General features: G+C 38.8%; 1 protein-coding gene across 1 annotated transcript; it reads right to left on the reverse strand.

The window, feature by feature from the left end:
* Positions 1-21,449: 21,449 nt before the first annotated feature.
* DAZL (deleted in azoospermia like) lies at positions 21,450-55,896 on the reverse strand. Its single transcript, XM_084987483.1, has 14 exons — positions 55,852-55,896; positions 55,314-55,410; positions 41,606-41,773; positions 41,329-41,549; positions 34,585-34,731; positions 34,226-34,317; positions 33,267-33,318; positions 32,506-32,569; positions 32,277-32,416; positions 30,417-30,488; positions 29,537-29,587; positions 28,605-28,718; positions 26,438-26,536; positions 21,450-23,402 (listed from the first exon to the last, which is right to left on the reverse strand). Exons 1-14 carry the CDS (start codon positions 55,894-55,896, stop codon positions 23,349-23,351), a joined length of 1,416 nt encoding a protein of 471 aa, XP_084843609.1. The 3' UTR covers positions 21,450-23,348.
* Between the last annotated feature and the right edge of the window lie 16,193 nt (positions 55,897-72,089).

The following is a 72,089-nucleotide window of genomic DNA, read 5'->3' on the forward strand; positions in this document are numbered from 1 at the left end:
ACAGCAAATATTGTAAATGGTTCTTATTCTATTATATAGAGATCAACCAAGGGATTAACTTGGCTTGAGATTGCTTTGGAAAATATTTTCTTGATGAAAATGCATCCATGTTAGAGATGAGATTTCTTTAGACCCAAAGCTAAACTAATAACTTTCTACTCTTTGTCAGAATTTTTTCATTAGCTACTTTTCCACAAGATTTCTGGGATCTCTGGAACCACTAAGGCTCCAAGGAAAAGGAAACTGGGATCTATTTTATACCAGTTACTCTGCACTGAATCCGTTTTGCAAATAAGGGACAATTTTAACAATCCTGGCGCTGACCTCTAACCTAGGAAATAAAAAAAATTCTGCACAGACACTGCTTCAGAGCTTTATGTCTCTTTCTAACAGTTCCAGGGAGGCAGACTTTGTTGTACCACTTCAAAACGTTTCATAGTGCAAGTTTAATAGCAAATTAGAGAATATTTTACCATTTAATTACACAATTTTACATATGAGTTTTGTTCGGTTTATATGCCATCTTCTTTTTACCCGTCTACTATATTTCTTTACTAGATTTCCAGTGAAAATTTTATAATATTAGGCCAATTTGTCTTATTTTTATTAGAATACTAAAGATTTTCTTTTTTTTTTTTTTTCAGTCATCCCCACAGCATATGGAGGTTCCCAGGCCAGGGATCAAATCTAAGCTGGAGCTGTGACCTATGCCATTGCTGCAGCAACAATGGATCCTTAACCACTGTGCCGAGATTGAACCAGTGCCTCCACAGAGATTAACCCACTGCACCACAGCAGGCACTTCTATTAAAGATTTTCTACATTAAAAGAACAAACAAGTGGGAGAAATAAAAGTACAGAGATCAGAAATCAGCCATGAGAGTGTGTGCAGGCACTAGCTGTGATTACCAGGAGTAAAATATGTCCGTTTTATTTTGCTCCAACTCCTGCAACCTCATTTAAAGTCATTGTTCCCAGAGAGAGGGAGGCAAGATGGTGGAAGAGTAGGGAGATGTGCTTGCCCTCTCCCACAAACACACACAAAAACACATCTACATGTTAAACGATTCACACAGAACAGCAACTAAACGCTGGGAGAAGAACTTAAACCTCCAATGATGGCAGGAATCTCATGACATAACTGGGTAAAACAAGAGAAAAGAGGAGAGTGAGAGAAGGGGAATCAGGACCAGACCGGTGCTCCCGAAAGGGAACTGTGAAGGAGAAAGGGAACCCACACCCTGGCAAGTCACCTAATCAGTGGAAAGATCAACTGAGTCGGAGGGATCTCCAGAAGCTGAGAAGAGTGCAGCAGTAGGTCTGAGATCTGAAAAGCAGAGTGAGAGCCGAACAGATCATCTGAACTACTGGCACAGTCATCAAAACTCGAGAGGCTCGGGCGGGGGCTGGGCGCTGAGACCTTGGCTCCAGAGGTTAGTCCCTGGGAGCAGGCTGGGGTTGGTGGTGTGGAGCTAGCCTGAAGGATTAGGAGGTGGTGCATCATGGGTGGAGAGAGCAATATGCTAAGGTCTGGGGAGTGGAAAGCCACAACAGAGGTAACCTGGGAGAAGATCTGGACCCACAGGAGAGAAAAGGCGCCAGTGTTGGGGAGGGGAGGGGAGGGGCAGGCCTCCATAGAATTCTCCTTGCGCCCCAGTGAGCGCACTTGCCCGCCAGCTAGCAAAGAGCAGTGCTTCCCAGGGCATCCCCCCTCCCCTACCCTGCATGCACCTGACCTGAGGCCGCCTGCCATCCCGGAGGACTGGCCTCACCAGTCATGGGAAGCCAACCACCTCCAGGGCTTTCTTCAGCCTGGCCTGCCTGCCCTCTGGAAGGGCTACACTCCTATGGACCAGCACCCCCTGGAAAAGCTCTGCAGCCCAGAAACACCAGGGCAAGCTCTGCCTGACACTGGAAAGTCTGTCTCCATCGTGGGGCAGTCCACCCAGTTCTGGCTGCCCTGGGGAAGCACTCCTTTGTCTCCCAGTGGCCTGGCCAGCCCTGCCCACCTTCGGAAGGCACTGCACTCTGGCAGAGCAGCTGCCCAGCACCGCCCGCCTCCTGGAAGAGCGCCGCAGCCCAGAAGTGCTGTGGCAAGCCCTGCCTGGTCATGGTAAGTCTGCCTCCATTGTGGCGCAGACCTGCCAGTCCCACCTGCCCTCAGGAAGTCCTCCTTTGCTTCAGAGTGACCCTGCTAGCCAACCCCCCAACCCTCGGGAAATACTCCACTGCCTCAAAAAAGATTGGCCAACACCATCAGCCCTCGGGAAACACTCCACAGCGGTTCCAGGGCAAACTCTGCCTGACCATGGGGAGTGCACCTCTACTATGAAAAAGAAAATAACAAGCAAGATGAAGAAGCTCAGAAACCATTCCCAGTAAAACCAGCAGGAGAACTCACCTAAAGCAGTCAACAATGAAACAGAGCTCTGCAGTCTGACAGACTTGGAGTTCAAAAGGGAGATAGTGAAAATAATGAAGGAATTAAGAGAAGATATGAACAGTAATGCAGACTCCCTCAGAAAGGAACTAGATAATATAGGGAGGAGCCAAGAAAAACTGGAAAATTCATTTGCAGAGATACAAACTGAGCTAAGGGCAGTAAAAACCAGAAAGAATAACGCAAAAGAACAAATTAGTGATGCGGAAGATAGAATAATGGAAATCACCCAAATAGGACAGCAGACAGAAAACCAAATGAAAAAACATGAAAGCAATATAAGAGACCGACGGGATAATATGAAATGGGCCAACCTATGCATAATAGGAATTCCAGAAGGAGAAGAAAAAAATAAGGGGATTGAAAATATATTTGAAGAAATTATCACTGGAAACTTCCTAAATCTAAAGGATACTGATATCAAGATACACGAAGCACAGAGGGCCCCAAACAAGCTGAACCCAAATAGACCTACACCAAGACACATTATAATAAAAATGGCAAAAGTTAATGATAAAGAGGGGATCCTAAAGGCAGCAAGAGAAAAGCAAAGTGTCAATTATAAGGGAACCTCCATAAGGCTATCAGGTGATTTCTCTAAAGAAACCCTACAAGCCAGGAGGGAATGGGAAGAGATATTTAAAGCACTAAAAGTAAAAAATATGCAACCTAGAATACTCTATCCAGCAAGAATATCTTTTAAAATAGAAGGGAAAATAAAATTTTTTTCCAACAAACGGAAGCTAAAAGAATACAGCAATACAAAAGCCATTCTAAAAGAAATATTGAAAGGGCTTCTCTAAATCAAAAAAAAAAAAAAAAAAAAAAAAAGAGGAAGAACTAAGATGGAGGAAACCACAATGAGAGAGTAGTCACTCAAATAAGCCAGCATACAGATCTAATAATCATGAAGATGTTTAAAACAAAATAAAATTAAAAAGAAAAAAAGAGACATCAAAATCATAAAATGTGGGCAAGGGAAGTAAGGAAATAAATAGATTCTTTTTTTAATTTTCTTTTTTTAAAATTTTATTATGGTAATGAAGTGTTTGAACCTACAGGACTATCAGGCTAAAACACACAATTATAGGAAGGGGTTAACATACTTAAAAAACAGGGAAAGCACAAATCAAAACCAAACATTACATTCACAATAAATGAAAAGAAAAATACTCAAGCAGAAAATAATTGGAGACCATCCAACAAAAAAAGAAAGAAAGAATGGAGAATCATAGAATCAACTGGAAAACGAGGTTTAAAATGGCAATAAATAATCATCTATCAATTATCACCTTAAATGTTGATGGACTGAATGCTCCAATCAAAAGACACAGAGTGGCTGATTGGACAAAAAGGCAAAAACCTTCAATCTGATGCCTATAAGAAACTCACCTTAGGACAAAGGACACATATCAACTGAAAGTGAGGGGGTGGGAAAAAATATTTCATGCCAATGGACATGACAGGAAAGCAGGAGTTGCAATACTCATATCAGACGAAATAGACTTTAAAATGAAGGCCATTAAGAAAGACAACAAAGGACACTATTTAATGATTAAAGGACCCATTCAAGAAGAGGATATTACTACCGTCAACATATATGCCCCAAGTATAGGAGCACTCAGATACATACAACAAATATTAACAGACATAAAGGGAGAAATTGATGGGAATACAATCAAAGTAGGAGACTTTAACACCCCACTCACATTAATGGACAGATCCTCTAGACAGAAAACCAAAAAAGCAACAGAGATTCTCAAGGAAACAAGAGAAAAGTTAAGACTAAGTTGACATCCTCAAGACACTACATCCAAAAAAATCAGAATACACATTCTTCTCAAGTGCACATGGAACATTCTCAATTGATCACATACTGAGGCACAAAGCTAACCTCAACAAATTTAGGAGCATAGAAATTATTTCGAGTATCTTCTCTGACCACAATGGTATGAAACTAGAAATCAAACACAGGAAAAGAGAAAAAACCTACTACATGGAGACTAAACAACATGCTACTAAAAAACCAATGGGTCAATGAGGAAATCAAGAAGGAAATTAAAAAATACCTTGAGACAAACGATAATGAAGGCACAACCTCTCAAAATCTATGGGATGCCATAAAAGCAGTGCTCAGAGGGAAATTCACAGCAATACAGGCCTTCCTCAAAAAAGAAGAAAGATCTCAAATTGACAACTTAACCCACCACCTAAATGAATCAGAAAAAGAAGAACAAAAAAGACCTAAAGTCAGCAGAAGGAAGGAAATCATAAAGATAAAAGAAGGAATCAATAAAATAGAGACTCAAAAAACAATAGAGAAAATTAATAAAACCAAGAGCTGATTCTTTGAAAAGGTAAAAAAAAATTGACAAATCTCTGGCTAGACTCACTAAGAAGAGGAGAGAAAGAACCCAAATTAACAATTAGAAATGAAAAAGGAAAAATCACAACAGATACTGCAGAAACACAAAAAACCATAAGAGAATACTATGAACAACTATATGCCAACAAGTTTGACAATCTGGAAGAAATGGACAACTTTCTCGACTCTTACAGCCTGCCAAAATGGAATCAAGAAGAAATAGACCAACTGAACAGACCAATCACTAGAAATGAAATTGAATATGTCATAAAAACACTCCCTACAAATAAAACACCAGCACCAGATGGCTTCACAGGTGAATTCTACCAAACATACAAAAAGGATCTAGTGCCCATCCTCCTTAAACTTTTTCAAAAGGTTGAGGAAGAAGGAACACTCCCAAAGACATTCTATGATGCCACCATCACCCTAATTGCAAAACGAGATAAAGATACCACCAAAAAAGAAAACTATAAGCCAATATCTTTGATGAATATGGACGTAAAAATTCTCAACAAAACTTTAGCCAACAGAATCCAAAAAAGATCATACACCATGACCAGGTGGAGTTCATCCCAGGTTCACAAGGATGGCTCAATATACACAAATCAATCAATGTCATACACCACATTAACAAAAGAAAAGTCAAAAACCATATGATCATCTCAATAGATGCATAAAAAGCATTTGACAAGGTCCAGCATCCATTTATGATAAAAACTCTTGCCAAAGTGGGTATAGAGGGAACATTCCTTAACATAATCAAAGCCATTTATGACAAACCCACAACAAATATAATACTCAATGGAGAAAAATTGAAAGCCTTCTCATTCAAATCTGGAAGAAGACAGGGATGCTCACTCTCACCACTGCTATTCAACACAGTTTTGGAAGTCCTAGCCACAGCAATTAGACAAACAAAAGAAATAAAAGGCATCCAAATAGAAAGAGAAGAGATAAAACTGTCACTGTATGCAGATGACATGATACACAGAAAAGTCTAAGGACTCAACCCCAAAACTACTTTAACTGATTAACAAATTCAGCAAAGCAGGAGGATATAAGATTGACATTCAGAAATCAGTCACATTTCTGTAAACTAACAATGAAATATTAGAAAAGGAATACAAAAATACCTTTTAGGGAGTTCCCGTCATGGCGCAGTGGTTAACGAATCCGACTAGGAACCATGAGGTTGCGGGTTCGGTCCCTGCCCTTGCTCAGTGGGTTAAGGATCCGGCGTTGCCGTGAGCTGTGGTGTAGGTTGCAGACGCGGCTCGGATCCCGCGTTGCTGTGGCTCTGGTGCAGGCCGGTGGCTACAGCTCCGATTTGACCCCTAGCCTGGGAACCTCCATATGCCGCAGGAGCGGCCCAAGAAACAGCAACAACAACAACAGCTACAAAAAGACAAAAGACAAAAAAAACAAAAAAAAAACCAAAAAAAAACCCAAAAAAAAACCTTTTAAAATTGCACCTCAAAAAATCAAATACCTGGAAATACATACCTGACCAAGGAGGTAAAGGATTTATGTGCTGAGAACTGTAAAACTATAATCAAAGAAATCAAAGAAGATGTAAAGAAATAGAAAGATATTCCACGTTCCTGGATTGGAAAAATTAATATTGTAAAAATGGCCATACTACCCAAAGCAATCTACAAATTCAATGTAATCCCTATCAAATTACCCATGACATTTTTCACAGAACTAGAACAAACAATACAAAAATTTATATGGAACCATAAAAGACCCATAATTGCCAAAGCAGTCCTGAGAAACAAAAACCAAGCAGGAGGCATAACTCTTCTAGACTTCAAGCAATATTACAAAGCCACAGTCATCAAAACAGTGTGGTACTGGTATCAAAACAGACATACAGACCAATGGAACAGAATAGAGAACCCAGAAATAAACCCTGACACCTATGGTCAATTAATCTTTCACAAAGGAGGTGAGAGCATAAAATGGGGAAAAGAAAGTCTATTCAGAAAGAATTGCTGGGAAACCCAGACAGCTGCGTGCAAAGCAATGAAATTAGAACACACCCTCACCCCAAAATAAACTCAAAATGGCTGAAAGACTTAAATATACGACAGGACACCATCAAACTCCTGGAAGAGAACATAGGCAAAACACTCTCTGACATCAACATCATGAATACTTCCTCAGGCCATTCTCCCAAGGCAACAGAAATAAGAGCAAAAATAAACTAATGGGACCTAATCAAACTGACAAGCTTTTGCACAGCAAAGGAAATCAAAAAGAAAACAAAAAGACAACTTGCAGAATGGGAGAAAATAGTTTCAAACGATGCAACGGACAAGGGCTTAATCTCTAGAATATATAAGCAACTTATACAACTCAAGAGCAAAAAAGCCAACCACCCAATGGAAAAATGGGCAAAAGACCTGAATAGATGTTCTTCAAGGAAGGTATACAGATGGCCAACATGCACATGCAAAAATGCTCAACATCCCTGATTATTAGAGAAATGCAAATCAAAACTACCATGAGATACCAGCTCACACCAGTCAGAATGGCCATCATTAATAAGTCCACAAATAACAAATGTTGGAGGAGGTGTGGAGAAAAGGGAACCCTCCTGCACTGTTGGTAGGAATGTAAGCTGGTACAACCACTATGGAGAACAGTATGGAGGTACCTTAGAAATACACGGAACTACCATATGACCCAGCAGTCTCACTCTTGGGCATATATCTGGACAAAACCTTCCTTAAAAAAGACACTTGCACCTGCATGTTCATTGCAGCACTATTCACAATAGCCAAACATGGAAACCACCCAAATGTCCATCGAAAAGATGATTGGATTAGGAAGATGTGGTATATATACACAATGGAATACTACTCCACCATAAAAAAGAATGACATAATGCCATTTGCAGCAACACGGATAGAACTAGAGACTCATACTGAGTGAAATAAGTCAGAAAGTAAAAGACAAATACCATATGATATCACTTACAACTGGAACCTAATATATAGCACAAATGAACGTTTCCACAGAAAAGAAAATCATAGACTTGGGGAAGAGACTTGTGGCTGCCTGCGGGGAGAGGGAGGGAGTGGGAGGAATGGGGAGCTTGGGGCTAACGGACGAAAAATTGCTCTTGGAATGGATTTGCAATGAGATCCTGCTGTGTAGCATTGAGAACTATGTCTAGATACTTACATTGCAACACAACAATGGGAGGAAAAAGTATGTATACATGTACGTGTAACTTGGTCCCCATGCTTTACAGTGAGAAAAAAAATTAAAAAAAAATAAAGACATTGTTCCCAGAATTAAATATGTATGTAAAAAAGAATGGGTGCTAGGAAGCAGGGAAAGAAAAGTACAAAACCTACAAAGCAACATTTCAAACACCAGGAATGATCCCCCTGCCTCTTCCCACCACCATCTTAGGCTAGAGCTGCAAAATTCTAAGATCAGTAAAAAAATCAAACTCTGAAATGACTATGGTCATACATGAGAAATTTGATTTTCTTACTAGAGAAAAAAGATACTTGGCAATGCACTTCTTGAGGGAAGGTGTATTGTATTATCTCTATATTCCTAATGCTTAGTAAAGAGCTAGTACAGCTCTTTTTCGGGTAAATGAATGGGTGAGTGGGGAAAAAAAAAACATAAATGTGTAAGTAAAAATATCTTCCATTATTTAAATATTTGGAATGTGTTTGTCTAGTCTAGCCTGGTGATTCTCAACCTCAGCTGCATACTAGAATCATTTAGGGAGTTGTTTCTTTTAACTTTTAATTATTATTTATTTGTTTTTGGTCTTTTGGGGGCCGCATCCGTGGAATATGGAGGTTCCCAGGCTAGGGGTCTAATCGGAGCTGTTGCTGACAGCCATAGCCACAGCAACTCAGGATCCGAGCCGCATTTGCAACCTACACCACGGCTCACAGCAACACCAGGGATTGAACCCGCGACCTCATGGTTCTGAGTCAGATTCATTTCCACTGCACCATGATGGGAACTCCTGTTTTTTTTTAACTTTTAATTGATGCATTATATACAGAAAAGCAAATGTATCTTGGGGAGCTTTTAAAAATTGCTGTGCCCAAGAACGGTTAAAATTAAGAAGACAGGCAATACCTAGTGTTATGGCCAAAACACAGAACAAGTGAGCACTCACAGATTGGTGGTGGGGATGCAAGACAATACAATACAAATATTTTGAGAGACAGTTTCGAAATTTGGAAATTTCTTATAAAGTTAAACAGACATCCAGCATGTAACACAGAAACCCTGCTCCTGAGTATTTCCCCAAGAGAAAGGAAAATACATGCACACAAAAACCTGTACATGAATGTCAACAGAAGCAGTATTCACAACCATCCATATCTGGGAATGGCCCATTTATCCATCAACAACAGGTGAAAGCATAAACAAAATGTGGATGGAAAACTAATTAGCAGTAAAGAAAGAATGAACTACTGAAACATGTTAGCAATAGGATGACTCTTATAAACACAATGTAGTGAAAGAAGCCAGACTGCTTGATTCCATTTACATGAAATTCTAGTGCTTACAGAGTCACAATTACAGTGACTGGTCAGATCAGGGTTTCCTGGGGATAGAATGGGGGGGTGGTTGATGGAAATTTTCTACACCTGACTAGTGTTTACAGGGGGATATACATTTACCAACACTCAATCTGTTCATCTAAAATAGATGCCTTTTATTGTATATGAGCTGCACCTCAAAAAATTTATTTAGTCAATTGACAGAGGAATGGATAAAGATGTGGTACATATATGCATGTGGAATACTATTCAGTCATAAAAAGGATGAAATCATGCCATTTGTAGCAACATGGATGGACCTAGAGATTATCATACTAAGTAAGTCAAAGACAAACACCATATGATATCACTTATATGCAGAATCTAAACTATGACACAAATGAATTTATCTACAAAACAGAAAGAGACACACAGACATAGAGAACAGACTTGTGGTTGCCAGGGGCAGGGGTGGGGAGAACAAGAGAGGGATGGAATGGGAGTTTGGGGTTGGCATATGCAAACTATTATAGATAGACTGGATAAACAATAAGGTCCTACTGTATAGCACAGGGAACTATATTTAATAATATAAAAAATTAAAAATCACAGCTAAAATTTTTCAAAAGTATGAAAAATAATGTATACATTATATATATAATGGAATCACTTTGTTGTACACTAGAAATTAATATTGTACATCAACTATACTTCAATAAAATACATTTTTTAAAAAGTTGATTTAAAGAAAACTACTGACAGTCTCCACCTCAGGCCAATTAAATTAGAATCTCCGGAATGGAATCCAGAACTGGACCTACTAAAAAGAGCTCATTCCAGCTTATCTATTTGGGCAACTATAACAAAATACCATAGACTGGTTGGCTTATAAACAACAGAAATTTATTTCTCACACTTCTGGAGGCTGGGAAGTCCGAGGTCAAGAGCTGGCAGATTCAGCTATCTGGTGAGGACCTTTCTCCTATATGGCCAACTTTTTGCTGTAACCTCAAATCTCAGAAGGGGCAAGAGAGCTCTCTCAGGCCCTTCATGAGGGCACTAATCCCATTTATGAGGGCTTCAGTCCATTGCAAGCACCTTGGATGATTTTATGTGTAACCATGAGAACCACAGGCCCTAACTTCAAGAGCATTTTGGGAGAAAAACAGAACAAGCAAAAAAAAATTTTTTTAAGAGGAAATGGGAAGGATTACAGATGACTTATTTTCTCCTTTAAGCTATCTTGTATTTTCTGATTCTTCCATAATGAATTACTTGCATGTTTTTAAAAAACAGTATTATTTTCTTATTTACCTATTTTATTTCACTTGATCTCTTAAATTTTGCTCTATCATTCATTGTGGTGCTTATATCATCATTATATTTGTTCAGATAAACCATTATTTGATATTCACTCATCCAAGGTCAATTAAACTTCCATGTTATACAAAGGACAATTTTAGGAACTAAAGGAGCAAAAAAAAAAAAAAAAGAAAATCTTCAGGCAATCAAAGGCATAGGTGAAGCAGATGCTCACATTTATTTTTATAAGAACTTCCAAACATTACAGTAGCACAAATGTGACAGATGATGTTACCTTATTCTTGTGTGTTTCCAGAAAACAGTCTGGAAATTTCCCTAAAAATTTTAAATGAACCTATCCTAGGACCCAGCTATTAAATTCCTAGGTGTCTAAAGAAAAGAAATAAAAGCGTATGTCCATACAAAGATTTGTACACAAATGTTCATAGCAGGTTCATTATAATAGTCAAAACTGGAAACAATCCAAGTGTCTTATCAGCAAAAGAATGGATAAACAAATTTTGGTAAATATCATTATGGAATATAACACAACAATAAAAAGGAAGAAATTATTGACATAAGCAACAACATGGATGAATCTAAAAATAATTATGCTGACTGAAATATTCCAGACACAAGAGAATATATACACAGTATGATTCCATTATAAAAAATTCTAGAAAGTGCAAAAACAAATCTACAGTTACAAAAAAGCAGATTAGTTGCTGGGGGTGAGTAGGGAATGAATTACAAAGAAGTGATAGAAATGCTGCTTGTCTGGATGGTTTTAATGGTTATATGTCAAAACTCATCAAATTGTTTGATTTAAATATATGTATTTTACAGTACACCAATTATACAATAAAGATGTTCAAATTAAAGGAAGGAAGGGGGAGGGGAGTGAAAGGAAAAAAGAAAAGAAGACAGAACAAAACAGACCAAAACAGAGCCCAGAAAGAGATTCACATTAAGTACAGTCAAACTGATCTTTGACAAAGGTGCAAAGGCAATGCAATGGAGCAAAGAGTCTTTTCAACAAATGTCGCTGGAACAACTGGATATCCACATGCAAACAATAATAAAAAAAGTAGTAATCTAGACATCTTTCACAAAGATTAACTCAAAACGGATCACAAAACATAAATGCAGAATGCAAAACTATAAAAATCCTAAAAGATGACATAGGAGAAAACCTACATGACCTTGGGTATGGCAATGACTTTTTACATGCAACACCATGATCCATGAAAGAAACCATTGATAAACTAGACTTTTTTAAAATTAGAAACTTCTGCTCTGCAAAAGAATATTTCAAGAGAATGAGAATACAAGCCACAGACCTGGAGAAAATATTTTCAAAAGACACATCTGAAACATCCTGGAGGAGAAAAAAAAAAAGACATCTGATAAACAACTATTTTCCAAAATATATGGAGAACATTTAAAACTCAGTAATAAAACAAACAACCCAACTTAAAAATAGGCCAAAGACTTTAACAGACACTTCTCCAAAGAAGATAGACAGATGGAAAATATGAAAAGATGCTTCATACCATATTTTATCAAGGAAATGAAAACTAAATTAACAATAAGATACTACTACACAAATATTAGAATGGCCAGAATCGGGAAGAGTGACACCTCCAAATGCTGACAAAAACGTGGAGCAGGTGGAACTCTCATTCATTACTGGTGGGAATGCGATATGGTACTATCACTTTGGAAAACAGTTTGGTGGTTTCTTACAAAACTAAATATACTCTTCCCAAAAGATTCAGCAATTGCACTCTGGGTATTTACCCAAAGGAAGTGAAAACTTCTGTCTGCACAAAAACCTGCACACAGATGTTTATAGCAGCTTTACTCATAACTGCCAAAACTTGGAAGCAACCAAGATGTCCTTCAGGAAGTGTAAGGATAAACAAACTGTGGTACACCCAGACAATGGAATACTATTCATCAGTGCTGAAAAGAAATGCGCTATCAAGAAAAGATATGATGGAAACAAATGCATATTACTAAGTGAAAGAAGCCAACTGAAAAGGCTATATACTGTGTAATTCCAACTACATGAAATTCTAGAAAAGGCAAAACTATGTAAACAGTAAGATCATGGTTGCCGGGGGTTGGGAATATGGGTAGGGTTGAAGGGATAAATGCACAGAACACAGATTTAGAGGGCAGTGAAAATACTTTGTATAATGGATTCATGACATTATACGTTTATCCAAATCCATTGAATGTACAATATCAAGAGTGAACCCTAAAGTAAACTATGCACTTTGGGTGATTATGATGTTATCAATGCAGGTTTGTTAGTTGTAACAAACGTACCATTGTTGGGGGATGGTGACAATGGAGTAGGCCAAGCATGCATGGGGCCAAGCATGCATGGAGTAGGCCAAGCATGCACTATCCTGTTTGCTATGAACATAAAACTTCTCTTAAAAAAAAATAGCCTTTGAATAAATAGCTAGAATCCTCAAAAAAGTGAAATAAAATTTAAAAAGCACTTTAAAAGGCATGTAAAAAGAAGCAATAAATGATTTAGCAGGTAATTAAACCAAAATTCAATTTAGTGGTTACCTCTTGTTAAGGAGAAAGAGGGTGTGATTACAGAGAGCATGTACGGATCTTTTAAATTAATAGAATATTCTACTCATTTTTTGAGGTATTTCATTATTCCTTAAAAGTATACTTATCTTTATACTTTTTTACATGAACTATAGGCGACTTTTTAACACACACACAAACAAAATATGGATTTCAGTGTGCTAGTGACTATTTTTAAACATATTTCCAAAGTTGATTTGTTATTAATATTGATTAGGATGAGACATATTAGTTAATTTCAAGCCAAGAATAGGAGAAACAACAGGCTATATTTTCTAAAATCAGGTAATACCTGTTACTAAAATTTGCCAAATGGGCAGTGACATTGGTCTTCTCTCCAGGAAGCAAGTATGGTATCTTGGCCTCTCTAGTGTCCTTTCTGCCCTGAGTTGAGCCTAGTTTCTCACCCTTGACTTGCCTACACTTCATCCCCAAATCCAGCTTTTCCTCTGCAGTCACTCTTACTACTCATTTTTGGTCACAAATCTTGGCTTTCAACTTCATTCGATCCATTTTTCAGCATGTTCATGAATCAACCTGGCCTGTGGATATCTGGCACCCGCAGGTACAGGCTTGACAGGGAAAGATTAAGCCAAAGAAATCCCTTATGAAGGAATCAAAATGGATTCGACAACGTCATTCTCCAAATTCTGCTATCCCCAAACTAGGGGGAGCCTGAGATGGTAACTGAGCTATCCCTTTAGAGCAGTATTTCTCAAAGTGAATGTGGCAGAGATCAAAATCCCAAGGAACTGATTAAAAATCTGTATTACTGAGCTCACCCAGGCCTACAGAGTAGTATATCTGAGAATAGGGCCCAAGAGCCTGAATATCTGAAAAGCACCCCAGGTGATGGTTCTGATGTCCTTTGACTTCCCTGTGAACGTGGTATCACTGAAACTTAACCTACTAACTACAGGTCTGATCTAATCATGGATAAAACTTTGGATGGTGAGCGTATGGGTTTTTATTTTGTCAAAGACAGACACACTGGAATAGGACTGGAGCTCACCTTCTCTCATAAAAACAAGAGAATTACAACCAAATGCTGAGGAACCTTCAATCAAATGGACTGGAAACTTTCAAAAAGACATCCTACTCCTGAAGACAAAGAGGAGGCCACATCAAGAGGTGGGAGGGACAATTATGTGATATAAGCAACCCTATACCCACCAGGTGGGAAGCTCGCACACTGGAAAGCAACTGTATCACAGAGACTCCCCTACAGAAGTGAGAGTTCTGAGCCCCACGTTAGGTCCCTGTGTCTGGGGATCTGGCATGGGGAAAAAGAGCCCCTGGAGCATCTGACGTTGAAAGCCAGTGGGGCTTGTGCCCAGGAGCTCCACAGGACTGGGGGAAATGGAGACCCCATTCTTGAAAGGCACACACAGGCTTTCATGTGCAATGGGTCCTATGGCAAAGGAGAGGTTCTTTAGGAATCTGGGTTGGACCTGACTGCAGTTGTTGAAGCATCTCCTGGGAAAATGGGATGACTGTGGCTCATTGTGGGGGAAGGACATTGGAAGTAAAGCTCTTGGGAATATTCATCAGCCTGTGTTCCTCTAAAGGTGGACATTTTAAGAAAATCTGGCCCCAATCATCAGCACTGAGAAGGTCCAGGCCAAACAATAATCCAGGTGGGATCACAGCCCCACCCATCAGAAAACAGCTGCCTAAAGACACCCCAGGCACACAGCTACCTCTAATCTCACCCAGAGGCAAAGCCCCACCCACCAGAGGGATAGAAATCAGCAGGCACCAGTCCCTCCCATCAGGAAGCCTACAGCAAGGCCCCATACCAACTTGAGCCACAAGGGCGGCAGACATCAGAAGTAAGAGAGGCTACAACTCTATTGTCTGAAAAGAGGATACCACATCAAAACCTACAAAAATGAAAAGGCAGAGAACTATAACTCAGATAAGGGAGAAAGAAAAAACCCCAGAAAAATAGCTAAGTGATCAGAGATTATCAGCCTCCAGGAAAAAGACTTTAGACTGATGATACTGAAGATTATGCAAGACACTGAAACTAAACTGGAGGCAAAGATTGATAATTTACAGCAAACACTGAACAAAGAAATACAAGATTGAAAACTTAAGCAAGCAGAGATGCAAAACAGAGTAACAGAAATAAAAAATTCATCAGAAGCAACCAACAACAGAACACGGGAGGCAGGAGAATGAATAAGTGAGGTGGAGGACAGACTAGTGGAAATCGCTGATGCGGAACAGAGAAGAGAAAAAAGATCAAAAAGAAATGAAGACAGTCTGAGAGAACTCTGGGACAACGTGAAACACACCAACATCTGTACCACAGGGGTGCCAGAAAGAGAAGAGAGAGAGAAAGGGACAGAAAAAATATTCGAAGAGGTAATAGCCAAAAACTTTCCTGACATGGGAAAGCAACCACTCACTCAAATCCAGGAAGCACAGCAAGTACCATATAAAATAAACCCAAGGAGGAACACCCTGAGGCACATATTAACCAAACGGACCAAAACTAAAGACAAAGAGAAAATCCTGAAAGCAGCTAGGGAAAAGAAACAAATAACATACACGGGAACCCCAATAAGGTCATCTGCAGATTTTTCAGCAGAAACTCTGCAGGCCAGAAGGGAGTGGCATGACACCCTTAACGTGATGCAAGGAACAAACCTCCAACCAAGATTACTTTCCCCAGCAAGGCTCTCGTTCAGATTTGAAAGAGAAATCAAAAGCGTCACAGATAAGCAAAAGCTAAGAGAATTCAACACCACTAAACCAGCTTGACAACAAATACTAAAGGAACTTCTCCAGGCAGAAAAGAAAAGGCCACAACTAGACACGAAAATACCACAAATGACAAGGCTCATCCGTAAAGGCATATTATATATCCAGTAAAGGTATGAAGTCATCCATGCACAAACGTGCTACCAAAATCAGAAATCGTGAGAAGAGGAGGATACAAATGCAGGACACTGGAGATGCACTTGCAGTTAAGACACCAACAACTTAACACAATCTCATGTATAGATAGACTCCTATATCAAAACTTCAGGGTAACTGCAAACCAAAAATCTACAATTGATACACACACAAATAAGAAAAAGCAATCCAAACACAACACTACAGATGGTCATCAAACCACAAGAGAACAAGAGAGGAAGAGAAGCAGAAAAGGTCAACAAAAACAAATCCAAAACAGTTAAAATGGCAATAATAACATACATATCAATAATTACCTTAAGTGTAAATGCACTAAATGCCCCAACCAAAAACATAGACTGGCTGAATGAATACAAAACAAGATCCATATTCATAGTGTCTTCAAGAGTCCCACTTCACTTTTAGGGACACATACAAATTGAAAGTGAGAGGATGGAAGAAAACATTCCATGCAAATGGGAATCAAAAGAAAGCTGGAGTAACAATACTCATATCAGACAAAATAGACCCTAAAATAAAGAATATTATAAGGGACAGAGAAGGACATTACATAATTATCAAAGAATCAATCCAACAAGAGGATACAACAACTGAAAATTGTTGTAGAACGTAGAGTCACCTCAATATATAAGGCAACTGCTAACAACCTTAAAAGGAGAAACTAACAATAACACAATAATAGTGGGGGACTTTAACACTCAGACAGAAAATCAACAAGGAAGCATAGGCCCTAAATAGAGCACTTGACCAGATCGACTTAATAGATATTTATAAGGACATTCCATCCAAAAGCAGCAGAATATACATTCTTCTCAAGTGCACGTGGAACATTCTCTAGGACTGATTACATTCTGGGCCATAAATCAAGACTCGTTAAGTTTAAGAAAACTGAAATCACATCAAGCATCTTTTCCAACCACAACACTGTAAGAATAAAAATAAGGAAAAAAAAACTGCAAAAAACACAAACATGTGGAAACTAAACAACATGATGCTAAACAAACAATGGATCACTGAAGAAATCAAAGAGGAAATTAAAAAATACCTAGGAGCAAATGACAACAAAGATACCATACTCCAAAACCTATGGGATGAAGCAAAAGAAGTTCTAAGATGCAAGTTTATAGCAATCAAGCCTACCTCAAGAAACAAGAAAAAGCTCAAATAAACAACCTAACTTTACATCTAAAGCAGCTAGATAGAGAAGAACAGCCAAGACCTAAAGTTAGCAGAAGGAAAGAAATCATAAAGATAAGAGCAGAAATCAAATAAATAGAAATTAAATAAACCACAGAAAAGATCAATGAAACTAAAAGCTGGTTCATTAAACAGATCAACAAAATTGATAAACGCTTAGACACTTATCAAGAAAAAAGAGCACGTATCAATAAAATTAGAAATGAAAAAGAAGTTAACAACAGACATCACAGAAATACAAAGGATCATAGAGACTATATACGCAACTATATGCCAGTAAAATGGAAAACCTAAAAGAAATGGACAAATTCTTAGAAAAGTACAATCTTCCAAGTCTAAACCAAGACGAAATAGAAAAGATGAACGGACAAATCACAGGTACTGAAATTCAAACTGTGATTTAAAAACTTCCAACAAGGAGTTCCCGTCGTGGCGCAGTGGTTAACGAATCCGACTAGGAACCAAGAGGTTGCGGGTTCGGTCCCTGCCCTTGCTCAGTGGGTTAACGATCCGGCGTTGCCGTGAGCTGTGGTGTAGGTTGCAGACGCGGCTTGGATCCCGCGTTGCTGTGGCTCTGGCGTAGGCCAGTGGCTACAGCTCCGATTGGACCCCTAGCCTGGGAACCTCCATATGCCGCAGGAGCGGCCCAAGAAATAGCAACAACAACAAAAGACAAAAAAAAAAAAAAAAACTTCCAACAAACAAAAGTCCAGGACCGGATGGCTTCACAGGCAAATTCTATCAAACATTTAAAGAAGAGCTAACACCTATCCTTCTGAAACTATTCCAAAAAATTGCAGAGGAAGGGATACTCCCAAACTCATTCTATGAGGCCACATCACCCTAATACCAAAACCAGACAAAGATACCACAAAAAAAAGAAAACTACAGGCCGATTTCATTGATGTACATAGATGCAAAAATCCTCAAGAAAATACCAGCAAACTGAATCTAACATTACATTACACTGGCCAGAATGGCCGTCATCAAAAAGTCTACAAACAGTAAGTGCTGGAGAGGGTGTGGTGAAAAGAGAACCCGACTACACTGTTGGTGGGAATGTAAATTAGTGCAACTACTGTGGAAAACAGTATGGAGATTCCTCAGAAACTAAAAATAGAATTACCATAGGATCCAGCAATCCCACTCCTGGGCATCTAACCAGAGAAAACCATGACTCCAAAAGACACATGTACCCCAGTATTTATTGTAGCACTATTTGAAATAGCCAAGACATGGAAACCACTTAAATGTCCATCGACAGAGGAGTGGATAAAGACAATATGGTACATACAAACAATGGAATGTTACCCAGCCATTAAAAGGAAAGAAGTGACGGCATTTACAGGAACATGGATGGACCTAGAAATTATCATGCTAGGTCAGTCAGACAGTGAGACACCCACATCATATGCTATCATTTACATGTGGAACCTAAATAAAGGACACAATGAACTTCTTTGCAGAAAAGATACTGTCACAGACTTTGAAAAACTTATGGTTTCCAAATGAGACATGTTGGGCGGTGGGGAGAACGTGCTGGGGGTTTGGAATGGAAATGCTATAAAATTTGGTTGTGATGATCATTGTACAACTATAAATGCAATAAAACTCCTTGAATAATTTAAAAACATGAAGTTGTTTTAATTAAAAAAAGATAAAAAAATAAGATAAAAAAAAGATAAAGCAGTGACCAAGCCATGTTCAGGGGAAAAAGGTGCTCTTATTTAAACTTTTCCTATTTAGCATGTGTACTATTTAAATACTATTCAGACTTTACCCTCACTGTGAAGGGGGAATCCAGCTCAGGAAAAAACAGATAAAATGGCTTCTGCATTTTAAATTATCCCTCCCCATTCTCACTGGTCCAGCCAGATTCTGGGGTATGAAGGTAGCTGGCAATATTAAAAATGTTTAACAAATGTGCAAGGGCAGAGGGACCAGCCAATGGAAACAGGTGCTCTGGTTTTACCAGAACAGATCAGTTGAGTGTTAGCCCTGCCTTTCTTCTATAGTAAATAGTTTTATCCAACATTGAGCCAGAACAGAGTATCTCTTTGTATTTCAAGGAAAGACAATAGATGTCATTAGAAGCTTAATGTACTTGTTATATTTTTTGTAAAAAAGAACTGATTAAGAATTAAAACCTCCAACTTTCTGAACTGCCTGGAAATGTTACTATTGCTTCAGATTTATAAAGAGCTTTCATGACCCCAATATCCCAGGCATGCAAACATTTGTTCTCTTGTTAAAGATCTAGTCAACTAGTACTGGGAATTTTATGTGAGCAAAGGCATATTCCTGGCACACAGCCTTAAAAGAGGTGCACAAAAGATACAAAGCCTCCATGTACTTTTGCAAAATGAACTAGACTTAACTGGAAAACTTTCAGACCAGTTAAAAACATAAAATATAGCTACCATAGAGCTTAATTGTACAGTGGTAGTTTCAGTTTCTGCATCAGGACGATTTTGTTTTTTTGTACTTTCTTGGGATTGGCCCACAGCTACAGCCATATTGGACAGATGTTTTTAACTCTCAATGCAATGCAGAATTACCTATCATTTCTTTGCTATGCAGATTGAATATTCTGCATGAGCATTCAAAAACGCATGTTTATAGTTTGAACGTCTTATGTTTATCGGTTTCTACTACCAAATGAACTGTCTACAGATGGAAAACTCAGAGTCTTTGATGATGGGTAGTGAGGATTTGCTCAAAAAGACTCAGTTACACACAGAGAGACATATTACACATAATGTTGGGAAGGGCTAGATTACACAGTTATCAAAATATGTACAGGAGCAATCTTCATCTAGAAGTGTTTGAGGGATTCCAAATGATCATGCTCAACAGCTGGGCCTATTTCCAAGACTTGGTCAATGGAAAGCTTTTCTCCTGCTTATGGTCCTGCACCCTCGCTATTGCTTCTTTGCAAAAGCAGAGTGGCATGCTGCCTTTTCGCTGTTGCTCATTACCCTCAAATGATGGCAATGAAAGCAGGCAAGACAATTAAGCAATGTGGCAGCCCATTTTTATGACTTTACCTTTAAAGATAACTAAGAGAATTTTGGAGAAGTAGGCACAAGGCTTTACAATTACAGGCAACTACAGTGGAGTGTTTATTTTTGAAAATGATTTCCTTGCAGTTTAAGAGTGCTAATCAATACTTAACAGTTATTTTTAAAAATTACAAACATGTTCTAATTATTAGGCAAAGAGAAAAAAAGCATGCAGAATACATCTCTCGTAAGAGTGACCAACCTTTTAAGAGTTGCTTGATTTGCCGTAACTTGCAACTTTTTACAAAAATGTGTTGTCTGAAATGTTTTTCAATCCCAAAGACTTGGCTTCGTGTGAAGAATTTTGTGGCAATCCTCAACTGTAAATATGCTTCAAATATCAGGTAGATTCAAAGCAACTATTTTAATTGTTTAAAATAGTCTATTTTTAGTGTTTCAAAATGTTATAAACTATAGTTTAGCTTGCTCAGGGCTAATCAAATGATCTGGATAATGGTCAGTAGGTATGTATATACACAATTTAAGGATTACTAATCTTCCGTAAATTATAAACATCAAATTTAATCTTTGGTGATTCCCAAGAAACTTTTCTTTATGAAATAAATACAATAAGAAAAAAATCTAGGCTCTATTATCACTAACTACAATTACCCAAAATAAAAGGGTCACAGAGATTAGGCCTAAAGTGTACAACAGATAAAATGTTTATAGAATCCAAATTGTTTATAGTGAGGAACCTTGGCCATGAGACTGCAGCCATATACATAGACTCTCCAGCCCTCCTGCTAGGCACTGTTCTGTTGATACACTGCATCAAAATACACCGTTAACCACTTTCAACCCAAGAAAGATTATTTTCTCATGAAAATCTTCCTTTAATTTCCAAAGAGAAAACAACAAAAATACAATGTACCAAAATTTGCTTTTATATACGTACTTGGCCAGATTAAGAAACCAAATATTTACACTTCTGAATTTCAAGGATCTAAAGCCTTGTCACACACCAACCAACCAAATTCCCACAACTTATTTAGACAATAAGTAGATCAAAATGCTTTTGAAAAAAAAAGTTTCTTTATTTATTCATTTATTCAAAGACAGTATCAGTATAGTAATGGGAACAAACTTTTAAGTTTAAAATTAATTCTCCATTCTGAAAGGTTCAGGATCTTGTCTCTTCTACCTTACTCTTTTAAATCAGTCCAACAAAACAGCAGACAAAATTTATTCCCTCCCTTTTCATAAAGTCATATTGGGATAATTAGAACTGGCTCTTTAGAATTTAGGTATCATTTATAGTAACCCAGAGATTTAATCACAGAATAATACATGTAAGAATGTTATAGCACGCACAAAAAAAAGTATAGAGAATTTTAAAAAGGACAAATTTTAGGGCACTTTTACATTCTAAGGCATAAGAAAGCCTTCTTGGGAATCCTTAAGTTAAAAGACTCTTCCCTTCAGATTCAGAATGAAAATTATTAGGAATTATGAGATAACAATGGGCACTGATGATATGGTCCCTGGAACTTCATTAAGATAGGGATAAATTGGAGTCTACATGTTGTAGTGAAGGGACTGGCCAATGAAAGAAAAGCCAGAAAGCCACTTTGAACTCATGTCCCCAACAGGTCAAATGATGCTGATACAAAAGTTTCCCTACCTGCCCAAGGCTTGACTGCCCTCAAACTGCTTATACTGCTACTTTTCTTTACATCACCTATTCTAGAAGCAAACCTCCTGGAAGAATGGTGCTACAGACTAGAAAACCAAGACTGTGGGTCAGCAAAGGGGCTCTGGCACTTCTACTGCTCATCACGATTTATGACATCTAACAAGGAGCCTACCTAATCTAGAAATGGATTGTTTACTCTAACTCAAGTATATTTTGGGGATACGCTTATTACTAAACATTTGTGGTTTAGAAATGCTAAAATTACTTTCACTCTCCTGGACATATTTTACTTAAAAAAAAATATATAATAGGTTAAAAAACAAAAGTAAAAATTTTACCTGTTCTTTAACAAATAACTAATATTTTAATGTTTTTAGAAAAACAATTCCTTTCAGATACTCTGATTAACTTTCAAGTGACATAAAAAAAGTTTCAGCCTTCCTCAATACGAATATTTTGCACAATTTAAGATACCGCCATCGAGTTTAGCATTTCATGAAAAAAAAAAAAAGAAAAAAAAAAGGAGAATGGAAACTCACCAAGAAGCTTATGTACCTAGTAAAGTTTAGTTTGTTTTGGATTCTTTAAAAAAAAATGAGGCCCAGAATTTTAGTTATCCTAATTACCATCCCAATCGGTTATCTCTATGTGTGGATTCTAGATAAAAGATAAAACATTTTGAATAAATGTAAGACCCACTGATTGGACTGTTTGGAATATGTTTTACTGGGTTTAGACAAAGAAACATCAATAAAGCTAACTATATACTGAGTTCCACTGATTAAAATTGCAGTTTAAAAAACTCTGCTTTTGTGGTAAATTTCAAAACTAATCATAAATGTAAAGCACAATATTGTAGATACTGTACTGTTCATAGGTGCCTGGAGAAATGAAATGCTTATATTTAAACTATCAAAATTCTGACCTTTCAAAACAGGTTCTCTAAAACAGTATTTTTGAAAATCAGTATTTGCTTTTAAACTCTTAAAAAGTCTATTTAAAAAATCCTTACAAATAAATCTTAAAGTTATTCTTTTCAGTATCAATTATTTTTTACTTTTAACTACATATTCAACACAGAACCAGTTTCTAAGTAAACGTCTAATGAAAAATAGCTTCAATGTAAAATAAAACTAGGTAATCTAACTTGTATAGAAAGTCTGAGTGTGATTTATCAAAATTCAGATTTAAATTTCTATAAGAGTGGAAAAACTTTCAGTCCCTTCTCATTACTCAAAACCTGCAATTTCCCATGGGACTAGAAAGTTAGGAGAGAGGATCAAACAGACTTAAGCACTGCTCGACTTCTTCTAAAGTGATGAACTCTTTTATCCTGGAAAAAACAGAAACAGTCCTTTTTTACTTCATTAAAAATTTCCTATTATCACTATGACTTAAGAAAACTGCTAAATACTTAAAAGCATTTATTTGGGGTTTAAAAACTATAAATAATGAGAAAAAAGTCATAATTTTGGGGAAACACTCCTAAACTTTGGGATAACAAACGTACCAATGTCTAGTTTTATTCATAATAATTGAGTTAAAAAAGAAATCTCAGTAACTCAGAAAAAAGGACTTAGAATCAATAACCTTTTATGTAGATTCTTAATTAATGATTTGGCAGTGATGTCCCAAAGACACCTGGTGAAACACAAAATTGTTAAATGTCCTATTTTTACTAAAAGAAGTACATGGGTTGAGAATAGCACTCCGCTTCAATCTGAAATCCTATGTGTAGGTTAAAAGCTAGGTTTTGGTATATTTAAAGGCCTATCCGTAACCTGTAATGAAGATACATCATTTTTTTAGGAAATAAAAAAATACAAAAATACATGCGAAAACTTCCTTTCACTTTATGTTGTCTACAGAAGCGAGACTTTACAAAGAGGAATGGAGCTGAATAAACCAGAAATAATAACATAATAACATAATAATAGTATTTTCAGAGTTCTCCTTGCGGCTCAGAGGTAATGAACCTGACTAGTATCCATGAGGATGCCGGTTCAATCCCTGGCCTCACTTAGTGGGCTAAGTCTCCGGCACTGCTGTGAGCTGTGGTGTAGGTCACAGGTGCGGCTTGGATCTGGCATTACTGTGGCCCCAGTATAGGCTGGCAGCTACAGCTCCCATTCCACCCCTAACCTGAGAACTTCCATGTGGTGTACCTGCAGCCCTAAAAAGCAAAAAAATTAAAAAATAAATTTTTTTAGCTTAACTGTGTCCTTTTCCCAGGGATTAAATTCAGTTGTCATATAAAGAAGGGTGATTTCTGGAAATTACGTAGTGTACCAACAGGGTGATATTCTATTTAGGTTAAAGCCCAGAAAAGTGGTCACAAACTCAAGTATCCTCAGAGATTAGGCAGGATATGAAAGATTACGGAGTTAGAATTAAGAGTAGAATTTACCATGGAAACAGTGCATATTCTGCCTCAATGCATTCAAATTCAATTAAAAAAAACATTTAATCAAAATCAATCTAGAAGATGATAACTTCTAACTCCTAGCCCAGAGGAGCAGAAAACTTTGGAAGGTTCAAAGGGAGACTTTTTTGTTTAATACCAGATGAGAACTCAAGTTTAAAGACTTGCTGCTTAAAGATTTCCTGTTTTGCAAACAAATTATTTAAGTACTACCTATTTAGCCTTTTTTGGGCAAAGTAAGCAATCATACAACCCCCAGTTCTTTCCTTTTAAATTGTACTGTCCATATATAATGAAGTAACCATAGAATAAATGTCAACTTTAAATGAATACGTTTACTCTGTTGAAAAGATAGTTAAGAACTTAATTCTGCTACAGTTCTAGTCTTCTACGTTACAGGAAGTCCTTAGCCTTCCTTTTAAAAACGCTTTAAGCTTTATCCCATGTCCAGTCATAGACTGAAAAAACGCTATTTTCTTTTCACTGTTTTTTTTGGGGGGGGGGGGTAAAATTTTTTTATTGAAATATATTTAACTTACAGCATTAGTTTCAGGTGTACAGCACAGTTTCAGTATTTTTATAGAATATACTCCCTTTAAAGTTATTGCAAAATAACAGCTATATTTCCCTGACCTCTTTTCCCTGTTTTAGGATACAAAGCAACAGTTTAAAACTGCCCTTTGCATGGAAAATTGTGCATTTTGGAAAAATTCTGGCAGCTCCTTAAGAGGTTAGACATAGTTACTGTATGACTCAGCAATTCCATTCTTAGATGTATACCCAAGAGAAATAAAAACATATGTCTACTCAATAACTTGTACACGAATGTTCACATTATTCATCAGAGCCCCAAAGTGGAAACAACCCAAATGTCTATCAAATAAATGATGAACAGATAAACACAAGTGGTAGATCCATACATAAAAGAGAAATGAAACACTGGTACACGCTGTAGCATTGACGAACTTTGAAAATATTTTGCTAAGTGAAAGAAGTTAGTCACAAAAGGTTGCATACTGTATTATACTATTCATATGAAATATCCAGAATAGGCAAATCCTTAAAGAAAAGTAGGTCAGTGGTTGTCTAAAGCTAGAAGAGTTGGTGGGGATAAAGAGTGACTACTAATGGGTAGGGTGTTTATTTGGGGGGTGATTAAAATATTCTAAAATTGATTGTGGTTCTGATTGCACAGGTATTGAGAACTGCACACTTTAAATAGGCCAGTTGTGTGTTATGTGAATTGTATCTCAATAAACCTTTATTAAAAAACTAAAACTTCCCTTTACCAAGCACATTACTCTTACCTCATTGAAGTGACCAGTTCCTTTCCACATTCAGAGATTCAGAACTAAAGGGAGCTTAGAGATTCCTCATTTTAGACTTGTAAAAACTGGAACCTTAAGATTTAAGTGATTTGTCCAAGGTGATAAAACCAGGATCAGAAAATAGAACTTTCTTAAATTCAAACCCACATTCTCTTCCACTTCACCAACTCTGAATCAATGTACATTTCTTTCTACTAAGCTCTTTTTACTACTTTACCTCTTCTCCCCCAACACTGTTCAGGTACATCATCTCAGTGATCAATTTCTTTTCTTTAGTCCAATATCCACATACTCTTAATGTTAAGTTCTGCTTCTTGTATCTAAAATTTTCTATTTGGTTATTAAGCCAATTTTCTCCTTCAATTCTTTCATGAACCCTTTCAATTATATGCTTTTGTTGAGGATTTCTTCCCTAAGGACAAACAACACTACACCAAGATTTAAGTAGCTAGAATATACTGCCACATAAAATTCACTCACACTGGTTTACTGGGTTACAGTCAAGTGCCAAAGCTCAATTAAATGCTCTATATTTTCTCAAAATACATACACCACAGAAAAAAAGATATTTCATAGTTGACAATCATGCTTTTTAGCCTGTATATATTACTTTCATACCTTGAAGTAGTCATCTTGAGTAACAAGGGAGTTTCTCAGTCTGTTCTCTGGATTAAACAGACAAGATACCACTGTCTGTATGCTTCGGTCCACAGATTTCTGAAACACAGAAGTTTTCACTAAAGACTATTCCTCCTTTTTACCCACTGTTAAGCTTTTTGGAAAACTTTAATGAATACATATACTTATTTCTAAAGAATTTTCATGTAATTTTATAATTCTTATCACATATCACTTAGTAAATAACTTTTCTACCAAATTTAAGAATTATTTTAGAACTTCAGTGATAGAGCACTAGTTAAAAAGTACAATTACTCAAAATCTAAGATATTTGCTTAAGGCTCTTTAATTTTTCCTGTTAGATAAGAAACAGTGAACTTGAACATTTCAACATTTAGATTAAAATCTATTTCATTTTTTTTTCAAAGTTTAAGTTGTATAACAAATCAGGGCATTTTTTTCACCTCACAATTAAGTAGTTTACAACATTTTTTCCCCACTGGAAACACATGAATGAAGTACACACACTCCAATGGGAATTCTTCAATGTTATACATGATCCAGTAACATCAATTACTTCCACATTCCCACTCATTCAAAAAAATAAGAGAATTCAAGAGTGAGAGTATTGTTATTAGAGGGATCTGCTCTAATAGTAAAAAAGAAACAACCCTACCTATTCCAATATTTTCATTACTACTAGTGATTACACCATTCTTGGGAGCTGCTCATGCTTATGGTATGTGGAGAGTGTAACACAAATAATTGTATTACTATTTAGCTAAGGAAACATTTACAGTGGTAAAAGAAAGGTGGATATAATTCATACTAATCCCTCCTTTTTTGTTCTTAGGATTGCACCTTTGGCATATGGAAGTTCCCAGGCTAGGGGTCGAATTGGAGCTGCGACCAGTACCAGAGCCACAGCCACAGCAGCGCAGTTCCTGAGCCACACTTGCAAACTACACCGCAGCTCATGGCAACGCTGGATCCTTAACCACTGAGCAGCCAGGGAATGAACTTGCATCCTCATGGATACCAGATGGGTTCTTAACTAGCTGAGCCGAAATGGGAACTCCGATATGAATTCCTCCAAGAGTGGGATTCTCTTTTTTGCACCATCGGAATATGGATGTTCCCAGGCTAGGGGTCTCATCGGAGCTGTAGCTGCCGGCCTACGCCACAGCCACAGCCACACCAGATCCTAGCCGCATCTGCAACCTACACCACAGCTCACGGCAATGATGGATCCTTAACCTGCTGAGAGAGGCTAGGGATCGAACCTGCAACTGCATGTTTCCTAGTCGGATTTGTTTCCACTGTGCCACAACAGGAACTCCCTAAGAGTGGGATTCTTGAGGAAACCTACCCACTGCATTCTGCCAAAGCAGTTACTACAATATTTACTAAGTACGCTTTTAAAAAACAATGAAAATGGAAGAGAGGAAAGGACTGCTGAATTAGCAACTATATACATTACATACACTGAAAGTTTGGGGGTGCCTAAAATTTCATTAACTTCTACATAAATTGCAAAGTTATTAGTCTACTGACTCAAGCTCTGTAACATATCTATTTATTTATTTTTTTGTCTTTTTAGGGCTGCACCCACAGCACATGGAAGATCCCAGGCCAGGGGTTAAATCAGTTACAGCTGCCAGCCTATACCACAACCACAGCAATGTGGGATCGGAGCCATGTCTGCAACCTACACCATAGCTCATGGCAATAACAGACCCTTAATCCACTGAGCAAGGCCAGGGATCTAACCCGCATCCTCATGGATACTAGTCAGGTTTGTTACCACTGAGCCACAACAGGAACTCCTTGTATTTATTTGTCTTTTTGTGGCCGTACCCACAGCATATGGAGGTTCCCAGGCTAGAGGTCAAATTGGATCTGTAGCTGCCATCCTATACCATAGCCACAGCAAAGCTGGATCTGAGCAGCATCTGTGACCTACACCACAGCTCACAGCAACGCCAGATCCTTAACCCATTGAGCAAGGACAGGAATTGAACCCACATCCTCATGGATGCTAGTCGGATTTGTTAACCACTGAGCCACAATAGGAGGTCCTATAACGTATCTAAATTTGAGTAAAGATGCTTGCTTCTTCAAGGGCCATTATTAAAACTTGAAAAAAAAATAAAAATTAAATGTCTGCCTTTTGTGGGCCATTTCCAGAGGATGGAGCAGCTTCATGAACTGAGCATTCACTCTGCAAAACTTCAGCTCCTGGATCAACTTCATTACAGTGGTAGTTAACAGCTGTATAAGCCTGCATTTAAAATGACAAAAGTGTAATTAAAAAGATGTACATTAGATACATTTCTAAACAATCTATTCCTTAAAACGGTGAGCTGACACTAAAAGTTTAAATCTGGGTTGTACTGAAGTTCAATACATTATTTCAGAAACTTTATTTTAAACTGAGTCGTTTAAATGTGATAAGTCAATGTTTATTTCAAAATGTCAACAAAATTATAATTAGAAGGAGAATTTCTCTAAGATAAAGAAACTCCAACATGTAGTAAGGGAATGGGAGGGGAATTTCCCAGTGCCTGAAAATTTTACCTCGCATTACATCCTTCAAATATTCAACCCAGATGAAAGACAGGAGGCCAACAAATGCTCAGGTGTTTTAGAGGTAGCACCTTCTTTTGTTTTATTCCTTTTCTTATATAACGGTATTGACAGCAAAACATTTTTGCTTTTCTTCAACAGTTTTTTATAGGTAGAAAACCAGAGACAGATTCAACACTAATTCTAAATCCTTGGAATTGAATTAGCATAGGTATTAATACCACCTTTCTTGGTTACACATTCTATCAACAAGTAACAGAGCACTTGCTGTATGCAGAGCAGCCACTGCTTAAGTACACAAAAAAAACAATCCAATAAACAAAAAGCACAGTTCCTCCCATGGGAGTATATACTTGGGTTGACAAGAAATAAGACATAACACATAATGTAAAAGGGCATTTAAAACATTTCCAAGCATACTTGATACAGCAAAAGGTAAAAAAAAATATAAGATAGTTAACGAGTAAAATCCTTTAAAGAATAGGAAGTACATGCTTGGCTAATTGACCTTACCGGAGGAATAACATAACTCCTTTGTTCCCCAGCAGGCCACTGTGGCGGCATCTTAAAAAAAAAAAAAATCCTGTGAAATTGGATTGTTATGATCATTATGTAACTACAGATGTGATAAATTCATTTGAGTAATAAAAAAAGGAGAAAATAACAATTATTTAAATATTCCTTCATATTTTCACAAAGATATGACAGATAATGTTGAGGTATTTGTCGTGCTGGTTCCTTGAGCTTCTTATAATAAAAGAAACAAAATGGAAGGGAAAAGTAACTTTATGTTTCCAAAACCTTAGAATTTTATTACTTTCATATACTTAAATTCCATCTTTTTCTCAATGTTCTGGAGTTTGTTTTCAGGAAAACTCAAGAGAGTTCTTTGAATTTATTGCCATAGATTTGACTAGGGTCATAGATATGGTCATATATATGGACAGAAGTTCAGAGAACTACCATCTTAGAGCAACCAGCTAAAATAAAACACTATCAAATATAACTGGAATTCAATGCTCTAAGAACTGAGTCATCATTTTGTTTCAACCTACATCCCTAAAAAACCTTGTAGAAGTCAGCTTGGATCTTTCGGCTATTCAACAGCAAAGATGGAAGAACATATGTTGAAATATAGATGGAGACACCAAATCTTGTAAGACAATACAAGAGAAAACTTGCTAAACTCATTCCTGTCAAAAATTTTAAATTGATGGAGAAATCCCTTATTTTTAAATAATATAGTAAGTCCTAATTCTAGACTAATTCTAAGTTTTTTCTTGAAACTTAGGCATATTCAGCTACTTTAGATGACAAACGGTTATGGAGATTTATATAAATAAAAGCCTCAATAATATTCCAGAGTAAATCATTTTGATCCCTCTTAAATTACCTGATAATTGTACACAGGCAGCTGATAACCAGTGATAACCTGAACTGGTGAACTTGGGTAAGGAGGATAAGCCTAAAAATAAAGTTCACAGAAAGAATGATTTAACCAAGGTACATTTTAAAAAACCAGAGAAGAAGAACATTATTCCTAGCGTAACAAAATTAAGGAAATCTTAATTTTTTTATATGATGCAGAATTCTATGAGAGTGACTAGTTTTACAAAGAAGCGTTCTCAGTCAAATGTCAGCCTTTTGGGCTGAGAGGAGGAGATATAAATAAGGGAAGTGACAGATTTTGCCAGCCTATGTTTGTTTTAGTTGTTTATTTCCACCCACAAGTTATTTTTACATGGTGATAAAGCTCTATTAGAATAGATGTTAAAAGTTATTACATTTTTCTTAGGGCCACACCTGCAGCATATGGAAGCTCCCAGACTAGGGGTTAAATTGGAGCTACAGCTGCTGGCCTATACCATGGCCACAACAATGCCAGATTTGAGCTGCATCTGCAACCTACACTGCAGCTCATGGCAACACAAGATCCTTAACCCTCTGAGTGAGACCAGGGATCAAACCCTCCTCTTCATGGATACTAGTCAGGTTCGTTTCTGCTGAGTCATGACAGAAACCCCACAGGTTAAAGTTATTTTAATACACGTGTGCTATTTTTTTGTAAAAATACTTTCAGGCAGGTTTGTATTTCTCTGACAGTATTATGGGGTAATGAATCTTCTACAGACTTTATGGCTCTTTCTGTATTTCACTTCTAAAAGTTAAGGGCAGTATATAACCCAAACTGGAAAAGAGAGAGTACAATGTCTTACATCTTTCAATAGATATTTATTAACTGAAACTATCTAGATAGTTTTTCTTCTAGCTGTGTCTTTTTTTTTTTTTTCTTCTTTGTTGGCTGCACCCATAGCATACAGAAGTTCTTGGAGCAGGGGTCAGGCCAGAGCTGCGACCTACACCACAGCTGCAGCAATGCCAGATCCTTCATCTACTGCACTGGCTGGGGATTAAATTGGCAATGCTATGGAGACAAGCCAGATCATTAAGTCACTGTGCCACCAGTGGAACTCCCTAGATGGTAGAGAGTTAAGAAAAATAAGGAAGGAAATACCCTACACTTCAGGTAGATGGAAAATAAAAACAAATGAGAGACACTGCACAACTATTTCACTATTACTAGGCTTCTACTCCTAAAAATAAAATGTCTTCTAAAGTGAAGAAAGTAAATTGAACTAAGAAGAAAATAAATGTTAGTTATCAACAGAAGTATTTCAAATCAAACTTCAAATATTAAAGTAGCCAAGACAAATTATATTCCAGAAACAAATAGTATTTACAAATATAGTGAAGTCATTAGAAATGTATCCGTTTGGAAGCAGAGCACCTCCAGAAATCAACAACCTGTATGAGGAGGCATCTGGAAATCACTGCAAATAAAGAATAGCTGACCCTAGAGAATAAACTATGCAAAAGCATGAGGAGAGCTGCCTTCACATTTTTTAGGAATTATATGGGAAGGAGGGGGGCAGAAACATGCTCTATGTGGCCACAGAGGTCAGTTCTAAGATAAAGGCCTACAAACCATATGGAAGAAGATTTTAGTTTAAGAAGTGACAGTAAAAATGACAGACTTCTAACAAAAGTCATAGATTTCTCATTACTCAAAAGTATTCAAACAGGGATAGAACTACCATTTATTATAGGAATTGTGGATGTAATTCCACCGAAGGTAGGAAGTGAGACTGGCTTGATTTTAAGGCACCCCCAGCTATATAATAAGATCTGAAACACTATATGACAAAAAAGAAAGAAAGAAAAAAAAAAAAAGGGAATGTACATAAATTCTTACCTGAACATACTGAGTTATAGGATTCATCATGGTTGGAGGCTGCATGTAAGCTTCAGTGTTTGGATTACTCCAGACACTCTGAAACTGTGGTGGAGGAGGAGGATTAAAAACCAAAGGACGTGGCTGCACATGATAGGCACCTTTTCAAAGAATAAAAGAAGACAGTCTATTTTTATTTCTCTGAAAAGCCACACATATGTCAGTAAGAACAATTCCTTCCTTTACTCACACAAATTTTGTTTCCTGATTGCAGGGCCCAGTTTCAGCTTTTTACCATGGAAATTTATTTGTGACTGAAAATAAAACAGGAACAAAACTAGAGTCAATATCCAAGTCTTTACTTCCAAGACTTTGGTTAAATACCCAAATCCTCCAAAATTCCTACTACCAGAGAAGATCAGTGGTAAGAGCATACCAAATCAAAATTTATCAGCATGAAGCTACCTTATTTAACCTTGCTACTCCAATCAAATGAGAGGCGTTGTAGAATTTGATCAAAAACCTTAACACGGAGTTCTCATAGTGGCACAGCGGAAACGAATCTGACTAAGAACCATGAAATTGCAGGTTCAATCCCTGGCCTTGCTCAGTGGGTTAAGGATTCAGTGTTGCTGTGAACTGTGGTATAGGTTGCAGATGTGGCTCGGGTCTGGCATTGCTGTAGCTGTGGGCTAGGCTGGCAGCTATAGTTCTGATTAGATCCCTAGCCTGGGAACCTCCATATGCCTTGGGTACGGCCCTAAAATGCCAAAAAGACAAAGAGACAAAAACAAAACAAAGCAAAAACCCTTAACACTGTCTCTAATCTTTCCTGTCTCTAGTTCATGAAGTTGGATATAAGATTGTTCTAAGTTTGGATTTCAAACAGGAAGTATATTTATTTCTACATGTTTTAACAAGACTGAGTATATATTCAGGATACAAATAATACGAAACACTGCACCCATAAGGGAATTAAGAGATTTTTTCCCCCATAGGAAGATTACTTACTTCTACTATCTTCTGCACATCCACGTCATTATAAAATGAAACAAATCCATAGCTAGAAAGACAGATAAATGAAGTATAAAATCACCATAACAGTACATGGTTTAAAACCTCTAGTATTCTATGAAATAACTGACAGAATAACAGTGAAGGACGAAAAATATACCAAGATAAATAACTGTAAAATGTACATGACAGCTCCTCTATGAACACCACGGCTTCCGCTTTCTTACCCTGCTCTACATTAGACTGCACAAAGATTAATGTGCGTGGGAACCTCATTCATTAAGAAAAAATTCATACCTATAAATTTAATTTTTATCTATGGCAAGATGGTTAAAATTAAAGATACTGTGAAATGTGTGAGGAAAACATTCTTTGATAAAACTGGGTCAATCCGCTTAGGTAAAATAAATGAAGATGGGAAACATTTAAATACAAACACTAGGGAGTTCCCATCGTGGCACAGTGGTTGACGAATCCAACTGGTAAACATTAGGTTGTGGGTTCGATCCCTGCCCTTGCTCAGTGGGTTAAGGATCCAGCATTGCCGTGAGCTGTGGTGTGAGTCACAGATGCGGCTCGGATCCCATGTTGCTATGGCTCTGGCACAGGCCAGCGGCCACAGCTCTGATTCCACCCCTAGCCTGGGAACCTCCATGTGCCACGGGTGCAGCCCTAGAAAAGACAAAAAGACAAAAAAAAAAAAAATAATAATAATAATAATACAAACACTAGGATTAAAAATCCAAAAAACCCCCCAAAATACAAACACTAGGTAGTTGATTAAATAAGAGCTGGCAGCAAACTTTTGTCTTCCACATGAAAGAAATTACAAAGCAACAAGCTTCATTTATACAAATATAAGAATACTAGTTTTGAATTTTTTTTTCTGAAACTCTACAGATGCTATAATACAGATATTTACTATAATTTATATTGAACATACACATTTTACTCACCCTTTGGACACACCAGTTCGATCTGTGATTATCTTCACTTCTTTTACTGAACCATATCTAGCAAAGAAACTTCTAATTTCGGTTTCATCCATCTATGGAGAAGAATTAACTTCAAGAGTAAAAATTCAATATTCAAAATTTTCAATTATACTTTAAAGAATGTTTGAAGGTATGGAAGTATCTCCCCCAAGTGTCCCCAAACTACCTATGGTGATTTGTCAAAGATAAGTTTAGGTTAAACATAAAACCAAACTTGCAAAAAGTTAAAAAAAAAAAAAAAAGCCTTAGGTTTTCAACAGGGCCCAAATTCCACTATTTACAAAATACTCTTAAAAATAAATAAAGCATGAATACAATACCCTAACATCAATTCCACCAACAAAAATGGTGTTTGGCATGATTTTGCCTTCTGGTAAAACATAGCCTTGGCTGGTTGCAGCTGATGAAGACTGGGTGCTGGCCTCTCTGGAGATAGTTGAGTTTGGAGTCTCAGGATTTGCAGCAGACTGTAATTTGGAAAGCAGAGATCATCACTAGATAATCAGGCTAAAAGCATAGATGATGTGAAATATAATTTACATTTTTAAAATACAAAATGTTTCCACATAAATTACTTCCATTGTAAATTAATCAAAATATAGCTTAGTTCAGGCTAAGAATATAGGGTAATCAGAGTATATCAGCATAACATTTTAATAAAAAAGTATAGTACTTTCTCAAACCTAGTGATGCTCATCACCATCTCTTATACAATGCTGCGGTAGGATACAGATTTCATATTGAGTTTGGAAAACACTATATAAACCGGCAAAAAATAAATAGAAAGTTCAGATTTGAAAAAAGTAAAGTTACTAAAGTCCATCCTGTTCTATGTCAATAAGCAAATTTTAATTTTTCTGAGTACCTTATGCAAAAGCATGGTAAAGATACCAGTTTTTTTTTTAAAGTAGCATCAAAAACATACAAGAAAGTTTTAAGCCATTTGTTTTGTCTCATCTCTAGTTACCAAAATTAACATGAATTTTATCATTAGAATACTCCCTGCCTTGGTATGCCTGTTTTACTCTGGAATCGGACCATGAAAACCATTATTTGTTCACGTATCATAGCTCCTGCTTTAAAGGAAGGGGAGTGTTATAATCCTTTTCCCTACTGCTAGGGTGCTCAAAGAATCTTTAAATTAATGTTTTTCTTCTTGAATAATAACAGATAAGATCTACCGATAATGATAATTCTAATTTTCACAGTAGGTTAATAGATAAAAATGATACCATCTTTATTTTCAGATATAGACCTACACATGAAACTCATTATCTTTCTGAATTCTGGTTAGAACTGTCTTTAGGCTTCCCACACGAAGATTAAAGTTTATTTTTCTCAGTCAGAATTTACTGGTAATATGCATGTTGGGAAAAAAAATTGATTTAGTCAGGAGATGTAAAAACTGATACCATCAGGAGTTCATGTCCCTTACTAGGTTACAGCCATCTACTTGGCAGCTGTTTATCTCTTGGAAAATTGCTTTGAGAATGAAGTGTAATAACATCTGTGAATTCATTCTGTAAAGTATAAAGTGGTATGCCAATATAAGTTAGTGTACTCTTACCTGAATTTATTTTCAATAGGTTTAAAAAAAGTCTCTTTCCTAGTTTTATGATTTAAGTACTTATTTTATACTTTAATAATTAACGAGTAATTTAAACTGGAACTTCAAGAAATTATTTTATGCCACATCTGTTCATTTGAAATTCATTTATGAAGTACCTATTGATTATAAATAATAAGTACAAAAGGCTGCAAAAGAGAGATAAAACTGTTAACACCTAAGCTTATAAAGGAAAACAAAAACAAGGGCAAAGGAAACCAAGTGATGTATATTTTTAAGAAGATTAGCAAGATAATTTTTTTTATTTTAATATTTTTTTTTTATTTATTTTAGGCCTGCGCCTGTGGCATATGGAGGTTCCCAGGCTAGGGGTCAATCAGAGCTGCAGCAGCTGCTGGCCTACACCACAGCCACAGCAATGGCAGATCCTTAACTCACTGAGCGAGGCCAGGGATTGAACCCGCAACCTCATGGTTCCTAATCAGATTTGTTTCTGCTATGCCACAATGGGAGCTCCAAGCAAAATAATTTTTATAGAAATTAATAACGAATGAAAAGTAGGCAGAGTTCCTATTTTGTCAGATGCTAGAAATTACTAATAAATCAAGATTCCACAAATGCTATACCAATTAGAGGTGAAATAATAATTGTTAAATTGCCATATTTGAGTGTTTGGGCTTTTCTCTATTATTTTGTGTTCATACTTGCCATTTTGTGTTTCTATCTGAATATTTCTAATTCTTTCCTTTAACTATGGTACAGTGATATTTCATGACAATGAAGTAGAAGAGTAAAAAACTATTTCTAAAGCTTTTTCATTTTTAAATATTTTGTAATTGTAATTTTTTTCTAAATGGAACTATATTATGTAGGTCACACATCTTGAATTATCAAGAACTTGACCAGATTTCTCTTCATGATAGACAATTTACCAGTCCCTTTCATATTAGCTCTCATTCAAAAACCCAAAACAAGAGCTCCCTTGTGGTGCACTAGGTTGAAGGATACAGTGTTTTCACTGCTGTGGCTAGGATCACTGATGTGGTGTAGATTTGATCCCTGGCCTGGGAACTTCCATGTGCCACAGGTGTGGCAAAAAAAAAAAAAAAAAAAAAAAGACACACCAAAAACCTCAAAACACAAAATAGTGGTTTTGAAATTCTTGTATACTTTCTTTTCCCTTTCTCAATTTCCCCTTCATCTGTGGATAAACTCTGGATATTTTATTTGATAAACTATTTTTATTATTACCCGCCTGTGAACTACAACAGATAGGTGAATAGGTGTAGTTTAATTTAGAAGTGTAATATCAGGCCACAAAAGTGTGCCAGATTATATGATAATATATTGATTCTCAGTCAGGGGAGATTTGGTTGCTCAGAGGCATTTTTGGTTGTCACAACTGAGGGGTGTACCTGGTATCTGGTTGGTAGAGGCCAGGGATATAGTAAATATCCTATAATGCAAAGGACAGCCCTCCACAATAAAGAATTATCTGGCCCCAAATTTGCATAAGGTCATGGTTGAGACATTCTGTGACAGTGTTGCCAGAATTGAAAAGTTCTAATTCTCCCATTCTACTTACAAAAGTAAAATGGATATTTGAGCCAACTAAATAGTAATTTGAGGAAAAGAAAAAAAGCCATTACATATTACGGAAATCTTGGTTTTGGGTTGGGTTGTACGAACTGACTGCTTAATTGAAGAATTAAGCATAAAATTAATCAAATCACTTCACTATTGTCATAACATCTTAAATTAAGGAAGGTGTTGCTACGTCCTGGTTCTTAGCCAGCAGATGGCACCCAAAGCTAAAGTAAACAAAGTACTCCATTTTAAGAAGCCTTAAAACAGGGATTTTTAAACTTCACCTGTTTGTATATTTATATACAATTATAACTGATATATACAAATCCACAATCAACACATAATCTTCAGTTACTTTTAAACTATTGCAAAGATACTGCACAAATGAATTCTCAGGGTAAAGCAAAAAGTTTGGTGTTAAAATATTAACTAACTATCAATAGCATGTAGAAAATAAATTACATGTAAATTAAATGAAAGAAGTAATTATTTTCCTTAATTACACTTTCAAGTGCGTTGAAGGGTTCTGAAATAAGTAGTTCTGGGATAAGTAGGAGTGAACTTGCAGGCCATCATATACACAACTCTCATCACTGCTGTTTATAGTAATATAGTCCCCGCTACATTTGGATAAGCAAATGACAAAGATTAAAAGCTGAACAAAAACATCATTACCAAAGTGTCTGGGATATCAGCTCTTTGACATTTCATTCAACTATTATGTCTGCATATAAGCAAACTGAAATCTATGTAAATTGACCAGGATATAGGTCCGTAATTTACAGTTATCAGCATTATATGCACAGAAGGAAGTAGCCACTAAAGAGAAAAGGAAATCCTATTAAAGAAATAGTAAATGAAAATCCAAACAAAATCTTTTAAATCAAGAGTGGACTCTTGGGGGGAAACACAAACAACAACAAAAATAACAATACTGAGAAAACTAAGAAAAAGAGCAAGAATACAAAAACACACATTAATGAAAAATGGGAGGAGTTCTAATTTGACTCAGCAGGTCACACTGTGGTCTTTGTGAGGACATGGGTTTGATCCCTGGGTTAAGGATCCTATGTTGCTCAGTGGGTTAAGGATCTGGTGCTGCCATAAGCTGTGGCATATGCTGCAGATGCAGCTTGCACCTGGTGTTGCTGTGGCTGTGGCCAAGGCCTCAGCTGCAGCTCCAATTAAACCCCTAGCCCAGGAACTTCCACATGCTGCAGGCACAGTCATAAAAAAAAGGAGGAGTGATATGAGTAATGGAGATAAGAAAATGCTCTATAGTAACTTTGGAAATCTTGATGATATAACTAACTTTCTAGAGAAAAGTGAATTTTAAGAAACAATCTTAAGAAAAGAAAGAACATTCGATTCCTGGTTCAGTTTCATTGGGAGTTTTCTCAAACTGTAAAGAAACAGATAATTTGTGTGTGGGGAGGGAAGGGGTGAATCTAGACAAAAACAATGGTAGCTAGGGGAGGGAATTGAAAGTGAAAGTCAAATACTTTTCTTAAAAAATTTTCAGAGTAAAGAGGAAAGACAAATAAACTAACACCATCTAAATAACAAAACCTGCTTAAGATGATCCACCCATGCCTCCAACATAGAGACGCAAAATTCTAGCAGTATACAAAAAAACATACAATTAAGAACAGTTTATATTGGGAATTCAAGGATGGTTCATTCTTAGGAAATCTGTTACTGCGATTCACCACTGAAAAAGCATTTGACAAATACAGTATTCATTTCTTAATTTTTAAAAACCTAAGTAAAAGAATCTTATTTTCTATCAATCTAATTCTAAGTTATCATCAAGCTTAAAGTGAAACATGATAATGATTTCCACTGAAATTAGGACTAACGGTTTTTCCTCATAACCACTATAAGTTTTTTCTATAAATAATACATATATGACAAATATAGTAACAGAGTTCTTATAAATCATAAGAAAAATATCCAAATAGAAAGATGGACTAAGAATTTATTACAAAGAAATGTAAAAAGCTAATTACAAGCTTCAAATTCAGTAATAATTAAAATAAAAAAAGCATATCAACACTGTGAAATATTTTCCAGTTATTAGATTGGCAATTTTATAAAGTATAATGCCTTTCATTGGAAAGAGTGGAGAGAGGAGGTCACATTACACACCATCAGTGAGAATATATACTGGTACATGCTTTATGAAGAGTAAGTAGGAAAGATGTATCATAATTCATAGTTGTTATAAAATGGGCATAACATTTTCACCCAGTGATTCTACTCGTGGCATTTCAAGTTACTAACAGAATAAGCATAACAAAACATCTGCACAAAGATACGCAATAACTCAATATAATATTGTTTTAATATAGAAAAATAATTCATATACCAGAATTTGGCTAAATGAGTAATGGAACAATCCTATATTCTAACATTATGTATTTGAAATCGTTTTAAATTTCTCTTTGGAATAAGGCCCAGTATATTAAGTGAAGGACGCAGGTTGTAAAATAGTATAATACAGCATGGTACAATTTTAATAAAATAAAATGTACCTGTCTAGATGCAACACATGCATGAAAATAATTTGGAAGGGCACACATACGTAAAAACTTCAACGGTGGTTAGATGTTGCGATTAAGATGGACTCTACTTTCTACATTGATAACTTCCCAATGAGTTAATATGCTACTTTTATACCAGAATAAAAATCAACAAAGCTATTAACATTTCCCCTCTTCTCCTCTAAAAATGGGGAGGACAAAATTGTAAATGATTATAGTAACTCAGAGTAATTATTAAGTAATTACTGACATGGGTAACTACATGACACAAAAATGTTACAAGTAGTTACATGCAATAAAATTTTATTTTAAAATTTGTGCCAATATAAATGGTATATAAATTTCCTCCCTTTATCTCCAAAAATTGAAAGACTAATAGTTATTATACTGTAAACTACACCTAGTATATAATACATTTGGGACTTGATGGTTGGTCAAAAGTGCTCAGCGTTGTTGTACCTTGAGGTGGTCAATCAACTGTCTGCATTTACAAAATTCACATGAATGTCACGGAATAAAGCGTGTAATACTCTAATAGACAAGGTGTTGCAAGTTCCTGGGTTTTTTTTTAAGGGGAAACGTATTCCCTGAGCCAAGAATTCCTCCGTTTCCCCAGTCTGCGGCCGCCCAGCGGCAAAAGCCGCGCTGACGTCGTGCAGAAGCAATGGCGGCGAGCTAGCTTCCGCCCAAGGTCGCCGCTGCCTCACAAGAGCGTCACAGGGCCACTGCAGGCTTCGTTTGGGTGGCACTTGCCGGCCTCAGTCGGCCCTAGTCCCGTCCCGCTTCGACTCCTCTCCGACACCCCCCCACAGTCCTCACCAAACCCCAGCCCCAACCCCACCTCCCGAGTCGGCTCCCGGCCCGTGGTCGGGGTCCGCAAGCGCGTGCACCTCAGAGGCCACGCCAGCCGGCATTCGTTCGCGCGGGCCTGACGCCATCTCGCGGACGCCGCGCCGCTCCTCTCCTCAGGATTTTCTACTCAGAGTAAGCGCGGGAAAGGGACTTCCGGGGTGGGGTGGGGGTGGGGCGGGAGCAGGGTCCCCGCCCCCCAGTCCCCTCACCGGATGGCCCGGTGCTCCCCCCAACCCGGTCGGGGCTGGCGGAGGTGGTGGGAAGGCGGCCGCTGTGCACGTGCTTGGCGGGCCGGGCACTCCCAGCCTCTCGACAGCCAGGCCTCCCGCCTCTCTGCCGCCCTCAGGGCCCTGTAGGCCGAGACCGGTATTCGGCCGCTGGACCGCGGCCTCCCTCCCCACCCACCTCAGGCTGGCGTCCCAGGAGAGCAAAGCAGAGGCGGCCCAGCTCTCACCCTCTCCTCGGGCTGCGCCCCCCAGGCCGCCCCCAGACCGCCTCGGGCCTCCTCCACTCACCATTACTGCGACAGCCAGTGTTCCCACCGAGGGACTGGAGGAGCAGAGGCTGGCTTCAGCACCGTGCTCGGGGCTGCTGTAGGCCTGCTGGTGCCTGTTGTCCGGCTTCGAGTGGGCAGAGGAAGCAGAAGCGGATAAGCAAAGCGACCCGCAGGCAGCTGGCGAGGCTGAGGGGTGCTGGCGGACTGAGGCGCGGCGAGCAGGGCGCCCGGAGGTGGCTCCTGCGCGGGGTGTGGGGGGGCTCGTCCGAGGTGCCTCAGCCAATGGGCGGCCGCGCCCCCGCCCCCCTCAGAGGGGGCTCGCGGGGCACGGCGGCGCCAGCCAGGGGTGCGCAAGGGGTGCGCGCGGGCCGACAGCATACCCCTTAGCAGGCGCCACTTCCCGAAGGGCGTGCCGACGGACCCACAGATATACAGAAAGTCCCGAAAGTGCCTTAGAAGCACACCTGAAATAAGTCTGCATACTCAAATATGTGTTAAAATTAAAAACAAAATTTGAATGTGTCCAGGCTCTAGTTTCAAAATGGCGTCCCAAAGGCCCAGGAATAGCCCAATGGCGATTATCCCTATCATCAGCCCCCAAATCAATTTAAATGGCAACAGAAATAGAAAACAGAAAGACATATATGAAGAACAGGGAGGGAGACATCAAAAGTCCAGAAACTTGGATGACTTTCTTTCAAGTGTGAGGGAGATGGGGTTGGATTGGAAACATCAGGTAGGCAGGCCCGCTTGGCATTCAAGACGTTTGTTCTTTCCAGAAACAAGTTATTGAGATCAACAATTGTCAGGCACCCAAAATGTAGGAGTGAATAAAATACCCAAATGTTCCTTTGCTGGGGGTGTTCAAATTGTGAAGGGGGCGGGGATTTTTCTTCCTGACCTTAAAGGAAGAAGTTAGGCCTGCCTAGAGAATTCTAGAACATTCTCAAGATCAGAGAAACAGGGCCTAGAGCAAGGGTGAGCTATGGGGCAGTTTGCAGAGCAAATCACACAACTTTGGAAACCACTCCAGAACCTTATATCCACAGAGAGTAACTGGCTGTAACTTATCCTCAAACTTCACTTTTGTACTGAGGATTACTTTGTGAGCTGGCAAAATGGTGGCCAACTGGTCACAAATATCTAGCATTACTGTATGATATAGTTAACTTTATTTTTAATGTGCAGCTAAACTCATAAGAAATGAAGGGGAATCCCAGGATGCCAGAGTTAAACTGAAAATCAGAGCAATAAGTTCTTGAATTAATTCTTTTCTGGCCCTGGGTATAAGGGCTGGGGTGTAGGGTAACCAGTCAACTAATTTGCCCTGGGCTTGCATGGTTTTAGCACTGAAAACCCTCACATCCTTGGGAAGCAGGTCCAATGCAAACCAGAAGACTTGGTCATCTTAGGTGTGGGCAAGGTGTTGTTAGTCTCTATAACTTGAAGCCTGAAAGTATAGGGGCAGGAAGTAAGGGTTTGAAGTAACTTAAGATAGTTGCTGGAACTGAGTACACTATGAAAAGCTATCCTCCATGAGAGACATCAGTTTAAGAAAAAGATGGACTAGGGAAAATGTTAAACATCCAGTGGACAAGCAGGTGAGGAAGCTTGTTCCATTTCTGGGTTAAAAAAAAAAAAATTAACTCTGATAAAATTTTACAACTCTAGACCTGCATTTCACAAGTTTGGAATTTATGTTTATAGCACTTATGTAGTGTTGGGACTTCAAAACCTAGAAACTGATTCCCCTTAACCTTGGCCTTCTCCCCGAAAAAGATCCAAACAAGGTGCAACTGGAATGCCTGGCAGAAGCAAACAGAAAACCAACCTGGAGGGATGCTTCCATAAAAGGCTGAAAAGGATTCTTCTAAGAAAAGAACCCTTTAAAGTTAACCTCACAGTGAAAAATTATCAAATGCTATTTTCCCATGAATAAGAATGGCAGACAATGAAGACTAAAATGTCAGAAACTTACAAAAGAAACTTCTTTTGGCGCCTGTGTGCATGTGGATTTGGGTGTGGGTCTTTTTCTCTTATTTGGAGTCATACACACTGTGCATATTTTAAGCTGATTTTTCTACTATTTTATAACTTGTAAGCAAAGTCTAAAACCAGGAAATGTTTTCACTCTCTAATAATTCAAAGGCCTCAGGATGTTTTAACTTAGCTACCCCCTCCAATTTATAAGCTATTATTAATTGCTATTTTGGTTCTATCCTGTTTTCCTTCTGTAAATTAGATGTGTTTTTTAGATCCACCTGCATGTGTAAAAACGTTTTGCTTACCATTTCTTTGCATATCTCAGATCTTCTGGATTGTTTTCCTTGTGCCTGAAGTAAATTCTATAGAATTTCCTTTAATTAGTGTCATGTGCGGAAACTCAGGCTTTTTTCCCACTTGAAATGCTTTTATTTTGCCCTTGTTCATTGAAGATAATTCTACTGGATATATAATTCTAGGTTAGCAGTTGTCCTTTTTTTCTCTGAATATTAAACATATTCTGTTATCTTCTGGTTTCTGTTGCTACTGAGAAATCTGCTGTCAATCTAATTGCTGGTTAAGATCTGTTTTTCTTCTGTGTTCTACAATTTCATGATGATATGACAAGGTGTAGAGTTTTAAAAATTTCTCCTGCTTAGGAGTTTTTGAGCTCTCTGGATTAGTGGATTAGCTTTCAACAGTTCTAAAAAATTTCACCCATTGTCTTGCCAAAGACTAACTAGTTAATGAATTTAACCTATTTTTCACAACCCGTAAGCAATTCTTAGTTATTTTTGTTTAGCTCATGACTTTTTCAAAGGTTGGTGGTTTTTCCTTAAAACATTTTGAAATTTTCACTTAATGTAGAGAAAAAGAATTGTGATTTAAGATCAAAATTGACTATAACTATTTCAATGGGTTAAGATCAGTAGTGTCTTTCACATAAATTCAGAAATAAGTCTCTATGTTGCTTCTTTATTCTGCAGAGACTGATAGAGAATGGTAGAATAAAAAAGAATATTTTAAACTCCTCTGCCAGTTCTTTTGTGCTCCTATAGCTTGTGGCTTTGGATAGAAGGCTTACAATAAGCAGTATAAACATCTCAAACTTCATTCATTTGCAAGCCAATTTCATAATTTAAATTCTGATCTCCATATTACTCTTTACCTAATTTTTTTAAAACTCGTCCTAAGCAAAATTATTTATGAAATCAGACTTATTGTGTTACTTTTTTAAAACAATGCACATTAAAATATATAACTATTAAAATTTAAAACAATATTTGTCCGTGGATCACTTCAGATCACACTGTCCCAGAACAACAGGAGAATACTGGATTAGGTGAACTGTTATCCAGTCTTAGGATATGCAAAGTTAGGTCCCAGGACCTAGGGGCTGGAGTGTCAAATGGTTCTGCATAATAAGCAAAAGTAATTGAATTTGAAGGGGGAAAAGAAGCAAGCCTGGAAAAGTGGAAATCTGGGGATTTGGAAAAAAGAAATAACCTTACAAAGTGACAGGAAGTTGGAGCCTGAAGTAAAAGATGTTATCTGAATACATTGGAATCATCTGGAGGCTTTTAAAAGCTCATATTGCTCGGGCCTTACCCCAGACCTATTAAGTCAGCTGAGGATGAGACCCAGACATTAGTATTAAAAAAAAAAAAAAAAAAAAAAAAAATTTTCTCATTACTGTAATAGGCAACTAAGTTTGAAAATATTTGGTATAGAGCTTTGCTACTCAAAATGTGGCCCTCAGACCAGAAGTTTGGGTGGTGCTGTGGACCACCAAAAAGTCTAAGGCCCCACCTTAAACTTTCTGAATCAAAATCTGCACAAGATCTCTGGGTGGCTCACAACCACATTCAAGTTCAGGAAGCACTTCCATAAGGAACATTTGCCATAGACAACTTGCATTCTTGGATATGAGAATCTCTCACCTTTCCCAGCCTCTTTTGCAGCTAGACCCGGTCATGTGATCTATTCAACACCAGGGGGATGCACTCGCCCTGCATATTGAGTAGGGGACTAATGATGCCATGAAGCAGTGACTGCAGTGAATACGTTCTGGAGAAGGGTTGTGGCAGCAGCAGCAGCCCTGGCATCAGTTAGAGCAGCAATATCCACTGCTGTCAGTTGTGCAAGCTATGATGCCATTCAGTGCCCAGAGGTAGCAGCTGACGCTTCCCCACTGGACTGGTTCTGCAGCGTGATTCAACGTTTCGTTCCTGGAGACACAGACTTCCAGTCCGGTATTTCAGTCTTTTTGAGATTGAGATTCCTTTTCTGTTTAAATAAGCCAAAAGTTCTGTGGCCGTTTGCAACGAAGAACCTTGACTGAAGTAGGTGATAAGTGAGATCAGCCAGAGTACTTTTAAGAAAAGGGTTAACAGCTAAAAGATTTATGGCTCTTTGCTCTGACTTTATAACATAATGCCCCTCTATTGCTTTCAACCTTTAGTAAGGTTCTACTGCATACACAAAGGCTTTGTGCCAGCAGCCTTTTGTGAGGGTTGTAAGGGAAAGGGTCTGCTTTTCCTTTCTGTAGCAACAAAGTATAGACAGCGACTGCACAGTCTATAGCAAGATATCCACAGATAGATTAATTCAGCAGAACAGAAGCTTAGAGCCAGAAGTGACCTGGAAACTGTATGTCATACACTCAGAATTCCCAGAGAGATAGGAAGAGACAAGTGCTGTTCCAATTGCACATGGGCTGGGGTTTGAGCCAATTCCATTTAAATCTCAAGATATGGTAACTTAGCATCTAATGGCCTATATTCACATGGCCCCACATAGCAACACGCATCTCAAATGCATTTATGTCTACTCGCAGAGGTATCTGTCCACTGAGCAATGTTGCTTAAGCCCTGCTTGTTCCCTAGTACCTGTGTAATAGTTTATCCATTCAACACTTAATCTCCTAAGCAGGTTGCTTAAATTTGGAAGTTGGCCTGAAGCAAGCTCACTAATCTTCACAGTGGCTTTATAAGACCTGCCTAAACATATAACCGTGAAAGTGATTAACTTATTAAAAGTAACAATAATGATAAAAAATCAATGACACTGATATGGTGTTTACTGTGTACGGGCACTATTCTAACCATATTATTTCTGTTAGTTCATCCAGTCTTTAGTAGCAATAATACCTACTATTATTATCATCCCCCTTTTATGGAGAAGGAAGCAGAGATACACAGTGGTCATATAACTTGCCCAAGATCACACAGGTGGTAAACATCAGAGTGGCAGTTTTAATCCAGTCTAGCTTCTGTGTCTGAGTTCTTAACTATTATGCAATATTAGCAAATTGTATGAAAGAAGAAAAGGGCAGATATAGTGAGACAGATTATATCCCTGGTTTCTGTGAAAGTAGCCAAGTAAAGAGGAAGGCTGTCTTTCCTCATTTAAAAAAAAAAAAAAAAAAAGATTTTTAGTCATTTCTTATATATGCTCATTAATAAGCAGGGACAGGGCTGGAGTTCCCGTCGTGGCTCAGTGGTTAACAAATCTGACTAGGAACCAAGAGGTTGCAGGTTCGATCCCTGGCCTTGCTCAGTGGGTTGAGGATCTGGCGTTGCCGTGAGCCGTGGTACAGGCTGCAGATGCGGCTTGGATCCCCTGTCGCTGTGGCTCTGGCGTAGGCCGGCGGCTACAGCTCCGATTGGACCCCTAGCCTGGGAACCTCCGTATGCCATGGGAGCGGCCCAAGAAATAGCAAAAAGACAAAAAAAAAAAAAAAAAGAAAGAAAGAAAGTAAAAACATTAAAGGTGAAGTTAAAGTCCCTTTGACCACCAACTCTGCATCTCAGACCCCTCCCCAGAGGTAACCACTTTTGGTAGTTTGGTATGACTCCTGGCAGACTTCTTTCTAGGCATTCCCTTCTGCATATGTATATGAAATATTTGCCATTTGTACTTACAGAAAGCACTTGCACTAATGGAAAATATGTACTTCTTTTAGTATAATTGTGGAAAATAAGTACTACTTATGCTATATATTTGTACTTATAAACTATGTAATACTTTGTTGTATTTTTTTTTTTTTTTTTTTTTTTTTGGCTTTCTAGGGCTGCACCCGCAGCATATGGAGGTTCTCTGGCTAGTGGTCAAATCAGAGCTGGCTCACTGGCCTATGCCACAGCCACAGCAATGCAGGATCCAAGCCACATCTGTGATCTGTAACCTATACCACAGCTCATGGCAATGCTGGGTCCTTAACCCACTGAGCAAGGCCAGGGATTGAAGCCTCATCCTCATGGATACTAGTTGGATTCGCTTCTGCTGAACCACGATGGGAACTCCTGTTGTATGTATTTTTTAATACAAATGGTGTACTGTATGCATCTTGCAATTTGATTTTTTTCCTTTAGCAATATGACTCAGAGACTTCTAAAGTGAGTATATAGCTCTACCTAATACCTTTTAACTGTGGCATACTTTATGTAACACAGATATACCATAATTACTCAGCTATTCCTGGGTCAGCGGACATTTAGGTTGTTTTCGCTTTTTCATTGCTACAGATAATGCATGATGAGCCTGTATAATTGGAACCATATGAGTATGTCTCTTAGTGAACACGAGGAAGTATAACTGCTGGGTCATGGGATATGTACATTTTAGATTTTAATAGATAGCAGGAACTGCCCTTTAAAGTGTTGTGCCAGTTTATACCAGTTTACAGCTGTGAGTGTATTTCTCTTCACTTGCCAGTATTGATGTTATTATGCTTGAATTTGCCAGGCCAATGGGCAAGAAATGGCATCTCATTTTCATTTTACTTTGCATTTCTGTGATTGCTCAGAAAGTTGAGCCTCTTTCTGCTGTCTGTTGACAGTTCAGTTCCTTCTTCTGGCCTGTTCATAGCCTTTGGCCATTGTTCTTTTGGGTTGCCTGCCTTTTGTATATTGTTTTGTGGGTGTTTGGCTCCGTTCTTTTCCTCTTCAGCCACCTGGGCAAAGGGTGTAGTGGCATTGGTGCCTCCTTGAAGTTCTAGTCCAGTGTAATGAAGAGTTGTCTTCTTTCCCAAGAATTTCTTTCCCTAATTGAAAAATATATGCAACAAACGAGAGAAAAGGAAATGTCTTGTGTAAACATCAACTGTTGAACCTTTCAGTGCCTTTGAACATCAACCCATTTTTGGACATCCTCCTAACAAACCAGATAAGAGCTCTTATTTAAATCAATTAGTCCTTAACTTTCAAAGAAAATACCTAAAAAACCCCAGAGAAATCTGCTGAGGGCAACAATGTGCTAAGATCCCCTGGTCTCCTCTATTTAAAGTGAGAATATCTGTAGAGAAAATAGGTGAGACTTCAAATGAATAAATGCAGTGGGTCACAGGAGCAGCATTTGGAGCCTAGCAGGAAAGGCTCTGAAAACAACTTAACACAAACATAAATTAATCTCTGATCATCCTAAAAAAGAGAAGCTGTTTCCTTTTCCCTGCTAAGGATTTTTCCTGTGTCCTACGTGGAACTGACTGGGGAAAAAAAAAAATCTGTCTTTAATTTTAGAACTATTATGGCTTCCTTTTTGGCAAATTTTTTTCTTTTTTTTTTTTCTTTTTTTTTTTAATAGCTGCAACTAGCATTTCAGTCAGCCTGGACAAGAAAAAGGAAGTTAAAGGACAGTAGAACAAAAGTTGAAAGAAAATCAGAGAGTAAAGAAATAAAAGACTCAAAAGAAAAGAATACACATACTTTTAAAAATAGAAATGAAAAAGAAAAAAGAAAGATAGCTAAGGGAAACAATCTTTTGTCACTTTCCATATCTGGTCAGTCATGTCAACAAATTCTGTTGGTCTGTTTTCCTTTAAATTGATGATCTAACAGATCTTCCTTTATGTGCCTGGTCACTTCTTTTAGACCATAGGACATACTCTTGGTTAAAAAAAATCAGGTCAAAGTCCAATAGCTCCGTGACCAGAATCCATGCCGCCTGAGTCCCCATCAAGTGACTTGCTCTCAAGTCAGTGTCTTGCTCTCTAGCTCTGCTCATAGACCTTCCCTAGTTCCAGCTTTATCATATTAAATCTTACCTTTTCAGCCTGGCTCTTAGAACCCTTTAGTGTATGACCTTACCCTACCTAGCCTAATCAGACATCTCACCAACCTTCCCTTTTCATTCTGACTTTGTATTCCTTCCATTTAGAACACCTTTCCGGCTGTGCCTTTCCTGTCTGAATTCTACTTATTCTCGAAGGTCTATTCAAGTTTTCCCTTCTCGGCGAAATGCTCTGTCTATTCTACCTTTATCTTCCTCTCTCATAGCCTTATCAGTAACCAAAGTGCGTGATGTGCAATTTTAGATGGCAAAACCTGAGAAACTGGGGAAGGCATATAGCAAGCCTTTGGATTTACATTGGCTATGCATTGTCTCCAGCAGTCAATGACAAAGGGCAAGCAATTTACCCTCTCTGAAGCTTTCTTTTCTTGTCTGTGAAAGGGAGGTGATACTCTTTTACCTTTTATGGGCTTAATGCCATGCTTGGCCCATAAAAAACTACTCCAGATATGCTGATATTTTCCTTCCTGTCCTCATACCTTCTTCTGAGAGAAACTATTCCCACCACAGCCCCAGATGAGACAGTTTTGGATGCTTTTTGGATATAGGTAACAAAATGCCTGATTAAAAGTGATTAAATGATGTTGATTAAAAAAAAAACCTGAAGTCTAGATGTAAACAGTTCCAGACTGATGTTGAGTCTCCATGATATTGGAGTTCTGAGTTAGCACTTCTGGGATTCCTTGGTTAGTACCATAAAGTGTGACTTATCCTTATGGAAGGAAAGAAGGAACTCTCTTCTTACATATCTCTTTTATTTGGGAGGAAAATCTTTGCTAATAGTCTTCCTTTTATACCTTATTGGCCAGAACTATGTGATATATCCACTTCCAGCTTAAAGGAGTCTGGGTAAGTCTGGCCAAAGGGAAATGCATTTATAATAATTGACCTACACCAGCCATGATTAATCCTCTGGGCTTGGGCACATTGCTGCTTAAACCCAGAAGAAGTGTTTTTATTATCAAGGAAGAAGGGGGGATGGCTGTAATGTAGGTAGGTGTCAACCATGACTCTGCTTTGGGCAACTCAAGATGCCACATTGGAGTTCTCCTTGTGGCTCAGTGGTTAATGAACCCGACTAACATCCATGAGGACAAGGTTTGATCCCTGGCCTCGTTCAGTGGGTTAAGGATCTGGCGTTGCTGTGAGCTGTGGTGTAGGTTGCAGATGCGGCTCAGATCCTGCATTGCTGTGGCTGTGGTGTAGGCCAGCAGCTACAGCTCTGAATGGACCCCTAGCCTGGGAACCTCCATATGCTGCGGGTGTGGCCCTAAAAAAAAAAAAAAAAAAGATGCCACATGAGTTCTCCTGGCCACTGATTGTATGGGAATGAACATTGACCAAAGCTGGATCAATCAGATTCTCTCCCATTACAATTTAAATTCAGAGCTCAAGAATCTGTAGTTTCTGATTCCAGTGCCTTGGTGCCTTACATTCTATAATAGAGCTTGGCATCTTTCTGAGAAGTCTCCTTTTAGTGGGTTTCTGTTTCTTGAAATCAGATGAGCCTGATTAAGCCAGAGACTTAATTAAATGATCTCAATTAATAATCACTGAGATAATAATGACTATAATATTTACTATCCTATCTTATTTTTTAATGGTTTCATGCATGTTAGTCTTATCTTGCACATAGCCTATAAGTTCCTCAAGGCAGAAATAAACTGTATACTTTATTTTCCATAGTATTAACCACAAGGGATGATGATCTCCCTTAGAACTTATTCAGTAATTGTTTGGTTGATTTTTTTTTTTTTCTTAAAGAGCTAAATTTTATTTGAAAAAGGCAGGGGAATAAAACCCCTGAATTAGAACTGATACATAAGAAAAAGACTGCACATAGCATTTATGTCTTTATCATGTTGTGAAGTCGTGTCCTTCATTTTCCCCTGGCCTTTGCATGTGTTTATGTACCCTGGCAGGAATGTATAAATGGAAACCATTATGTAGGATACAAGCTCCGTCACCCTTGGTGAGTTTGGATTGATGAATATCTGCTGGTTAAATAAATGTTGAAATATCCAGAGGTAAATAGTCATTGGATAGCCTATCCTTGCAGTTATTACCTCTGATGATTTGTCTGTTGCCTCCATTCCAGCTGACGATATCTAATGATTATGTAATGTCTTTCTTTATATCTTATAATATTCTTTAAGGTCTATTTTGTCTGATATGAGTATTGCTACTTCAGCTTCCTTTTGATTCCCATTTGCATGGAATATTTTCTTCCATCCTCTCACTTTCAATTTGTATGTGTCCCTAAAAGTGAAGTGGGACTCTTGAAGATGGCATGTATACATATATATATATGATCTTGTTTTTGTATCCATTCCGCCAGTCTATGTCTTTTGGTTTACATTTAAGGTAATTCTTGATATGTATGTTCTTGCCATTTTATTAACTGTTTTGGATTTGTTTTTGTTGCCCTTTTTTCTTCTCTTCTTCTCTTGTTCTCTCCTCTTGTGGTTTGATGACCATCTGTAGTGTTGTGTTTGGATTGCTTTTTCTTATTTGTGTGTGTATCAATTGTAGATTTTTGGTTTGCAGTTACCCTGAAGTTTTGATATAGGAGTCTATATATATATATATATGAGATTGTGTTAAGTTGTTGGTGTCTTAACTGCAAGTGCATCTCCAGTGTCCTGCATTTGTATCCTCCTCTTCTCACGATTTCTGATTTTGGTAGCATATTTGTGCATGGATGACTTCATACCTTTACTGGATATATAATATGCCTTTACGGATGAGCCTTGTCATTTGTGGTATTTTCGTGTCTAGTTGTGGCCTTTTCTTTTCTGCCTAGAGAAGTTCCTTTAGTATTTGTTGTCAAGCTGGTTTAGTGGTGTTGAATTCTCTTAGCTTTTGCTTATCTGTGACGCTTTTGATTTCTCTTTCAAATCTGAACGAGAGCCTTGCTGGGGAAAGTAATCTTGGTTGGAGGTTTGTTCCTTGCATCACGTTAAGGGTGTCATGCCACTCCCTTCTGGCCTGCAGAGTTTCTGCTGAAAAATCTGCCGATGACCTTATTGGGGTTCCCGTGTATGTTATTTGTTTCTTTTCCCTAGCTGCTTTCAGGATTTTCTCTTTGTCTTTAGTTTTGGTCCGTTTGGTTAATATGTGCCTCAGGGTGTTCCTCCTTGGGTTTATTTTATATGGTACTTGCTGTGCTTCCTGGATTTGAGTGAGTGGTTCCTTTCCCATGTCAGGAAAGTTTTTGGCTATTACCGCTTCGAATATTTTTTCTGTCCCTTTCTCTCTCTCTTCTCTTTCTGGCACCCCTGTGGTACAGATGTTGGTGTGTTTCACGTTGTCCCAGAGTTCTCTCAGACTGTCTTCATTTCTTTTTGATCTATTTTCTCTTCTCTATTCCGCATCAGCGATTTCCACTAGTCTGTCCTCCACCTCACTTATTCATTCTCCTGCCTCCCGTGTTCTGTTGTTGGTTGCTTCTGATGAATTTTTTATTTCTGTTACTGTGTTTTGCATCTCTGCTTGCTTAAGTTTTCAGTCTTGTATTTCTTTGTTCAGTGTTTGCTGTAAATTATCAATCTTTGCCTCCAGTTTAGTTTCAATGTCTTGCATAGTCTTCAGTATCATCAGTCTAAAGTCTTTTTCCTGGAGGCTGATAATCTCTGATCACTTAGCTATTTTTCTGAGGTTTTTTTCTTGCTCCCATTTGGTTGATTGCTACTCTTTTTTAGTTAATATTTTTAACTCCTCTTGAAATAGATAAAAAGGAAAACATTGTTCCTTCTTATCCATCAGATTGGCAAAATTCAGTTCCAGATTTTTGGTTTGATGAATTTAAAATCTTTTAAAATATAGAAAATTGACAATGGAATAAAGAGACATGCTCCAATGTAAAACAGTAGTTGTATTATGGCTTAGAGCTACTACTATGGGTCTATCTTCATCACACTAATCTAAATCTTTCAAATTTTCCACACAGGACTTGAATTACTTTCAGAATACAAAAAGAAAATACTTTAATTTCATAAGAGGCAATTGGGAAAAAATGTATTTGGCCACTTAGTACATGTTTTTTAAATTTCTTTCTTTTGTCTAAGGGTATGATACAAATAAACTTTAACACTAGAGACACTTTGGCCTTCATTGAATAGTGTGAAATTTGGATTTTTAACTTCCTTTTAATGCAGAATAATATTAATCTCCTAGGAAGGTTTAACACAATGCTAAGCACACATGATACCAAATTATAATTTTTCATTTAAAGAACTCTTAAAACTTCCTGTTTAATTGAAAACAATTTAAAGATGAACCAATGCCTATTTGGCTGTATTTTAAGTCTAAAATCATTTGCATTTTTTTTGACATCTCTGTTCATGGTTTAAAAGGAATGATACTTTGTTAACAGATCATTCAAATGTTTAATGGGCATTTTTGCAAAGCCTGACAAGTAAAAACAAAATTTCTCCAGAATACAGTATCACAAAAAATTTTTTTTCAAGCCGCAAATTAGCCAAATCTGTTTTTCTCCTCACACTCTGAACATTTTATATCAAACAGCTCCAGACTACATAAATAATCCATGTTTTTAAAAAACAAAATTAATATTAGAATTCTTTTTGTTTGTAAAAAGAGCTAGACTCAACCGGTTCCAGATGTTGAGACTGGACCACAGATGTATCCACAATAACAATAAGAGGAATACATTTTTTGTTTTGATTCCAAAGCAGAAACAATCTCCTCTTAAGAATTCACATTAGGGCCACAAAAAAATACACTCTTGTACCCAGTAAATAAACACTATTGTCTTAGCAGAGTGCTTCAAGACATGATGTTATTTAAGGACCTCACCTTCTTATCACAGGATTGGCAGCAAATAGCCAGACTCTTCGTCTTCAAAAATTCATGACCCTGGGTATTACAAGGTTCACTAGGGCCTAGTGTTCATCCATGCTGTTTAGATGTTCAGAGAACAGGCAGCTTCCTTAAGTCTAGCTTTCTTCAATAGTTCCCCACCACCACCGCCCCGGGATCACAGGGCGTGGGGGCTTTAAGAGGGTGTGAATGAGGGGGAGGTAAACTCCAGCTGGCCCTTCAGTAACATTTCAGTCTCTCCAGGTATCAGCAGTCTCCCTTGGGCTGAAATCATTCACTCAGATTTCTTTCTAGGGAAACTTTCTTCCTCCCTGCTTCTCTTAAAAATGGCAGCTGGGGAGTTCCCGTCGTGGCTCAGTGGTTAACGAATCTGACTAGGAACCATGAGGTTGAGGGTTCGATCCCTGGCCTTGCTCAGTGGGTTAAGGATCCGGCATTGCTGTGAGCTGTGTGGTGTAGGTTGCAGACGCGGCTCGGATCCCCACGTTGCTGTGGCTCTGGGGTGGGCCGGTGGCTACAGCTCTGATTAGACTCCTAGCCTGGGGACCTCCATATGCCACAAGAGTGGCCAAGAAATGGCAGAAAGACCAAAAAAAAAAAAAAAAAAAATGGCAGCTGGCAGATGGAGATTTTATGAGGCCTTGTGTTGGAGGGGAAAGAAGGGCCTCTGATCCATGCTGGGCTCTTCCTGGTTGTGGTTGAAAGTGGCCAGACTAGCTGTCTATTCTGGTGACCCCTGGGGGGCCTGACTGGGTTCTTGGGTGTGGGTAACTCCCTTGCTGGGCTTCAGATCCTGGGGCCTGAGATTCCTGTAGTGGCGGGTCTGGGCAATGCCCACCCCACACCCCTCTCGGAGCCCTACCACAGTCTACACTACAAAGCACAGCTAGGGGAGGGATGTGGGTGGGCTCAGGGAGGGCTTGGGACTGGCCCAGTCCTAACCCCTGCCCAGCCCAGCTCCACTACCATTGCTTCACACCCACCAGCCCACCCGTGAGACCACTCCTTTCAGGACCCCTCAGCTTGTGGCTTTTCCTCCCCTCTTCTGACACATCCCAGACCTCTGGGGCTTTGACCTGGGGTGGAGATATCAGGATATATGTGTCTTACAGCCTGTGTTCCCCTTTCTTCTTTCCACGGTGCACTTGTGCAACTCTTCTTCATCTTGCCAATTTTCCCCTCCTTTCAAAAGTTCTGCTGCTCTTTCCTGGGGTGGGAATGGGGATGGGGGAAACCAGATCACACATAAAGGGAATGTAAAAATATGGAGGAAGTGTTTAAATATTTCAGCTGTTCCCTAAGTATATCAATGTTTAGTTTGTCTGGAGTATAGCCTTAAAACAACTGGCATAAATAAGATTGAAGATGATTTTTTTCTCATATAAAAGTCTCAAGGTGGACAGTCCAAAGAAGGTATGGCTTGGGAAGTCACCCATAACTTAGAGCTGCTTGGGGTACATGCATGACATCTAGTCTCAAGGGCATCATGTGGTCTGAGATGGAGGCTCCAAGTACATCATGTCTGCACTCTGGCCAGAGATAAGAAGGAAGAGAAGACAAAGAGCAAGAAGTGAATGCCAACTGCCTTTTAAGGAAGCTTTCAGAAGCTGCTGTAGGGCATCCTGAAACACCCTCTTTGCTGTCCTACCATCACTGTATTTGTTGCAAGCAACCCAGAAGTTGGAAGGGGCATGATGGTGCTGCAGGAATTAGGTGAGGACAGATAACTCTGTTACATCAAACAAATGGAACAGTCACATTTAAATATGTACATAGATTTTTGTTTGAGACTGAAATATGAATCTGTTTCTTATTTCTCCATATTTTCCTGTATCTCACTAAATCCAAAGAATAATAACATTGGTCATACATACATTGGCAGTAATTATATTTGCTTTAGCCTTTACTTCTTAACCTTTGTTTACTGTTGGCTTTAAATGCAGACTATTTGAACTTATAAGTTCTTATTTGTCCATCTCCTTTTGAAAGCTTGGTGGTATTTTTACAACTAAATTTTTATGCTCCTTGTAACTCAAAGGCTCTACTAGGTAAAATACATCAAACTATTTTTAAACAGATCTTTTTTTTTTTTTGGCAAGGGGTGCTTTTTAGGGCTGCACGTGCAGCATATGGAAGTTCCCAGGCTAGGGGTTTAATTGGAGCTGCAGTTGCTGGCCTAAAGTCACAGCAATGCGGGATCTGAGCTGCATCTGCCACCTATACCACAGCTCATGGCAATGCTGGATCCTTAATCCATTGAGAAAGGCCAGGGATTGAATCTGCATCCTCATGGATACTAGTCAGGTTCGCTACTTCTGAGCCATGATGGGAACTCCCTGAAACAGATTTTTTTTATTTAGGGAAGAATCACTTAAAATAGTCTTCCTTGCTTATCTAACTTGAGAGACCCACTTCTCCAGGCACAGGGTGCAATGGAACTTTTCTGTGCCCTGTTAATAGCTGGCCCTTAATGTAAGTGATATTGGTACATGTTAGGAAGTCAAACAGTAAGGAGTAAAATTGAGAATAAAATATTTAATTGTGATCAGGTTCAATTAGTATTGTAGAAATTAGTAGCCTCGTTCTGAGGAAAAATGGGCTTAAACCAAGAACAGAATTAAAAAATAAAATGATAGTAAAAAATCAGGTTAGATTAATACCAAGTAGTACCTCTAAGATGTAATAGAAAGCAAGCATCTATTTCCTTATATAGTTTTGATCCCCCAAGAATAATATGGTTACACACACTTAGACAAAAACCAACTGGCATTAGGGTGTTTACCAGGGAAGGACTGCAGAGGAAGCGGGGGACACTGGCCACCGTCAAGAGTATAATTGTGAGGTTTCCTGGAAGATAAATGAAATCTAATCAAATGCCTAATTTTATTTTATTATTGTTCTTTTATGCTTTTTAGGGCCACACCTGTGGCATATGGTAGTTCCCAGGCTAGGGGTCCAATCAAAGCTACAGCTGCCAGCCTGTGCCACAGCCACAGCAATTCAGGATCCAAGCCCCGTCTGCAATCTACACCACAGCTCACAGCAACGTCAGATCCTTAACCCACTGAGTGAGACCAGGGATTGAACCTACATCCTCATGGATACTAGTTGGATTAATTTCCACTGCTCCACAACAGAAACTCCCAGATGCCTAATTTGGGTAAAGAAGTGGGTGGCATTGTGGGGATTGTACAGACCAGACAAAGAGATAACTAGGTAAAACCCCACAAAAGAAGGATCATAGCAGACATTGTAGGCTGGCTGACTCAAATTCAACTTCCACCCCCTTCTTCATTACCTGTCTCAACTACAGAGGCTGTAAAAGCTGAAAATTCTTTCCTAGCCTCCTTTATGCTAGTGGCACAAATGACAGTCTTCAGGTCTGATGCTCTTGGAGGGAAGCCCCTATTGTGTCACTTCCTGAATTGAAAGGCACAGCCTCCTGAAGAGAAAGCCTCTTGCCCATCATTCTTGTTCTTTTCTTTCTTGGGAATGGTCATGAATTGACAAACAGGGACATAAAATTATTATATTAAAGAAGAATGAATAGAAAAAGAGAAAGTGCCTGGGTCTCTGATAGCATTATGGAGCTTCAGTACCAGCTCTGCTTAACTTAGAATGTCATGTTAAATGAAAAAAAAACATACTCCCTTAAATATCTAGCTACTTAAGTCTCCAAGGGGGATGAAGCTGTTATTTGCAGGTGAACGAAATCTTCATTGATAAGGTGATCAGAGAAAGGGAGGGTTTTAGATTTAGGCTAATAAACACAAACATGCATGTTTGAGAGAACTTGTGGAGTGCTTTCAACTTATTCCGTCTCCTGCTGACTTTAATTAATTGATCATATGGTTTTATATCTAAGATGTGGCATTTATTCTGTGACTAGTCAGCATTACTGTGTGGTGAAAATCATGAACAGGGAAAAATGGTGGCTCAAAGTTCTAGTCCTCCACAACTTGGCCTAGGATTGGAGATCTCCTGCCCTTGACGTTGTCCCTTAGAAGGGAGCAGAACAGGCAGTCGCAGAATGCTGTGCCCACTGCCAAAGAGGAAGGAGACCAAATTGCATAAGGAGCCAGGGGCCTTCTCAGAAGAGTCTGAGACCCCAATCCATACTTTCTGAGATTCAAAGTTCAAGAAAGATGGTGCGGTAGAGTGAGATAGCTTTGACTAGGAGACGTCCCAGTAAAACAGGACCCAAATAATCTCAATGAAGAACTCATTGAAAGGTAGAGAAGGTATGGCTTGGTGACTTAGGTCCTGCACAAAGTCCAAATTTGGGGGGATTTCAGGTTCCCATCCTATAGTTGACTTACTTACTGCTCACTAAAATTCACTGTAGTTCCCCTCCCCGTGAGAGGATTGTACATCCTCACCCTATGAATTTGGCCATGGCTGTGTGATTTGCTTTGCTTTGGGCAATGAAGTATAGGAGGAAGTAATGTGTGTCACTTCTGGACAAGGCAAAGAGTTGGTGCCTGGTTCACCCTGCTCTAGCTTTCCTCTTATTGGCAATGCTCCAATCAGTGGCTGCTCTGTCGGGGCTTCTGGAGTGGGAATGATGCAGGACAGAGCCACAGCAGACCCACATGGGCATGTAACTATGTGAGAAGTAACCTTTGTTATTATAAGCCAATTCAAGTTTGAGGTCATTTGCTTCTGCAACATAGCCTAGCTCTCCTGACTCCTCAGTGGGGACTCATTGAGGACATATAATGATACTAAGCTCAAAATAAGTATTTTGAAGGGCAGCATGCTCTGGGTGCCTCGTTTCCAAAACTAGTGCCCATCAAGGGCTGAGGTTGTGCCAGGTTGGGTAAAATTCACAGTGATAACTTGTGAATGTCTTTCTTCCTAAATATCTAAGAAAAATATCAAACCTATAGTTATTCTTAATCTCTTGGGATAATTAATCATTAAGAAATGGAATGGCAGAGTTCCCATCATGGCTCAGCGGTTAACGAATCTGACTAGCATCCATGAAGACACGGGTTTGATCCCTGGCCTTGCTCGGTGGGTGAGGAATCCAGCATTGCTGTGAGTTGTGGCTGGCAGCTACAGTTCCGATTCGACCCCTGGTGTGGGAATTTCCATATGCCACAGGTGTGGTCCTAAAAAGCAAAAAAAAAAAAAAAAAAAAAAAGCAAAAAAAGAAATGGAATGGCGTTACTGAGCACGCCACTATGTGAGATAATGTTGAGAATGAGAATGATCAGATGATGTTCTTACCGTCCTTTTACTCCAGAGTTGTATATGAGAATCTGTTTCTTTCACCTCCTCCTTCCCCCCAACCCAGGTAGCCAGACATGAGTCACTCTCTCCTCTGGGTGGACAGAGGCACCGAAGACAAGAAAATAAAGGTGAGGCTTAAATTCAAAATATGCTTATGAAAGGCAGAATAGTTTTTAAAAGAACCCATGCATGGGAAGAAATAGATTGGGAAGGTTTGGGAGGAAGTATCTGAAAGGGGTGCAGAGACCATAAGCTCCTAACAGCATCAGTGCAGTATGTTTCCCATTCCAGGAGCCCCTCTCAAAGCCACACGTGAGCCCCTCTGTGTCTCCTATCATGTCCCAGGGTCCAGAGAGGAGTGCCATTAGATAGTCACCAGCACAATGCTCATCAGTCATCTGTCACGAGTGATGGCCATCTGAGACTTTGTTCAATACCTCCCTTTGACTCACCACAAGTGGATAACAGCCAGGATTCTCAGGAGCCCTCTGGAATGCAGAGTGGAGGGTCAATACCTAGTAGAGAGTAGTGATGGGGGCTTGAAGAGAAAGCTCCTGCCTGTACCAACTGGGACTACAACAGGCCAGCTGGAAGTCTCCTAGCATGCCCCTCTTCCCCAGGAAGTCACCTGGCCTGATGCACAGATGCAGAATGTTTAATCTGCACTTGGCTACAAGGGCAGAATTCACCCAAATATATGTTATGTACTTTCTCTTAAAAATTATTTTTTGTTTTAAAATTTTAATTTAGCCAGTGATAATTAAAAACATATTTTCAGGAGTTCCCGTCGTGGCACAGTGGTTAACGAATCCGACTAGGAACCATGAGGTTGCGGGTTCGGTCCCTGCCCTTGCTCAGTGGGTTAAGGGTCCGGTGTTGCCGTGAGCTGTGGTGTAGGTCGCAGACGTGGCTCGGATCCCGCGTTGCTGTGGCTCTGGTGTAGGCCGGTGGCTACAGCTCCGATTCGACCCCCAGCCTGGGAACCTCCATATGCCGCGGGAGCGGCCCAAGAAATAGCAAAAAGACAAAAACAAAAAACAAAAAAAAAAAACATATTTTCACATAAAAGCTTGAGTATGAATATTCGTAGCAGTATTATTTATAATAGCCAAAGTGGAAGCAAACCAAATGTCCATGAACTAATGAATGAATAAGCAAAATGCAGTAATTCTCCATACAGTGGAATATTATTCAGCCATGAAAAAGAATGAAGTACTGATTCAGGCTACAGCATGGATGAACCTTGAGAACATTATGCTAAGTAAAAGAGCCAGGCAGAAGACCACATCTTGTATAATCCCATGTGTAAGAAATGTCCAGAAAAGGTGAATCTGTAGACACAAAAAGTAGATTAGTGGTGGCCAGGAGCTGAGGAGAGAAGGAAGTGCTGTGTGACTGCTAATGGGAATGAGATTTCTTTTTGGGGTGATAATATTTTGAAATTAGTCATTATGGTGACATGACTTATGAATATACCAAAAACTAAATGGTTGTGATATACTGTATCTCATTAAAAAATTAATTTGTAATATTTAGATTACATGCAAAATATTTATACTACATAAACTTGTCCTCTCTGGTTCTGAGACTGAAAGAAGAAAGTTTTAAACAAAAAACAGTCTTAATAGTTTGCAATTTTGTCAATCTAAAATGAGCAAAAAAATGAATCCTTCAAAGTGAAAATGAAAAATCAGACTTTGTTTTCTAAAAAAAGAAGGAAGTGAGCTATTCAGGATGAAATAATTGAATTTTGGAAAAGCCTGCTTCAGTAGTCCCCAAATATAGCAAAGCACACTGATCATATTGTTCTTCATTTTCTGGAAAATGTGGTTTTTTTCAGATCATAATATAGTAAAGACAAAACTTAGGAACAGATTAGATGCTATCCTTAATTAGCAAATGTTTCTGATGCTGAGCAGACTCAATTTTTAAAAGGTCACAAAATATTACTCTCATAAAAACTTTTGATGAAACAACGTATTTTAAAAAGTATAATAGGAGTTCCCTGGTAGCACAGTGGATTAAAAATCCTTTGCTGTCACTGCTGTGGCACAAGTTTGATCCCTGGCCTGGGAACTTCTATAAGCCATGGCCCCCCTGCTGACATATGCGGCTCCCAGGCCAGGGATCAGATTAAACCTTAAACTAAACTGCAGCTGCAGCAAACTGGCCCCACTATGCCGGGCTGGAGATTGAACTCTGGTCCCAGCACTCCCAAGCCACTGCCAATCCTGTTGCGCCACAGCAGGAACTGGTCAATGCTTATTTTAAAAGGTTAATTTTGAGCTCACACTCCATAGCCAAGGCAAGTTAGGGTGAGCCTCAGGTTTCCACAGCTTGACTGCATTAGTCTCCATGTTCACAGCCACAGTTTCTTTAGAAGGCATTGAAATGTCCTGCATGGCCAATTAAATGTACTGCCCAGAAGAATGCCTGTCTCTTCCATTCACATTTCATTGACCAAAGCCAAGTATGTGACTGCACCTAATTTCACAGGAGACAAGAACCTGCAGTCCAAGTGTCTGCCTGAAAGGAAGAGAATCTGACTGTTGAATGGCCCTAATATCCACCCTCTAGTCCAGCCACTGTCCAATAGAAGGATAATATAAGCCTCAAATGTAATTTCCAGTTGACTCAGCAACACTAAAAAAGGGGGGAGGGGCAGGTGAAATTGCTTTTAATGATGTATTTTATTTAAACAAATTTATCTAAAATGTTATCATTTCAGCATGTAACTATAAGAAACTATTGAGAAATCTTATTCTTTTCTGGACCTAAGTCTTTGAAGTCAGGTGTGTATTTCACATTTACAGCCTCTTTCAACTTGGACTAGCTCTATTTCAATTGCTCAGTCGCCCCATGAGGCTAGTTGCTGCCATATTGATAGCACAGTTCTAGTGTTTATGGCTTGGGAACATAGCCTCAAACACTACCACGAGCATGGAATTTCCTTGAAGAGACTTGTTTTAATTTTTAAAAAATTCACGTGTATATTTTAGTATAACAATAATGTGTTCATTATTATTACATGAAAGTTGCTCTGGAAGAATGGGCCATGTTAAACCCCATGGCTCTGCTTCTTGCCAGCATATCACCTTCAACCCCATAAGGACTAGACCAGGACCTGGAGATTTCTCTTCCGCTTTTAGGGAATCCTAATTTGTTAGAGGGCCTTGAGCAAGTCTTGTGAACTGGTTGGACTTAGTTTCCTCATCTGTAAGATGCCATGCTAAGATGAGATCATCTCAAAAGTGCTTATTAAAATCTCAGATTCTAACATTCTAATTAGGATATTATGACAAGGGCTAGGGTTTTTTTTTTTTTTTCCTAAAGAAAAATTGGCTTTTGTATAGTAGCTTGTAGAGTAACCTGTTTGGGGTTACTTCTTAAAAAAATTGTTTTATTGAAGTATAGTTGATTTATAACATTATATTAATTTCTGCTGCAAATTTTTTGTAGCAGAGTGATTTAGTTATATACTCTTTTTCATATTCTTTTCCATTATGGTTTATAACAGGATATTGAATAGAGTTCCCTGTGCTATACAGTAGGACCTTATTGTTTATCCCAAAGCCACTTTTTCCATGGAGGAAATGGCTGTTCTACCTCCAATGGTTAGCCATCTAAACTCCAGCTTTACTGAGAAGCCCTTGACAAAAGCTGTCCTACAGTCTTTCAAGTGTGTGGAATAGGCAGCTTTTGAGAGCTGCCTTAGGTTTAGGGGTTTGAAATCCAGACCTTGTTGGCAGTGGGTGCCCATAAGGAATTCCCTCTTCTGGCATTGCCACTGGAGTCCCACTGGACATTTCACCTCATGATAGGGAAAGGGGTCAGTGTCCATAACCAATTAATGATCCATCTACAGGGTGTTTTAGAGGCCCTAGTAATGATTTGAACAGTAAAGGCGAAGAGAATGAAACCTTCCTGCTTTGCCCTGGGTAGTAAACTAGTCTGATTGAGGACGGAGGGGCCTGCTCCTGCACTACCCAGGCTTTGTTGGCTGTGCTGGTCTGTTACACTGTGAGTAAATCTCAGCACAGGGAGCTGAGGCTGGAAAGGGCCTCAGGCCCGGGTTCCATACATGCCCTAGTTGGCCCTTGAGGTGGTTCCCAGCCCCTTGCCTTTAGTCTTACAAATTTTGAGAACAACAGTGTGGAAACAGAAGTGTCTATCTGCAGTCTGCTCTGAATTCACTCACAGGCAAATCTTAGTTCCTCTCAGTATTCTAAATCTCTTCTCAGACAAGGCACTCTTAATTAGCAGAGTTCATTTACTGTCACACATGCACCTGGGAATAAGGAATTTAGAACCAGCTGATGAGAGAATATAATTCATTACTAGTGTGCATGGCAACATGGCTTATTTAAGAATATTAATGCTTTTTTATCATATGTAGATTGAATACATACAGTATTTTCTAGCTTATTCAAATCCATATAAAAATATACATTATTTTTATGAGCATCTCCAATTTAAACTATTGGGCCCCCTTTTGCTCAAGGAGGTAAAAACATTAGGAACTGAAAACTTCCTGCTTTAATAAGAATATTTAGACTCTATAATCTGGGTTAGGATATTGATTTCTGAGGCTTTTTGCCTAAACTAAACTTAAACATTTTTCTTACTCTTTTGGGCAAAAATTCATACTCAGGTTGAGTTTCTCCTTAAGAAATGGCCTTCATGCTTTAAAAAATGTGATAGAGGAGGACCAAGGAGTATGCCATTCAGCTCTCCTTCCCACTAAGACGTCTTATCTGTAAATTCCTACATTCTTGGATCAATTTCCAGTGAGCAGGACAAAATGAGAGTTCATGCAAGTTCAGGTGAGGTGAAGTGAGGCTGTGTACTTGAAAAAATACCTGTGTTTTGGTTCTGTTACAGCTGGACATTTCTTTCTAGCTCTCTCTTCCAAACAGTACTATAAAGTGAGCTGGTGCCGGGCTGAACATTGATGCTAGGTGCCCTGTTCTCACTGTTGCTCCATCATCCATGGACCACCTTATGAGAGGCATTCATCAGGACCCCCTTCAATGGAGAAAGGGCTGAAGTCACTGAGGGTGACTTCTGGTCTTCTGCAGGCTTGGTTGCTCTTAATTAGAGTGGCCTTCTCAGACCGTCGTGGGTTCCTGACCCCCACCTGACTTTCCTGTCTGTCCCACCCCTGGTTTCAGCTGCTCCCAACTCTCCCCTCCTGTGGCTGTCCCAAACACGCTGTGCACTTTCTCACACCCACGCTGTCACTCTCGATGTACTCTCTGATTTGACTGCACCTTCTATTCCCTCTTTGCTTGCTTGCTTCCTCAAGACCCCGCCTATTTCTCTCCCTTTGTGAAGTTGTTCTAAAATCCCTCGCTCCCACCCCTACAGAAGTAACTACCACCTCCCCTGTGCTTTCAAAGCAGACTCCTTCTCTTTCTAGTATAGCACTTACCACATGGTTTTGAAGAGCGCTTATCACATGCTGGGGGGCGTGTAGGACATGCTACCCCCAAATATGGCACCTTGGCATATTGAATATTTTAAGTTGAAGGGATATGAGAAATGGCAAAGGCAAGTACTCTTTGACCTTCCCCTGAAGAAGGTCATAAGACCCTCATGTGAGAGGGGTCCTCCTTATGCCTGGAAGAAAGGGCCATTCCTATCTCCAAGACAGAGGGACTCCGAGTGGAATCTGAGAGAACAAGTCTTTCTGAGTTTCCCGCAGTTTACAACACTTAGCTCTATCTTCTTAGCATAATACTGGCTCTGATTTCTTTTTTTAAGTTGGAAAACCAACAATTAACTCTAAACTACATAGATTGGGTTGAGAAAGCACAACTGTGACTCATTCATTTGCTCAAGGAACATGTATTAGGTTCCTCTGATAGTTGAGGTTATGCTAGTAAGGCAGCTGGTTGTGGTGGAAAGAACAGATATGAGATGAAATCATGACTCTAATTTTAAGCCTGTTACCCTTTCTGCAGAGGAGGGATTACAGTTCCTACTGCACAGGACTGTTGAGAAGATTAAAAAAGACAATGCCAGTAAAATATCTGCCATGAATAACACACTGTAGACACATTGTAACTGTCAGGGCCTGTCTTTAGCTGCAAGTTGGTGATGTCACATAGGTTTCTGAGAGGTGAGCCTAAAATGGAAAGTCTTGTGAAAGTGATTTTTTTTTTCTTATTTGGCTGTGCCTGCGGCATGTGTTCCCAGGCCAGGGATCAAGCCCGCGACACAGCAGTGCCCTGAGCTGCTGCAGTGGCAATGCTGGATCCTTAACCCAATGCACCACAAAGGAACCCCTCATGAAAGTGATTTACTGAGAGAATGTGCTGCAGGAACAAACCTGTTAGGGGGAGTGTGCAGCAAGATAAGATGAGAGAAGAAGACAGGCAAGAATGTGGACCCCGCAACCTTGGCCTGATTCATGGGGCTCTGGACCACCCACTGCTCCACAGAGTGGTTCCACATTGAGGCAAGGAGGCTTGCTCTTTGCACTGCGTTATCAGTCAGTTGTTGACTCTGGGATGCCACTAGGATTGGGAGAGTCACTTCCAGGGACCAGGGGGATCTGGCCAGCTGAGATCTATTCTAAGAACAGGGGAGGTATCTGTGAGACATTTGCAGTCACCCTGAGAGAAGCTGAGGCCTGGATGCATGGGCCTGGCAGAGGGCAACTCGGTGGGGCACCACAGTATCTCCTACAACAGAGGCCAAGTAGACTCAGGCCCTGCCCTACAAAAAGGTGGAATACTTGGAGGGGATGAAATGTGTGAATCATTAGAGAAGGGGGCATTCTGCCATTCTTCTAGCTGGAGGTGATTTGTTAAAACAGACTTTATGAAGAAGGAGGCATTTGAGCTAGGCCTTGATAAATGAGATAGAAATATAGATGAAGAAATGAAGGAAAGTCTTCACTGATTTCCAGTTGGAAAAACAACATTGCCCAAGAATTGGGAAAACTGGGGGTGTTTCATTCAGTGTGTAAGGTACTTTGCTGGGGGCAAGAGAGACCATAGTGAGTGTGTGGATAAGCATAGAGTTTGACTTGAACTTGGATAAGGTGAAAGAGAAACATAAGATTGCAAAAGTAAATTAAAAGCGGGTTGAACAAGGGATGTTTTAATGCCGCCCTAAGGATTTTAGAGTTTGTTATGTAAGAATAAATACAACTTTCAGGTTTTGAGTGAGAGGTGACATTATCAAAATTGACCCAGGCTTATAATCCTTGATGGTACCTTGCTATTATAGGGCTAATGGCCAAACTCCTGGTCCAGACTTGCAACAGTTTGGCCTGCCCCCATCTCATCCCCTGTAGTACATCCTGAGACATGCTCAGCACTGCACAGCCACTCAGGAGAGCTTCACCATTCATATGCGGTAGCATCCTGGCCAAGAAACCTAGCCTTTTTGGGCCTTCCTGCTCCTCGTTCATCAACTCTTGGTTACAGATTAGAATGCATCCTGCAATGACAGCACCTGAAGAGACCCTTGGGGATCATTACTCTCAGAGGGTTCCATGACACCTTATCTGGGGTCACCAGCATACAAGCAAAGTAAGATGTAACAGCACATGAGAAAGCCATGTCTTGGGGCACACATTCACCCAAGGGCCAGGCCAAGAGAAGGGAAGGAGTCATGAGCCCTGGGAAGGTCAAATTTTGCAAGGCCTTCAGGTGACCTCTGAGCCACATTAATGGTGGAGAAGGACCATAGAAGCAGTAGAGAAGAAGTCATTGACCCCTGGGGGACCGGATGAATGCAGAAACAGAGAGAATGCTGATGACCCCAGAGCCTGCGTAAGCTGGTGGAGAGGGTCTGCTCCCGTGGGCAGTCAGGCTGGAAGGGGCCTTGACAAGTGAGCAGAAGTGGGCTTCATAAATCAGCACTAATGAAACAATGCAAGGCACTCAGACAAGAGAAAACACTGCAAATGTGGTGCCCAAGGTAGGTGTCTGCAGAGTATTTGTTTTTGGTCTTTGAACAAATAATGGGAAAACACTTCTTTTAACTTTCATCCATTTTCCCCTAATGTTAACATGTTACATAGACACACTGCTATTATCAACACCACCTAGAAAAAAACAACCCAAAACACCAAGTTAGCATTGGTACAGAGTTATTAAATAATCTATAGGCATTATTCAGATTTTTCCAATTTCCCCAGTAAGTGTCCTTTTTTCTGCTCTAGGATCTTGTGTTACATATTGTGGTCATGTCCCCATGGTCTCCTCTAACCTAGGACAGCTGCTCACTCTTCGTCTTTCATAACCTTGTCACTTTTGAAGGGTCCAGGCCCCTTGTCAGTTAGTTGGTGGACAGCTCTTAATTTGGGCTTGCCAGATGTTTTCTCATGGTTAGATTGCTTTTGACAAGGATACCACTGAAGTGATGGTGGGCTTTTCTCAGTGAATCCTATCAGCAGGACATGGTGTCGATATGTCTTGTTACTGATGATGTTATTTTTGTTTGTTTTGTTTTGTTGTCTTTTTAAGTCCAAACTTGTGGCATATGGAGGTTCCCAGGCTAGGGGTCCAATAGGAGCTGTAGCTGCTGGCCTACACAACAGCCACAGCAATTCTGGATCCTTAACCCACTGAGCAAGGCCAGGGATCAAACCTATGTTCTCATGGATGCTAGTCGGGTTCATTAACCGCTTAGCCACAGCAGGAACTCCCTGACAATATTATTTTTTGATCTCATGGCCAAGGTAGAGGAACCAAGTCTCTCTGCTGTAAAGTTACTATTAGGAAAAAGAATTGTTTTTTGGAGTTCCCGTCGTGGCTCAGTGGTTAATGAATCCAACTAGAAACCATGGTTGTGGGTTCAATCCCTGGTCTTGCTGGGTTAAGGATCTGGCATTGCGTGAGCTGTGGTGTAGGCTGCAGATGCGTGGCTCGGATCCTGCATTGCTATGGCTCTGGTGTAGGCCGGTGGCTACAGCTCCGACTAGACCCCTAGCCTGGGAACCTCCATATGCCGCGGGTGTGACCCTAAAAGGACAAAAAGACAAAAAAAAGAAAAAAAGAATTGTTTTAGATCAGATTTCATGGGATCTTACTGGGTTCCCACAGATTGAATCTGATTGTGTGTTCCTTCTCAGAGTGGATTGTTCCTTCATTCCTTCATTCAGTTATTATTTACTGAGGACTCACTGTGCTGGATACCCCCATGAGCAGGACAGACATGGTCCTTGACTTGTGGAAACATTAAGCAGAGTAATGACAGGATGGAGTGGAGGTACATAACAAGGGCTTCTACTAGCCTGGGAGGAAGGAAAGTGTGGAGGCCAGGTCAGGGGAAGATGGTTAAGCCGAGACCTGAGGGGCAGTGAGAATTTTCCAAAAGGAGGTTTGACTCTTTGAACGGTGCCCTTCCTCCTTTTCTTTTGAGCTCCCGTTTTGTTTGTTTGTTTGTTTTTTTTTTGTCTTTTCGCGGGCCGCACCTGCGGCATGTGGAGGTTCCCAGGCTAGGGGTCTAATTGTAGCTGTAGCTGCTGGCCTATGCCAGAGCCACAGCAACGTGGGGATCCGAGCCGCGTCTGCGACCTACACCACAGCTCATGGCAATGCCGGATCCTTAACCTACTGAGCAAGGCCGGGGATTGAACCCAAAACCTCATGGTTCCTAGTCAGATTCGTTAACCACTGTGCCACCACAGGAACTCCATGAGCTCCCATTTTTAATTGGATAAATTTATATTATTAGAAGACAGGTTGGGAAGGCAGGATTTTGCGGTGTCTATCATGATCGATAACAGAGATAATTTATTTGACAAGTTTTATAATACTCTGTTGAAGAAAGATTCTGAATGGAGGCAAAAAGTGTATGTGAAAATATTTGGGCTGAAATATATAAATATTTAAATTGAAAACTTAGAATTGAGACTATCTTCTATGGAGCAGAGTTTACTGAGTTTATCAGGTACCTCAGTATCTATAGAAAGATAGACACTGAGGTACCTGTAGAACTTTCTACATTAAAAATAGTGTGGTCTACAGCAAAGGATTGTTGAAGGTGTCAACAATTTCAAAAATTATTAACCACAAGATGCACCTTTAAAGAAGATTATGGTTATTTTTGGAAAGAGTAAGACAACCTTGAAAAATATCAGCAGTGGTATTAGAATCAGCTAAGAAACTGATGAAAGTATTATTCTACTTGGATTAATATTTTAAAACTCAAATAATCACTATAAAGAATTTTTGTTTTGCTTTAATGTACAAAGTATATGATGCATTTATTTGGGGGAAATAATTTTACTTTTGAAAATAGTTTTTAAATATAACTTTTATGGTCTGTTAATATAATGAAATCAAATGGTCACTGAAAAATTTTCACAAAATTACATGATATGAATTCTTTTTAGTATCCCCTTTGTACTCAAAAGCTATAAATTGTGTGATCCTTTTACACATGTCCCCAGCTAGCAAATCCAACACTGGTAGCCCATAAAGGGATGCAGTCTTCTCTCTTCCTAGAAGGCAGAAAAGGGCTGTGAATCCTCATTTCACTTCTTGGCCTCCATCCTTTCCTTGCCACTATCAACTTCTTCATAAAACCACATAAACTGAACACTTATTTTGTGTCAGAAGCTATCCTAAACACTTTACATGGATCAACTCAGCCAATTCTTATAGCAGCCCTATGAAGTAGGTATTGTTATTATACTCATTTTACAGATGCAGAAACTGAGGCTCAATTTAAGTTAACTTGCCCAATGGTTCATAGTCCGTAAATGGCAAACTTGAAATGAGAATCAAGAATCTGTCATTAACCACCCTCTATATTTCCCTTTTTTCATTCCGCTCTGCCTGTCAAATTTCTAGATTTCTTGTGATGTTATAGGCATTCCAGGATCTTCCCTCTCCCTCTTTTATTTTGTTTTTTATATTGTTTATTACAATATAGCTGATATACATCTTATACAGGTTATAAGTATATGATATAGTGATTCACAATTTTTAAAGCTGATATCCCATTTATAGTTATTAAATATTTGTTATATTCCCCATGCTGTAGAATATATCCTTATAGCTTATTTTGTACCTGAGAGTACCTCTTAGTCCCTGCCCCTATATTTCCCCTCCCCCTTCTGTCTCCCCACTAGTAACCACTAGTTCTCTCTGTGAGTCCCCTTCTGTTTGTTATATTCATTAGTTTGTTGTATTTTTAGATTATACACATGAGTGATATCATACTAATCTTCTTATACTCTTATTGTCTTCAAAGACAATTGGTCTTTCTCTGTCTAACTTATTTTTACTTAGCATAATGCCCTCAAAGTCTATCCATGTTGCTGCAAATGGCAAAATTTCATTCTTTTTGGTGGCTGAGTATCCCATTGTGTATACATACCACATCTTTATCCATTCATCTGTTGATGGACACATGGGTTTCTTCCAAATCTTGGCAATTATAAATAATGCTGCTGTGAACATTTGGGTGCATGTATCTTTTCAAATTAGTGTTTTTATTTTTTTTCCAGATATATACCTAGGAGTGAAATTGCTGGGTCATATATGATCGTTTTGTTTTTAGTTTTTGAGAAGCCTCCATACTGTTTTCCACAGTGGCTGCACCAATTTACATTTCTACCAACAGTGTACAGGGTTTTTGTTTTTCCATATTCTGGCCCATATTTGTTATCTCTTGTCTTTTTAATAGCAGCCATTTTATCACATGTAAAGTGATATCTCATTGTGGTTTTGATTTGCATTTCCCTGATGATTAGCAATGTTGAGCATCTTTTCATGTGCTTTTGGCCATTTGTTTGTCTTCTTTGAAAAAAAGTCTATTCAGTTCTTCTGCCCATTTTTTAATCAGGTTTTTAAAATGTTGAGTTGTATGAGCTGTTTATATATGTTGGTCACTAACCCCTCATCAGTCATATTATTTGCAAATATTTTCTACCATTCAGTAGGCTATCTTTTTGTTTTATCAATGGCTTCCTTTGCTGTGCAAAAGCTTTTAAGTTTAATTAGGTCTCATTTTATATTTTTGCTTTTATTCCCTTTACTTTAAGAGTCAGATAAAAAAATGTTGTGATTTATGTCAGAATGTTATGCCTATGTTTTCCTCTAGGAGTTTTATAATATCTGGTCTTGTATTTAAGTGTTTAATCCATTTTGAGTTTATTTTTGTGTATTGTGTTAGTGTTCTAAGTTCATTTGTTTACATGTAGCAGTCCAGTTTTTCCAGCACCACTTATTGAAGAGACTGTCTTTTCTCCATTGTATATTCTTGCCTCCTTTTTCATATATAAATTGACCATAAGTGTGTGGGTTTGTTTCTGGACTCTATCCTGTTTCATTGATCTGTGTATCTGTTTTTGTGCTAGTACCATACTGTTTTGATGACAGTAGCTTTGTAATATGGTCTTAAGTCTGACACCATCTCACCCTCTTTCTTAATCTGAGTGCCTACACTTCTTACTTGTGCCAGAAACAAATCAATACCACCCCCCACACAAACACTAAAAGGAAGGAGAGAGTTTGTAGTAGCCAGGGAGAAAAGCTTTTGTGTTTGTGTAGAGCCTTAATCACATCTTTTTGGTGTCTTGTTAAAGTTGAACAAAACTTTCAAAAGCAGAGTAGGAATACTTCTGGATTTGGTGTCAGATGATCTGGCTTTCTGGTTGTGGCTTTCAATTCCTAATCAGCAAGA

Source organism: Sus scrofa, chromosome 13, assembly GCF_054392235.1.
Source record: "Sus scrofa isolate SSC_HxYL_T2T_F1_AM1 chromosome 13, Sscrofa_HxYL_maternal_Yorkshire_Landrace_v2.0, whole genome shotgun sequence".
Classification (NCBI taxonomy): domain Eukaryota; kingdom Metazoa; phylum Chordata; class Mammalia; order Artiodactyla; family Suidae; genus Sus; species Sus scrofa.

Coding starts and splice junctions, on each gene's coding strand:
- DAZL (XM_084987483.1), bottom strand. CDS start 55,896: ATGCCCCTTCCAACTTCTGGGTTGCTTGCAACAAATACAGTGATG. Junction 30,489..32,276: donor CTATAACTCAGTATGTTCAG/GTAAGAATTTAT, acceptor CTTTATTTTTAG/GCTTATCCTCCTTACCCAAG. Junction 26,537..28,604: donor CTGGAAATGGCCCACAAAAG/GCAGACATTTAA, acceptor TCTGTGTTTCAG/AAATCTGTGGACCGAAGCAT.